This window comes from Leptodactylus fuscus, chromosome 3, assembly GCF_031893055.1.
Source record: "Leptodactylus fuscus isolate aLepFus1 chromosome 3, aLepFus1.hap2, whole genome shotgun sequence".
NCBI classification, from domain to species: domain Eukaryota; kingdom Metazoa; phylum Chordata; class Amphibia; order Anura; family Leptodactylidae; genus Leptodactylus; species Leptodactylus fuscus.
Genome location: NC_134267.1, coordinates 88,789,855 through 88,861,943, shown reverse-complemented (window position 1 = coordinate 88,861,943; position 72,089 = coordinate 88,789,855). Strand labels below are relative to the sequence as shown.

The 72,089-nt window shown below is 45.5% G+C and overlaps 1 protein-coding gene across 1 annotated transcript; it reads right to left on the bottom strand.

The window, feature by feature from the left end:
* Window positions 1-39,919: 39,919 nt before the first annotated feature.
* Window positions 39,920-64,503, bottom strand: RSPH3 (radial spoke head 3). Its single transcript, XM_075266618.1, has 10 exons — window positions 64,412-64,503; window positions 55,406-55,548; window positions 54,094-54,181; window positions 53,688-53,829; window positions 51,959-52,104; window positions 47,222-47,425; window positions 44,886-45,048; window positions 44,461-44,547; window positions 42,513-42,601; window positions 39,920-40,027 (listed from the first exon to the last, which is right to left on the bottom strand). Exons 2-9 carry the CDS (start codon window positions 55,516-55,518, stop codon window positions 42,525-42,527), a joined length of 1,020 nt encoding a protein of 339 aa, XP_075122719.1. The 5' UTR covers window positions 55,519-55,548; window positions 64,412-64,503; the 3' UTR covers window positions 39,920-40,027; window positions 42,513-42,524.
* Between the last annotated feature and the right edge of the window lie 7,586 nt (window positions 64,504-72,089).

The window sequence follows — 72,089 nt, the reverse complement described above, 5'->3', positions numbered from 1 at the left end:
GTACACGTATTGTATTGCTGTTTACTTGTACACTGCGTATACTGACTACTATCTACTGTATCTGACTACATACACTGGTCTTCTCTCTACCATTACCACATGAACTATACTACTACCTATTTGTATTGCATTTACTATTCTACTCCCTATCTGTAATACTATTAGGCTGCTTTCACACGGAGTTAACACTCCGCTCATTCTGACACGTAAACACGTTCAGAGTGAGCAGAGTAAAAAAGAATCCCATTGAGTTCAAGGGGGTTCGTTCTTACGCGCACTACCCATTGAACTCAATGGGAGGCTTTTTTACCTATTGCTTTCAATGTGATACGAGCGTATTTTTCATTTTCTACTCGAACTCGATCCCGATCCCAATACAAGTCAATGGGATTTTTTTTAATTATCGAAGATCGGATTTCAAAAACAATCCTATTCACTACACAGCATGGAGTTCAAAAATTGTTTACATTTTTGGGCTCCACGCTGTGTAATGATTAAAAAAAAAAAAAAAAAAACAGCTACTTAGCCCCCCCTGGTGTCTGCTTACCTGTACAGATCCGCTGCTGCTGCCGCTCCCCGTTCCTATCAGTCCGGTCCTCTCTCATTGACATGCCTTCAGAGCATCGTGCGCGCCCCCACCTCCCTAGGCTAGTGTTAGAGATGATGGGAGTAGGCGGGGCTTGTTGTGGATTAGGAGAGTGTGTGCGGGGAGACGTGAGTGATACACTGGTTAATCTCCCAGTACCCGCCAAAACTCTCCTAAGCCACAAGCCCCGCCTTCTCCCAGCATTTCTAACACTAGTTTAGGGAGGCGGGGGCGCAAGGCATAAGAAGGAGAAAGAAGAGGAGCGAGAAGAACGGGGAGCAGCAGCGGCAGCACTTGCATTTTAACATGGACATAAATGTCAACTTTGTTTGCCTTAGAGAGCTAGAAATGAGTCCTAGAGCCTTGACAGTGTCAAGAGCTATGTTTTAAGCCGATTTAAGAACTGTTTCATGCCAAATTATTTCAACCTGAAACAAATCTTTGGACCGAACTGACCAAACCTGAACTACTAATATTTGTCTATGGTGATTGTACGGCTTTGTGCTTGATTTTATGCACTTACCCTTGGTTCACATCTGCGTTTGGTAATCCATTTGGGGAGTCTGCATGTGGACCCCCCGAACGGAATACCGAACGCATTTGCAAGAGGTGTGCAGTGAAAGCACACGGACCCCATAAACTATAATTTGCTCCGTGTGCTTGCCGCGCACTACCCGCACATATCATGTGGACAGGAAAGTAGATTGTGAAGTACTTTTCTCTCCGCATGTTCCCTGCAGAGATCTGCCGCAAGCACACGGACCCCATTATAGTCTATGTGGTCCGTGTGCTTTCACTGCACACCGCTTGCAAATGCGTTCAGTAGTCTGTTCAAGGGGGTCCCCATGCGGACTCCCCTGAACGGATTACCTACGCAGATGTGAATGAGGCCTTAATTTCAATGCATATGGCTAAGACACCTATACTTAATAATTAGGTGGGGGTCCACATATTTTTGGCCATATACTTTTTTACCTGTCACCATTGTATTTTTCTCCATTACAAGCAATGGAAAAAACCCTCTGTGAACCCTCTCAAAACTAGCATTTGCTGCCCCTGATATAGCAAGCCCTAAAATCTACATAAATGTGCTATTACTGATATACCAGTTCATGTGCACTTAATATCTTGTTGCATTTATATGAGTGACGAAATAGGGCAACATGCCTGGGTTCAGATCCCACCAGACCTGAGTTCGGATCCCACCATGAACAACATGTGTAAGGAGTTTGTATGTTCTCCCTGTGTTTGCATGGATTTCCTCCCATTCTACAAAGACATACTGATAGGAGAAAAAAAAGTACATTGTGATCCCTATATGGGGCTCACAATATACAAAAAAAAAAAAAAAAAGAAATAGGGAAACATGCTCTTTGTGAATTAAATTTTATAGAGAAGGAACCAGGTTTATTAGGTAAATGAGAAAAGACATTAAGGCTGAGGCCCCACGTTGCAGAAACGCAGCTTTTTTTGTTGCAGATTATGTTGCGTTTTGAGCCAAAGCCAGGACTAGAATGAGCAGAAGAAAGAAGTATAAGAGCCATATTCATGGCTCTGGCTAAAAAAAAAAAAAAACCAACAAAAAGCTGCATTTTTGCAACGTGGGGCCGTAGCCTACCAGACGAGATTGAAAGACAAATCCCACAATACTGTTTTATTCCCATTAATGATCATTTTCTGATTACACATTAAACATATACTTTGATGTGTGTGAATACATATGGATAACTATCACTATGAAGTCACCGATGTGAAGCTTTAAGAAATCCAAGATTTCCATTATACACAATAGCTGTATACTGGATATAAGATCTTTAGGATGATGGATTAAATTCCACCTTGGGAGCTCTCAGTGGTTAGTGTCAATATTGCTGCCCATGGCAATCATATGGTTTGCCTACACAGACATCGCATTTCTTTGTCATGTGAAATATTGTGTGTTACCCTGTGAGCAGTGGAGCCAGTGGGTCCAGGAATCATTGTTGAGACTGACAGTTACATTGTGTCAATGAATGGTGAAACGGCAGAATCAAAAATTCAAGTGGACCCAGACAGAATGTCCTGACCTTTAGGAAAAAGGCTGATTTGTTACGGTATAGCTGCCCTTCATCTTCTACCCTAATCCATTACACCTATCCAAGCCGACTTTCTCATACATTATGCACTGCTTCCCATAGATGTGTTTTGTGCTGAGCACTATACTTTAACTAAATGTCGTTTAGGTCCCTAGCAAATCTCAATTATTTCTACATTACCCTCACATAAAAGTATTCTATTGTTTTGTTTGTTTGTTTTTATTTAAATGCAACATGTTATGCATCTTTATAATATGTCATTTACAGGCAACTTGTAATAATAATAAAACTGGTTAGAACACATATATTAATATGTAAAGAATTAGATCGATAGATAGATGATTGATAGATAGATAGATAGATAGATAGATAGATAGATAGATAGATAGATAGATAGAATGCTATATCTTTAGCACCAGTTTAGATTTTACAATTTGATGTTTTCCTTTAAAATTATATTTTATGTTCAGAATTTTCTTAGACTAATCCGTGTATACCGACATAACTCTGCAGTAAAGTCTACGGCAGATTTAAGCATCTATAACATTTTGCCCCCAGTCCACTTGTGCCCCTTATTTATGTCATTATCTGCCCATGGTTGCACAGCAGTGGATATATTTCTCTTTGTTCATTGTTGTGCATGGAAAAAAAAAATCAATGTCTAGTTATCTTTAGCGTGAAATTTTCTGCATAAGTCAATGAACTTGATCCTTGGCTTTTCGGAGAGGAGGGATTTGCCATAGACCATCTGCTCTGTTTGGGGCACAATATTTATGTCCTAAGACACTATTACAATCACCTTGTCGCACGTTTCCGTTGTCCAGGAGAACTGGAAACTTTTCCATTTGGATTTGCTCCAAATGTGTTTTGAAATACTTTGTTCTGATTTTTGTGTTGTCTGCTCTTTCCTGTTCTGCAGGCAAGAAGAATCTTTAAAGTCAATTAGCATTCTAAAGGATTGATTCAGTTCTGTGTTCTATTAAAGTCAGCTAAATTGATGCACTGCATGTCTTTATTCTAAAAATAAAGCTGGACAATTAAAGCTCATGTCTCTTTGCTCAGCTTTTGATTCGGCACAAAGCTTTCCCACTTGCTGCCTTTGGATTTAATGGTAACAGTCAGTTAGCTGAAGAGCTGCAGTAACAGGCATGGCGGCATTCCTTGTTTTTGCTCAATCGCTCTATGTTCCAACTATCAGTTTGATTTATTTGTCCGCACTGACCCTTATTCAGCACTTAATTGTCCTTGTATAATGTTTGAAGAGACTAGTGACACAAAGAAGAAGACAATTGCTGATGTTCTGGGGAACAACTGTTGACCTGATGGACAAAATAACTCTAGAAGGTCGAAGGTCACAGCCCTTTTCAACAACTTACTTCATTTTACAGACAGAGGTCGCATGTTGATGGCTCTTACTAGGTCCAGGTTAAAAACTATTTACACATTCTGCAATAAAGAAAACCAACATAGAGGAGATCTATAAGCAGGCAGTGATTTACCATATGCATTAAGGATGTCTAGTGTTCTGGGAGACGATCATTGAACACAAGTTTAATGTTAATCCGTAGACAACTACAAACTTCTTGTTGCATCAACAAGTCAGTAACATAAAATATAAAAGATAGGGTTATGTGCCAGAACTGTGCCACTTTGTTACAAACTGAGAGAACGTCAGTAAGTAGTGCTTTCTTATCCCAACTTCTTCTCCACCATAACATAATCTTTAGAAGAAAGGAGATATTTGAGCACCTTTAAGGAACTTGAATGGCATAGAAATACTCCACAATATAGAAGGCCCAAATATGAAATTGAAAATCTTGATTTGGCATTGGGTCCTCAAACAACTTCAAGAATGTTCTATTGTTTGCAAGTAGAGATGAGCGAACACTATTCGAAACTCCTGTTTCGAATAGCACGCACCCATAGGAATGAATGGACGCAGGGGGTCAAAGTCTCTGTGCCGGCCGCTTCCATTCATTCCTATGGGTGTGTGCTATTCGAAACGGCCGTTTCAAATAGTGTTCGCTCATCTCTATTTGTAAGTTTTCTACTATAAGTACTTTGTATATGGAGGTATAGAGATGGCAGGCCTGGGGGCCTTTACAAGTCATCTGGCTGCTATGACAACTCATTGGTACCCCACAATTGTAATTGAGAGTAGGGGAGCAATAAGAGGACAGAGAGATGCCCTTTACTTTGTATACCTTTACTGCAGATGCTGTGGTTGCTAGTGACTGTGGCATCTGAGGGGTTAATTGACAATATACAGCTCATACAGCTTTATATGTATTGGTAATGAAAATAAACTTTATCACAAAGACAACTGGACCACTGCTACCTCTTGTGTCACCCCTTTACCTCATAGATTCTTGCGAGCAGGGCCCTCAGTCCCATTGTGTTAAGTGACTATTTCTTTGTAATGTATCTTTTTGTCTGTACTTGAAACCTACAATTTGTAAAGTGCTCCTGAATATGTTGGTGCTGTATACTCGAGTATAAGCTGAATTTTTCAGCACAGTTTTTGTGCTGAAAAAGCCCCCCTCGGCTTATACTCGAGTCAAGCAAAGGAAAAAAAATATTTTTTTTTTTTTGGGAGGGGGGGTCTATGACCAGCTGCAATAGTAATGTATAGAATCTCCCATAAAATAGTGAAAAAAAAGAAGCTTTAAAAAAATATAATAAAAAAATAAAGTAAATAAAAGTTCTAAATCACTCCTTTCCCTACAATACATATAAAAGTAGAAAATGACTGTGAAACACATTATACACATTAGGTACTCCTGTGTCTGACAGTGCCCGGTCTACTGAATATATGGTATCTGCAGTGCTCCTGTTCCATCAGGAAGGGGTTAATAGGAGCACTGCAGATCCCCTATATTCAGCCAGGCTGAATTCCAAGTGGGGGAAAAACCCCAGTCCTCAAGCTCAGGGAAGGGGCAGACAGACAACCCAAACACCCCCTCCCCTTCCCCATCACCCAGCAACTACTGCACCCAAAAACTCTGACCATTTTAATTTTTTAAATTTTCCAGTAGCTGCTGCATTTCGCCCCCTAGGCTTATACTCGAGTCAATAAGTTTTCCCGTTTTTTTGTGGTAAAATTAGGGGCCTTATATTCGGGTCGGCTTATACTTGAGTATATACGGTAAAAGATATTATTATTATAGTCCAATACATATGTACAGACATTAGCTTCAGCAAGTATCATACACTATGTTAGTTTTCCTGTGTAATGACTTGATTATATGGCTTGACTGATGACGCCAAGCAGTATGGGTGAAATTTATCATGAGGGGAAGTCAGTTTTGCGGTAGTCTAGATGGTCTTAAAGGGGTTATGCCATAATAATTGATTCTCAATCCTTAGGATAGAGGATAGATTGCTGATCGGTGAGGGTCCGACTCCTGAGACCCCCAAAGATCCCCAGAACAAGAGTATTTTACTCCTGTTCACAATGTAGTGGTGGTTGGAGATGGCGCATTCCCACTGCACTCATTTTATTTGAGCAGTTGGAGTCAAATCCTGTACTTCAGCTATTGAGTGGAGTGGAGGTATGCATTCTGTATTCACTGCTACATTGTGAACAGGAGTAAAACAGCCTCGTTCTCAGGGTCTTTGAGGTTTCTGCAGTTGGTCCACCACCATCAACAAATTATAATCTATTCTATGGATAGAGGATAAATAATTTCACCTGACAGCACATAACAATAAGCATAAAGGGGCGGGGGAGGGGGAAGAGTTATACAGACCAAAGAGATATGACTCCCAGAGGAAACTGGGCAAAACACATGGTGGGATCATATTGCCATGGTTGGTATAACTCTTTCCCCACTTTCCTTTATGCTTATTGTAATATGCTGTTAGGCTAAGTAGGATGTATTTTGAATATAGGTATTTATTTTTACTTATTATATAAATAGCGATGGGCATGCGCAGTCGGCACTTTTTGAAGAAGACATGACAGAACAAGGAGGAAGAGGCGGAGGAGGGGAAGAAGAAGAAGGTAGCGTTTCAGCACTGGGGACCGCCCCCAGTGCTGCAAGAAAACTAATTAGCATATGGACGAAAACTGGAATATCTAAGAAATGGCTGCGCAGAGAAGACATCTAAAGGTAGGGGAGGAATTGCCTTTCTTAAGGCTATCCTGGTGTGGGTTTAGCTTAAAACAGGATTCTAATGATAGAATCCCTTTAAAGGGATCCTATCACTCAGACATGATTTTTTCTAAGTACCACGTCGCAATAGCCTTAAGAAAGGCTATTCGTTTCCTACCTTTCGTCGTCTTCTCTGCGCCGCCGTTCGCCTACAATCCCGGTTCTTGTCGGTATGCTAATAAGCTCTCTTGGAGCACTGGGGGTGGGCCCCAGCGCTCAGACAGTACTGGGAGCGTCCCCAATGCTGCGAGAGAACTCTCTCCAGTGCTGCCTCCTCTTCTTCAGCAGCGTCATCTTCAGCCTCTTCTTCCAGCGTCGTCTTCTTACTTCTAGACCTCGGGCCTTGGGCAGAGCAGACTGTGCATGCCCACAGGCCACGAGAAAATGGCCGCTTGCACAGTATTGGAAGCATACAGTACAGTGAAAAGTACCAAGAAGCAACCTTGCTTTTGAAACTGCACCCCTCAAAAATTTTTCAAGGGGTGTAGTTATCATTTTTGACAAGAGAGATCATTTCCAAATGCTCAACAGATGACGCAAATTGAAATCTGAAATATTCTCAGATATATACTACTTTAGTGCCCAATGTCGACGTTATGGCACCGTGAAAAGTCAGCACTTAAGTTATTATGCTCATTTGTTTGATTTCAGAAACACCCTACATATGGCTCTAAACTCTTGCCTGAAATACAACAGGAAGTGACAGCATTTTTTTGCACTGGTGGAAACTGCAGAGACTCAGAGGTAAAACTAAAAGTTGACTCCCAAAAAATGACCCCATTATAGAAACTATACCCCTCAAGGAATTTATCAAGGGTTATACTGAGCATTTTGAGTCCAAGTATGCTTCCCAAAAATTAATGTGCAAAGTACAAACTTCATTGCCCATATGTTGTGCCTACTTTGTGATAACAGAGACACACACTCCTAAAATTATAGGCAAGTTATCATTGGAGGGTTAAAAGTGCTTATTACACCAATGGATACATTTATTGAGGGATGTAGTTTCAAAAATATTAGGGAATTTCACTTTACTGGCACTTCAGGAGCTCTGCAAAAGTGGCATGGTGTCCAACAAGCAAATGTCTAAATTTGTCCTCAAAAAAGTAAAAAGCGCTCTTTTCCTTCTGGTCCCTGTTGTGTTTGAAACAGCAGTTCATACAAACATATGACATGAAGTATGTTGTCTTGGGTACAAAAGTGCTATAAATGTGGGTACACTTGTTTGGACATAGAGCAGGGCGCAGAAGTGAAGGAGCTTCAAGTGACTTTTAGAGCACAAATTTAATTGCTTGATTTGTGAAGCCATGTCACATTTAACATTTCCTAATATGCCAGTAAAGTGGAATTCCTATGGAAGTTACCCCATTTTGAAAACTGCACCCCTCAAAGAATTTATACTTGTGTGATGAGTATCAGATGTGAATGTACCTTGCATGGTGAAAAGTGAAAGTTGTGCCAAGTGCATTTGGCACATCAAATTCCCTAGTATTTTCTCACTAGCTCCTAGGGTTGAGGAGGCATTCTTGTGTTTTTTTGCTGTCACATTGTACAAGCCAAAATTTTTTTATTTTTCTGGTGCTATAGCCATATGATGGCTTGTTTTGTCTGCAAATAAGATGCACTTTTTAATGACACCATTTTGGTATGCCTATAACTTATTAATAAGGACAACCATGGCAAGTAACAGGTGTGGGCAATATAAAAATCACACCTGAAACCAGATAAAAAGGAGAGAAATTGACTCAGTCTTTGCATTGTGTGTCTGAGTGTGCGACACTAAGCATGGAGAGCAGTCTGACGACTTGAGACCTAAAATTGTGGCCATAATATTAACAATCTCAAGGTTACTTTTCCATCTCCATAGCTCTTGATGTTCTTTTGTCCATGGTGCGCAACATAATGAAGAAGTTTAGAACGCATGGCACTAGTTAATCTCCCTGTACGTGAACAGAAGAGAAAAAATTATGAAAGGTTGCAATGCAGGATAGTCCAGATGGTGGATAAGCAGTCCCATTCAAGTTCCAAAGAAATTCAAGCTGTCCTGCAGGCTCAGGGTGCATCAGTATCAGAACAAACTAACGCCATTTGAGTGAAGTGAAACACAATGACCCAGAAGGACTCCACTGCAGACTCATAGACATAGAAAAGGTAGACTGCAGTTTATCAAAATGTAGGTCAGAAAGCCAAAACCCTTAGGGGCCACATGGTGGCTCAGTGGTTAGCACTGCAGCCTTGCAGCGCTGGGGTCCTGATCTTCAAATCCCACCAAGGGCAAAAAAAAACATCTGCAAGGAGTTTGTATGTTCTCCCCGTGATTGCATGGATTTCCAACCCATATTCCAAAAAAAAGACGTACTGATAGGGAAAAAAAAGTACATTGTGAGCTCTATGTGGGGCTCACAATCTACATAAAAAAAGAGGAAAAAAAGCCTAAACCCTTCTGGGAAAACATCTTGTGGACAGATGAGACCAAGATATAGTTTTTAGATAAAGCACATCAGTCTACTGTTTTCCGAAAACAGAATGATGCCTACAAAGAAACAGGACAGTATCAATAGTCAAATATGGTGGAAGTTCAAAGGTGTTTTGGGGATACTCCGCTGCCTGTGGCACAGGGTGCCTTGACTGGGTGCAACGCATCATGAAATTAGCAAAGTATTTTTATTCCCACAATGTAGGGCTCAATGGCAGAAAGCTAAATTTGTGTCTTAGGCCATTGTCAGCAGGACAATGACCCCAAACATGCTTCAAAAACCACCAAGAAATTAATGGAAAAAAAGCTCTGGAAAGTTCTGAAATGGCCATTAATGAGTCCAGATCTAAATCCCATTGAAGACCTGTGGAGAGATCCTAAAATTGCTGTTGGGAGAAGGCACCCTTCAAAAAAGAGAGACCTGGAGCAGTATGCAAAAGAAGAGTGGTCTAGGGGCCCACCAGGGGATTCACCTGTTCCCTTGTGGCCCAGTCTATAAAAATGTCATTATTCTATATATGGTCACTATTATCTATCTATCTATCTATCTATCTATCTATCTATCTATCTATCTATCTATCTATCTATCATCTATCTATTTTGGTCTGTAGGAAAATGCAGAATCTCTGCCATTAAAAAGTCTAGTTTATATTCTTGTAAAAACAGTATAAATCTACTGTGTAAATGTCCTTAGAATTTTGAAGAAAATATACTAAATTATGTGTTATAAAATAGACTGGACACAATTTATCCCTGCAGATCTGTGTGTGCATATTAAATGTGACTAGTGCTAAAATATGCCCATAACTCAGTCTAAAAAAACTAACAATAGACAAAGTAAAATATGCAGTAAATGTCAGATATGGAATAGAGGACATGAGGAATGGCCAAGCTCTTGTTTGAAGCCCATAAGAAAGATGGAAAATGTATTATTGGTGAGCGTTGTCTATGTTGAGCGGGTTGACAAAGGCATACAAATAATGCAGCAAAATAATGGATAATGATAGGGCATAGGGAGATGAAAGTAAAGTAAGCTCATTTCTTCCCATAACTAAACAAAGGTTCATAGAGAATATACTTGATATCAAACTGAGTTTCCTGCTGGCTGGAGTTACCTGGGAGTTGAGAGACTACAGACTGAATAATGTGCCTCGAACAATGACAATGACAGCAGAAGTGTGGAGAGACTGATGGGGCTTCCTGTGGTCTCAGGATTTGCAAACCAAGGCCATTCTTTAAGAAGGAGCACAGAAGCAGTAAGAAACCGTTTACATTATCAATAATTAAACCCAAATTCACAGGCACTTGTTACAACTGAAGTGAAGTTATGTCAGCAATAACCTTATAGCCTTGAATTATAGAGTAGCCTGAATAACATGAAAGATGAAGATGCCGCCAACTAGGGACTCTGCTATATGGCCAATGGGAAAGGAGGATTTCAAGTAAAGGCATAAAGGCAACGCTTAAGCATAATACCCTTACTGAACAGGGAAAAGATGTTATATCTTAGCACTTGTGAATGGTTGCGACAAGACCATACTTTATTGTCTGCATACCTATGATATAAAAGCGTATGAGAAATGGAAAAAATGTTTTTGCAGAACCCCATTTTTGCTCGCAAAAACTTAGGATCTATGAGATAGAGGGGGTGACACAAGAGGTAGCAGGGGCGGCATCGGAGGTAGCATTGCTTATACAGTTGTCAGATTATTTTGTAATAGAGGTTACTGTTAGAGATGAGCGAGTACTGTTCGGATCAGCCGATCCGAACAGCACGCTCCATAGAAATTAATGGATGCACCTGGTACTTCCGCTTTCATGGCGGCCGGCCACTTAACCCCCTGAGTGCCGGCTACGTCCATTCATTTCTATGCGAGCGTGCTGTTCGGATCGGCTGATCCAAACAGTACTCGCTCATCTCTAGTTACTGTTATTACACATAATAAAGCTATAAGAGCCGTCACCAGTCAGTGTCCTTCAATGTGCAGATGATGCCTGGACATATAAAGTTACAGTCTGATATGACATCATATTCTAAGGGGTAATGCGGGAGTGAGAATAGAGGAGGGTTCGTTTTAGGGATTCTAACTGTGGAAGGGTTTACATTAGGAATTGTGATAGGCCTGACTGAGAATATATGTCGTTAGGATGAGCTCGAAGCTGAACAACAATATAGCAGTTAATTATTTTCTAGGTGTAAGTCACACAACAAAATAGATGTAGTCTGTGTGACCTTTGTGTAATGCGGGAATGTTTATAGAAGTCATGATTGATCCCCGTTATTAATGCTTGCTGTTATGCATTCATATAGTATTACATGGGAAAAGTGGAAGGTAAACGTGAAATAATCATGTAAAATGGAATTTCAGGTTTTTTTTAATCTATTTATTTGTTTATTTCTAAGACAGTTCTATGGTAAAAGGAAGTTCCTGCATGGACATTTTTACAATTTCTTGTCAACAGACTCCAAAGCTGAATGCTTAACAGCCTTCTTGCATGGCATCCAATGGAAGATGGAACAGTTTCCTTTCTGTCAAATTTTTATGGAGTCAGTGGAAAAAACTTGCATACCTCTGCATGAAATCACATGTATATAAAGATAAAATAGATTACAATATACAGCTCCATACAACTTGATGGCTATTTAGAGAGTTAAGGCTGGGTTCACACTACTGTTATTAATGTCTGGTACTCTCGTTCATCATAGGATGAGAGTAACTGATATTATCGGTAATAGAGTGAGTAAAGTAGACAGAGTGCCCTCCATCTGCAGTCACTTTAAAGCAAAAAACATGACTGAAGAAAAAGTTGTTTCTGTTACAAAACTAAACAAATATGATAGATGAAGGTGTAAGCCATGTTTTTTACATTAGCGTCAATGGGAATGGAAGCAGACAGCGGGGGATCCATCTGCATCCTTCACTCATTGTCATTATTGTCCTATGGCCGATGAGAGCACCGTAAGTTCATAACAGTAGTGTGAATGTCCCCTATTACGGTCATTTACATGATGCATAATAATGACAATTCATGCATGTTACATGTTTCCAAACCAACCTTAGGCCAGGTTCACACGGGAACACACAGGAGTTTTTTGAATGGGTCTAGTCAGGAGGGAGTGTCGCAAGGCGGACTGATGCAGCCGCGGAATCCACCTGAAGAAAGGGCAGGTTGCTTCTTTTTTCCGCAAGCAAGAAAAAAACTCTAGCGGAAAAAGGAAATGACCAACTCCCATTGAAGTGAATGGGAGGTGTTTTTTTTTTATCAGGATTTTGACGCGGAATCCTGACCAAAAAACTCCCATGTGAACTTACCCATAGAGTGTCATACTTCTATCCACTGGACCATGTTGCCTAGGCAGTATAAGGCACTACTGTTCTTGCTTCAGTGCGCATAGGATATACCATAAATGCTTGATAGATGAAGGTTAACTTTGGGACCCACATCTATCTTGAGATTGGGAACCATCTGTTGCCCAAAGTGAATAGAGAGGGATTGTGAATGCAGAACGTTCAGCTATTTCCATACCTACCATACAAAAAAATGGAGAGACACAAGCATCAGACAGACTACTCTCCAATAACCAGCCAAAATGGCAGTATGTATGTATTGTAAGTAAGTATGTAAGGTAACTGTGACACACTCTAATGTGGAAATGCATCAGATGGTAGTTACGGTCTAGTATGTGAAGCATCATTGATAGACACAGTCTGCTGAAAACAATTGTGGCTTCTAGTACTCTAGTTGGTGCAGCAGTGGTGAAAACATGATAAAAACAGAACAGGAGATTTCATGAAATTCTACAACACAATGATTTATTGGAGATGCTGCCCTTGGCATCCAAGAAATAAACCCAGGAAGAAATGCACAGAACATTTTATGAGCTGCAACATTTAACTATCTCGAGATATTTATAGTCTCCAGTAATTCATAGCATTTAAATGTAATGCGAGGATGCAAATAACCATTTCTCCTCCAGCCGCTCGACTCATGAATAAAGCTAAAAGGGTCTCAGGTCTGAGACAGCAGAGGAGAAAAAGAAGAGACACAGGGGAATGAGCGTAGCCATTCTCCTGTTGTCTCTCTAAAGAAATGTCACCAAATGACCATGGGATCAGTTCATGGCTCAGCATGGACATTATATGCAAAGCTATATGTGACATGACTCAGAACAATCCACATCCACGACAACTACAAAGGAATGCTGCTCAGGCAGCCAAGAAACAAGAAATCTATGAAATTGTATTAACAGGAAAACAAGATTTTAGGACCTATCCCCCTTCCGTGGCAAAGTACAATACCAAAATATTACAGAACATGACTGGTTCTACCTTAAAGTTTTATATTTAAAGAGGATCTTCCCCATTTTGCTTGAGATCTCCCCCTTGTTCTAAGATGCATATATAGGTTGTTTTTTTGTTTTTTTTTAAACAACATTATTTGCTTTACGTGCAATCCTACTGACCCCATTGACTATAATGGGGCTTGCCGTGTCTCCTTGCAAGATTTTCTATCCACCAATTTTACGCAGAGTCTGCTGATCATCAACTTACACTCTGCAGATGTCCGTGAGCTGCTGCATTCGCCCATAGAGTTCTATGGGCGAGTCCGTGCAGTGCCGTGAATTGCGGCCATTGCGGACATGTTCCAAAAAGTGCGGACCTCGGTTGCGGCCCGGCACACCACGGATAAAATATCCGGTGGTGTACGAGGCCGCATTGACTATAATGTGTCCGCAAATGGTCCGCAATTGAAAACCCTCAATTGCGGACCATTTGCGGACTTAAACTACGGTCGTGTAAGACCAGCCTTACTCAGTGTGAACTTACCCTTAGTCTCAGCAAATGGATTAGATTAGCTTCCATTTTCCACAATACTATAGACTGCAGCAGGTTCGCTGTTGGTCAGTTCACAGTGGCTAATCCGCTGCCTGCCTGAACTAGGTAATGGGCAAATAAGAACACAACTTGACTTGTCTTGCATGAATTTTTTGCTGAAGGCTGATAAAATGGTAGACTTTGTCTTAAAGATTTGATCTGCACACAGCGAGATGGCTATATGTTAATGTAAAATATTTGCATAACATAAACCCACAACTAGCCACAAAGACTAATTCGGCATTCACTGTGCCTTGCCAGAATGATTACCCTTCTCATAAAACATCTCCGCTGTATATTTTCATTATCGTTTTATTGACACATAAAACATCCTGTTAACTTCTGCAGACAAACTGCATTATTTGCTCAGCTAATAAAGTTGTTTTTTTTCTTTTTGCAAAACTTGCCAAAATCTGTGATACCCCACTGTGTCAATGGTGCTAGCTTCATATATTTAATATTCACCCTTCAGTGGACACTTTGCAGTTTAAGAGTTTGATCTGGAGCATATAATACATTTTATTGTATTTGGCTCACTTGTCCCAGCTGTGAACAATATTACTATGCTACACAATTGGATTTTGCTTTCCTAAGTTTCTTGATTTTCTGTCTCTCCAATACACCGTTATATTTCATTCTGCGCTGTTTTATCACAAATATTTAGCAAAGTCAAGTGTTCAGTTCTATCATCATAAATTTTCTACAAACACAAGACCTTTCTATATATTTCATGAATATTGATTGTTCACAGAGCAAGCTGACAGCATCTGGAGGTGGGACAAATCTCCTGGTTCCTGCTGAGAGCATTGCACAAACGGCGCCATCTTACCGCCAGAGCTCCCACTCTCACTAAGTTTATTGCAGACTTTCACACAGACAGCTGGAAACACTAGAACTTTTTCCCACAGTTGCCCTGTCAGTGACAGACAGCTGGGCCAAGGGGCCATTGACTACAGGGGACAGGAGAGTCATCTCAGGTGTGTCTGTTCCTTACACCACAGCCATTATCTTAAAGCAGCTACCAAAATATCACCCTGTTGTCACTGTACCCAACCACAGTCACTGCTCAGCAAAACTGGGGGAAGAGAACACCCCGTCAGAAACAGTTAACTCATCAAGAACTCACTGTGCTGCCACTGTACCCCAACACAGGTACCGCTGAGCACTACTGGGGAAGAAGACACCCCAGAGACAGTTAACACTGCCAAGACCTCATTGTGCTGCCACTGTATCCGAACACAGGTACCATTGAACAATACTGGGGAAGAGAACACCCCAGAGACAGTTAACTCATCAAGACCTCACTGCAGGGGCGTAACTACCGTGGTAGCAGCAGTAGCAGCTGCCACAGGGCCCGGGCCATTAGGGGGCCCGGTGACAGACGCTACCGCTGCGGTTTTTTTTCAATAGGCAGTTACGGGCCCTATTCACTTGCCGATCCTGGCTGGGCCGGGATCGGCAAGTGACACCGCGGGCCCCACAGGGGCTATCATTATACTCGGGGGTCTTTGCAGACCCCCGAGTATAATGACCGGCGGATCGGGAGAGGTAATAAACATAAAAAACTGTTACTTACCTCTCCGCGATTCTGCCAGGCCTCCGTCCTACTGTTGTCTGACGTCTCTGATGTCACATGAACCCGGCATGCTTCCCGGGTCATGTGACGTCCGACGTCATTAACCAAGGACGCGAGCGCTGGTCAGCACAGGAGGACAGCACAGCACAGGAGCCGGGGAACAGGTAAGAAGCAACAGTGTTTTTTTTTTTTTTAATGTTTTTATTCCCCGGGTCTCCGATTATTATACTCTGGGGTCTGAAAAGACCCCAGAGTATAATAATTGTTTATGGGTGTCCACAGAGGGACACTATTGGGGTTAATACTGTGTGCAGGGGACACTATAGGGGATAATACTGTGTGCAGGGGACACTATAGGGGATAATACTGTGTGCAGGGGACACTATTGGGGTTAATACTGTGTGCAGGGGACACTATTGGGGTTAATACTGTGTGCAGGGGACACTATTGGGGTTAATACTGTGTGCAGGGGACACTATTGGGGTTAATAGTGTGTGCAGGGGACACTATTGGGGTTAATACTGTGTGCAGGAGACACTATTGGGGTTAATACTGTGTGCAGGGGACACTATTGGGGTTAATACTGTGTGCAGGGGACACTATTGGGGTTAATACTGTGTGCAGGGGACACTATTGGGGTTAATACTGTGTGCAGGGGCAAGTAAGGGACATAATAGAGTGCGGAGGAGGGGGTCGGTCGAGGTCTTCGGCGTCAGTTGGGGAGGGGGGGCCCCATGTCAAAAGTTCGCCATGGGGCCCCGCCATTCCTAGTTACGCCACTGCCTCACTGTGCTGCCACTGTACCCCAATACAGGTACCATTGAGCAATACTGGGGAAGAGAACACCCCAGAGACAGTTAACTCATCAAGACCTCACTGTGCTGCCACTGTACCCCAACATAGGTGCCAATGCAATGCTGTGGAAAGAGAACACCCCATCACAAACAGTTAACTCTGGCAAGATCTCACTGATCTTTCAGTGTACAAAATACCAACCTTCAATTGAAGACTTAGCAAATGAAATTCAGCAACAAAAATGTCACTAAGGGTGCATTCAGACTACGTAACGCCGGGCGTGTATGAGAGCCGTACACGCCGGCATTACGGCAGACTGCCGAACACTTCCCATTCACTTCAATGGGAGCGCTCGTAAACGCCGCTGTTACGAGCGCTCCCATTGAAGTGAATGGGAAGTGTTCGGCAGTCTGCCGTAATGCCGGCGTGTACGGCTCTCATACACGCCCGGCGTTACGTAGTCTGAATGCACCCTAAGGTGGTAAGGTAAAGAATTATTTGTTTTTTTGCTTTATTAATAAATACCATACATAAATTCTATAATATATTATATTATGGATTTTTAGAGATGTGACACATCACCCTAGTTATGCTCGGGTTTTTTAAACAAATTTTGACACACCAAGCTCAAATGGCTGACATTCACTGGTCTAGTCCATTGCTTTCATCTGTCATTGGATACATGCAAAATAGAGATGAGTGAATGGGAATGGATGCAGATAGAGGGGGCCCCAGCTACATCAGTCATTCTAGTGCAGTTGCGATGGATGAGAGCAATGAACTAGAATAATGGGAATGTGAACCTACCCTCAAAAATAGTGGTAACTCACATGACTGTAAGGCATTTGGCTGCATTATTTCTACGTCTCAGTCACCCATTCAGCAACATGACTGACATTACCCTTAGGGCATGATGATATAATACAGTCATAACTCGATCAAGACATGGCTGTGACGAGGAAATGTGCAAAACGTGGACAGTCATGTAAATGACAATTGTATTCCATCAAGTTATTATAATCTGAGTATTTTTAGTTAATGGCTGTGTGGTAAAATATGTTATGTCAGTCCAGGTAGCTGCAACGGGGCTAAGGGATAGCAGTAGGGAATCTCGCCCTGCACTACTCCCACTAGCTATCCCGGTCCCTGCCTCACGGGTGTGGGTCGGCTGTACTCAGGCTAAGCCTGACCCCGACAGCTCCTCTCTCACTGATACCGTAGGCCTAGAGGGAAGTGGGAGAAGGAATGCCCTATAAGACCTCTAGGGACTGAAGACTAAAGGGGGTCACCCCTAACGAACAAGTGAAGCTGCTACTGACAGGGACTGACAAGGGTGTGCGCTGACTAATAACACAAGCAGCACACAGGAAAAATGTGGGAAAGGATTCCCCCAAACCAATATGGGAAGGAACCATACACTAGGAAACAAACACAGGGAAACTGAGTAGAAATCAAAGGATAAGGCAATTCACTCACACAGTCAATTATACACAGAGGGAGGATTGGTGAACACAGAAGGGAAAACACACAAACCAACTCGTTCACCCAAACCTCCCAAAAATCAACCACGGAACTTCCTCTATCCAAGATAACCACCTACTCCTCCTGCTAAGGCCTAGCTCTGTAAAAGCGACACTCAGCACAGAACCATGGGAGGCATGGGTTTAAATACAGAGTAGAGACCACTCCTCCCAGGTGCAAATGGGAGGACAGACTAATCAACCAGGAGATAAAGCTGCCTACCAGCAGTGCGCGCGTGCAAGTCAGAAGGTGTGCACCAATACCCACGACAGGACAACCCCGCAGCGCCAGGATGCCACCCCAGACACTGCGCAGCCAAAAACTCCCCAGGTAAGAAAAATAGAAATTAAAGAACCTAAATACTCCTAGCAAAATAAAACCAAGCTACTGAAGACACTCAAAAAACAATCAGTTTGTAAATAACTGGAATATTTTGGTATGATTGTTCACCTTTTGCCCACGCCATGCTCAAATCACGTAATCCAAATCACGTATTCCACATAATCCGCCCCCTCCCATGTTGCCGCTAGCGGAAAAAAGAAGTGAGCTGCCCTTTCTTCAGGCGGATTCCACGGCTCGTTGAGCCCCAGCATCCACCTGGCGGCAGCAACCTCCGGAGTCACCCCATTCATTTGCGACAGTCGTGGCAGGCAGGTTTTGACCCGAGAGTGACGCGGCTCCCCGCGTCACTCTCGGTGCCAAAATCCGCCCCACTGCCCCCTGTGTGAACTAAGCCTAAAGAAAATAGCTGCTTTACCTGTTACTTCTATTCTGTCTCCAGTGGTTCTTAATGCCGTGACCATAATTCATCAAAAGAGGACCGGAGAAAACAGAGAGGATCACGGCGCTTCAGTCCAACGTAAACAACAAGTATTCTTTATTGATATCGAAAGAAATACAACGCGTTTCGGGCATGCTGCCCTTTTTCAAGTGTACAAACTGTCTTCAGGTTCTATGAGGTAAATTGCCACAGTGCCTCTATAACATGGCCCACCACAATGTGCCAACCACAGTGCCCCAAGCACAATGCTAACTATAGTTGCAGTCTATTTCCACTTTCTATTACTGTCACTCTCCAAAGTCATACTGATAGGGAATTTAGCATGTGAGCCCTGTATGGTACAGTGTAGTCAATGTCTGTAAAGCACTGCAGAATATGTTGGCGCTATACATAATATATAATGGATGCTTACATTACCCAACCATTTTGTCCTACACCATTAGTTCTCTAATACCCTTAATGTGGTTATTTCATGAAAACTATTTCTTTTCCTATACAGTTCCTATTGGTTACTCTTGAACTAGCAAGTACTTCCTAAAATTGCGACACAATTTGGCATCGCTGTTGATTGTATTGCTCCAATCCAATAGCCACTGCACTTTCATACCGTACATAGTACCCAGCTCTTGTCTAAAGTAAACTCATGGCAGACTTCAGATGGGGTCATGGGTTCTGCTTCACAGCATATACTGTATACATCTTCATCAGAAATGTATTTGAACAGAGTCCTAATCAGGCATTTATTATGCAAGGATAATACTAAATCACACTTTGAACATTTGGCATTGCATAATAAATGACAAGAAAAAGAAATAGGAGGAACAAATAATGAGTAATGATTTCATGAGTAGTTTACCAATGGCAATTATAGAATCATTTCAATGAAATGTGGCCAACTCATTTTACATCTGCTTCCTTCTGTATGGATGTACATGTTTTCTGCACTCACTGTGGACAACAACATTGGGTTTGATAGGCAGAGACCTTTTTGTAACTGTCAAAAAGGTATTAACCCCTTAAGGACCAGGCCATTTTTTGGTTTCGCATTTTCGTTTTTCCCTCCTCACATTTCAAGAGCCATAACTTTTTCATTTTTCAGTTCACAGAGTCACATGATAGCTTATTGTTTGCGGGACAAATTGTACTTTGTAATGGCACCATTCAATATGCTGTGCAATGTACTGGGAAGCTGGAAAAAAATTCAGAATGAGGCGCAATTGGAGAAAAAATGCATTTGCGCCATTTTCTTATGGGTTTAATTTTTACAGCATTCACTGTTTGGTACAAATGACATGTTACCTGTGTTCTACGTGTCAGTACAAACGCGGTGATACCAAATTTATATAGTATTTGAAATTTTTTGATACTTTTAAAAAAAATGATAAACTTTGCAAAATAGAAAAAAAAATTTGTGTCATCATGTTCTAACACCTGTAACTTTTTCATATTTCCATGTATGGAGCTGGTTGTGGTGTCTTTTTATGCGGGACAAGATGACGTTTCTATTGATACCATTTGGGGAAAGATCCGATGGTTTGATCACTTTTTATTCAATTTTTTATAGGAGGCAAAGTGTTGAATAAAACGCTTTTTGGCTGTTTTTATTTTTTTTGCCGCTACGCCGTTCGCAGTACGGGATAAATGTTTTAATATTCTAATAGTTCAGGCATTTTGGAGCGCGGGGATACCTAATATGTTTATGTTTAATGTTCTTTAATTACTTTTATAGCTGATCTAGGGAAAGGGGGGTGATTTGAACTTTTATATTTTTTTTATTTTTTTAATACTTTTAAAAACTTTTTTTTTTCTTCTGTTACATTTATGATCAGACCCCTTAGGTACCTTGAAACCTAGGGAGTCTGATCGCTCATACTATTCACTGCAATACTACAGTACTGCAGTGAATAGCAGAATCGCAGCACTTCTATTAGACGATGCCTCTGGCATCGTCTAATAGATCTCGGGCAGAGACAAGCCTGGAAGCCTTCAATAGGCTTCCGGCTGTCATAGCAACCGATCACCGCCCTCTTGTGACGTTCAGGAGGGCGGCGATCGGCGAAACATGGCGGCGCCCATGCCGCCTGCGCTGTTTACACGCTGCGGTCGCGTTTGACCGCAGTGTGTAAAGGGTTAACAGCAGCGATCGGCTCGGGCACCGACCGCTGCTGTTAGTGGCAGGTCCTGGCTGTATTATACAGCCGGCATCTGCCGTGTATGGAGCGAGCTCAGCGTGTGAGCTCGCTCCATACATCCCCATGCGACCCATGACGTACAGTTACGTCAAGGGTCGCTAAGGGGTTAAGTAAGTATTAGGCTTCATTCACATCACGTTTCTTTGCTCTCTGGGGGTGGTAGATGTTACAGGCGTCAAGGCTGAGGCCTCACGTTGCGGAAACCCAGCTTTTTTTGTTGCAGATTTTGCTGTGGTTTATTGAGCTAAAGCCAAGAGTAGATTGAGCAGAAGGTAGAAGTATAAGAGCTTCCTATAAACTTCCCATTCCTTTTGTAGCCATTCTTGACTTTGGCTCAAAAAAACGCAATAAAATCTGCAACAAAAAAAGCTGCTTTTCCGCAACGTGGGGCCTCAGTCTTATAAGAGCTTCCTATACATATCCCATTCCTTTTGTAGACATTCTTGGCTTTGGCTCAAAAAAAAAAAACGCAGCAAAATCTGCAACAAAAAAAGCTGAGTTTCTGCAATGTGGGGCCTCAGCCTCAAATCTATACCAAGACTGATTCATTCACTTTGAAGGGGCAGACAGAGTCAAAAGATCTATGAACTAATTTTTACCAGAAGACAAAAATTTTTTTAAGGCTAATGCCCCAAAGGCCGGAATGTCGCTCTGAAGTGCTGCAGGAACAACTGCAGCGTGAACGCATTGCGGTTCTTCCCGCAGCACTTTGAACAGAAAGTTCACTGAGTTTTCCTCCGTGGACTTTCTGTTACAATTACATCTATGGGAAAGCCGCGTTTCCGTAGATATAATTGACATGCTGAGATTTTCAAAACTGCAACGGTTTTGGAAATCGCAGCGTGTTTGCCCTGCGATTTTTTCCGCAAAGTGGTCATGGTATTTGAATGAATCCCATCCATTTTGGAAGTACTGTACAACGCTGCAATTTTTTCCACGGCGTTTCCGCCGCTGCCAAATCATGGCGTTTCCAGCCTGTGGGGCCCCGGCCTAAGAATGCAGATAATGTTGCATGAAGGTATGCAGTCATCCTCCCAGTCAGAATGTTGCAAACCCTTGGCAGGCTTCTATGGCACTCCTGGGTGCTATGGTACCCCTGTTAGGAATCACTGTGGTAAACGTTTGAATGCCTGAGCGCTGAGGTTCAGGTTTAGGTTCGTCTCATCCCTAAAGTTGGGTGATGGATTACTCAGCAGACAATCAACCATCTTTAAGCCCACTAACATCACAGATATGCCCAGTATTGGAATTGCTTTGATTGGCCAGGCGGGACTTGTGACCTCTCTGTTATAAGAGGCAGGGTCACAGGTCCCGTCGCCATTACAGCTAGTTAGGCTAGGTAGGGAGAAGCTGCAGCTGGAGATGGGGCAGTCAGGGCAGTGCAGCTAGCTAGGTGTGAGGGACAGTTAGCCTATAAATATTTGTCCTTTTCAGGGCCACCACAAAGTGGCAATTTCAATTGTTTCAGCATCTGCAAGACAGTTGAAATTCATGCTAAATTTTGGATTCTTTCTTATTTTGGATCCTTTAGGCTGCCTTCACACGGAGTAACGCCGGACTTATAAAAATCCTCATTCACAGCCGTACACGCGAGCGCTGCTGAAGGCTCCCGAACACTTCCCATTCACTTCAATGGGAGCACTTGTAAAGCTGGCGTTACGAGCGCTCCCATTGAAGTGAATGGGAAGTGTTCGGGAGCCTTCCGCAGCGCTCTTGTGTACGGCTGTGAATGAGGATTTTTACAAGCCCGGCGTTACTCCGTGTGAAGGCAGCCTTACCTTGTTTCTGTATTGAGAGCTGTTTGTGCCTCTCACAGAATGTTACTGTGTATGGAGTACGGGCTGTGTGAGGGTCCATTCACATGGAGTAAACGTGCGCTCATTTTGGCAAAATACATGTATAAAATGTAATTGAAGTCAATGCGAGTCTTATTTTTACACGTGTATTCTTTACACGTGTATTTTGCCAAAATGAGCTCACGTTTAGGGCCCGTGCACGCAGAGTTAACATGAGCACATTTTAGCATAATACACGTGTATAGAATACACGTGTGAAAATAACACTCCCATTGACTTCAATGAAATTTTTTACATGTGTAAAAAACGCGTCAAAATACACGTCGTGTTTTTGGCGTGTATTTTGACGCATTTTTTACATGTGTAAAACATTTCATTGAAGTCAATGGGAGTGTTATTTTTACATGTGTATTCTATACACATGTATTATGCTAAAATGCTCTTGCTTAAAATGAAGGTGGTGGAGGGTCGCTTCAAATAATTATTTCTCGGACAACATAAAATGTGCAAACTTGCCTTTGATGTCATATGAAAGAGGCTGCGGTGCTATCTCAATTATTTCCAGAGATATTACTGGTTGTATATACTGTATGATATAAAAATCACAATCCCAACTGTGTTTTAACCAGTGATATCTCTGGAAATAATTTAGATACAGGAGAATCTTCTCTTTCACATGACATCAATAGCAGGTTTGTACATTTTATAATGTCTGAGATATAACTGTCTCTACATGGTCCCCTCCCTACAGCATACTCGTGGTAGCAATGGCTATGGGTGCTGCCGCAGTATCTCAGATACCTGAAAGGGATACAACTCTAATACCCACAACTACCCCCTTGAGCCGCCTCATGTGAACCTCATGAAATTCCACGAATATTCGTGAGGTTCTGCACTCTGATTAGTTTTGGTGCTATTATTACACACTAGGATTGCCTCAGACACCAGAGTATAATAATTGGAGGACCAGGGAAGGTGATGAAAAATAGCGAACACCTTCCTCAGCTGGGACTGTGGCGGGTTCTCCAACTTACCCACTTTCTCTCCTCCTTACCAGACCCGGCGGGTTTTGATAGACCCCTCACGAAATTCGAGCTGGCCTGCTTGGGTTCGGGTCCGTTCAGGCACTCCCTTTTTGACTTCTACTCGCTCTTGGTCTCCCCCGGACTACAGACCTCCCTTCCTTGCTAAGTGGGAAGCGGACCTGAACCTTTCTCTCTTGGATGCGCACTGCACTAGGGTCATTGAGTTCGCTCAGAAGTGCTCGGTGGCCAGCAAATATCAAGAGGCGGGCTACAAACTCTTGACCCGGTGGTACCTTGTCCCCTCTAGGCTACACAAAATTTTTCCTTCCTCTTCTCCTGCTTGTTGGCGCTGTGGTTCTGGGGAGGGGACCCTCCTCCATGTGTTTTGGGATGTGCCGCTCTCAGCGACTTCTGGACTGGAGTTCACAGGGTTCTCTGCCAGGTTTTCCACTCATCTTTTCCCTTCACCCCAGCCTTCTTTTTGCTCCATTTGTCGGATCTTCCCCTCCTTTCCTACCGAAAATTCTCTATGCGCCATATACTCAATGCGGCCAGGGCTTGTATCCCGGACCTATGGAAATCCACTAAACCCCCCTCCCTCCGCCATTGGGTTCGTAAAGTGGAGGATATCAGGCCCATGGAGGACCTTACTGCCTCTCTTCCAGATGCCCATGTGGCCTATATGGACGCCTGGATACCCTGGCTTCTTTTCCAGGACACCCAGTCCTACAGAGATCTAATTGGTTGAGGCCCCCGGTGGACAGGCTGAGAGACTCTGGACCTGGAGCCCTGGGCCCCCCCCCCCCCTCCTTTCTTCTCTACCGACTCCCCCGCCCTTTTTTTTTTACTTTCTCCTCTTCTCTCTTCCCTTCCTCACCGGTTCTACTTATTGTGATTGTAATGTACATGCTATGGTTTATTTTGTTGTGTTTTCGCCCCACTGTTCTTTTACTGTGCCCATTCATACTGGACGTGTTCTCCATTGTTGCGAAGCTGGCTGGGAATGGCCTCCGCCCCTGCTCTGCCTGCTTGTTGTATTTGCCCTTGTTTTTATTTAAATAAAGAATTTATAAAAAAAAAAGAAAGAAAAATATTGAACACTTTTACTCACCTTACCTCACTTCTACTGGGCATCCTCCTTGGTCCTCTTCTGCCTGCAACTGTGGACACGCACCCCAGAGGTCATGCTGAGGCATGTGATTGGGCCTCAGTGGTCACGTGGCTTCTGGTGTCCAATCACAGGTCCCAGAAGGGACACCTGGGGCATATGACCTCAGGCCAGAAGAGCCCCAAAGAGGATGCTGAGAACCTACAGAAGCCCAGGATGAGGTGAGTATAAGTATTTGTTAATCACCTTCCTGGGCAGGATTCTATTGGAAAGCTGTGCCCCTTTCCATTAACTATATATAGTGGTTCCCCTGGTTCCCCACCAGGCTATCCCCAATCGCTATCATGCCACTGAGGGGTCCCGGTCGTCTCCAGCTGGCCATGGGCTCCGTAACACTCTGGGCCCAGTCGAACCACCTATAAAAGCGATTGTTACACCCTAGCTCACAAGAGTGATCACATCAGTGCTGGTGTCAGCACCCGGCAAATCCAGGCAAGTGCCAAGGCCCCAACCTCCTAAGGGGGCCTACTGGGCCGCCGGTTGCTGACTGTGTGTGTTGCTGAGAGACAGAAGAACTCCGTGCTGCAGGTAGATGATAGTGAACTTAAGGACCTGTGAGGATGTCATGTGTGGGCGGAGCTACTTGGGATCTTACAGAACAGTGTGAAAAACACAGGATGATAAATCTGCTGGGAACAGTCTGATGGAAGGTAAGGATCCCCTTACCTTCCATTTGTGAACAAAAGCGGGGATATGGGGGTGCAGGCTGTGTGAGCAAGAGGAGGGAATGGTGTTGCAGGCTATGTGAGCAAGAGGGGGAATTGGGGTTCGGGCTCTGGGGGAATGGACACTGTGAGCATATAATACTGTGTGGGGAGTCACTGCTGAGCACATAATAATACTTGGAGGCCACTGTGGAGCACATAAAACTCTTTGCAGGTCACTATGGAGCACATAATACTGTTTGGGGTCCACTGTGGAGCACATAATACTGTTTGGGACGTCTCTATGGAGCAGGTAATACTGTTTTGGGGCTACTGTGGAGCACGTTATTGTCAGGATACGGAGTCGCCGCGGTCTCCTTGCTGCGCGGCGTCTCCCTGGGAGACGTGTTAGGAGTTCTATTGGGTGTGCTTAGGTCATTAAGGGTTAATCTTTTCCTTGCTCTCAGTCTCCATGCCATTAGCCATCAGGTGTGTTCTCTGCTGCTATTTAAACCCCACCCAGGCATGGATCCTTGCCAGCCATTCACTTGGGTTTCCTGGTCCCCCTGCTCAGTCCGATTCCCTGTCTGTTTGTTTTCCATATGTCTCTTGGTTTGTATACTCGGCTTGTATTTTTGACTCTCCCTTGTCTTTTGATTCGGTACCTTTATTATATCTCCTGGCTCGACCTCTTGCTCGTCTGACCTCGCCTTCTCTTCTGTGTCTTGCTGGGACTTGTGGTCCTCCCTAGTTCCATGCTGTTTTAGTCTTTTGTTTTGCATTGCAGTACACTGTGCTTTCTGTTCAGGTGTGACCCCCGTGACTCCAGTCCCTAGGACTTTCAGGGCCTCCTCTCCCCTCATCCTAGCCGCCGGATAGAAGTGTCAGGAGCCTTGGTAGGCGCACTTCAATTAGGAAGTGCATGGGTCTGCCTCATCTCAGATATTACAGCATAGTTATAGCTGCAGAGCCTGCGACCCCTTTTGTCCTTAGCTGCACAGTGTTGCTTTCCCAGCTGTGTCACTTTGCACTGCCTGACCCTGACTCCAATCCTTACAGTTATACTGTTTGGGGGCCACTATGGAGCTTGTAATACTGTTTGGGGGCCACTGTGGAGCACATAACACTCTTTGGGGCCACTGTGGAGCACATAACACTCTTTGGGGTCACTGTGGAGCACATAATACTGTTTGGGGGCCACTATGGAGCAGGTAATACTGTTTGGGGGCCACTGTGGAGCACATAATACTGTTTGGGGGCCACTGTGGAGCACATAATACTGTTTGGGGGCCACTTTGGAGCTTGTAATACTATTTGGGTGCTACTATGGAGCACATAATACTGTTTGGGGGTCTCTATGGAGCATGTAATACTGTTTGAGGGCCATTGTGGAGCATGTTATACTGTCCCAGTATTGCTTACATGCCGGGTGCTGCGCTGCTCGCTCACCGTATTCTTGATTCTTGATGTGGTTGTGGGTACTAAAGCTTTATCCCTTTAAAGTATCTAAGATATCACTTCAGCGCCCATAACCGCCATTATCAAGAATTCGCTGGGGGCCCTGGACAAACGTTTGCACCTGGGCCCACAAGACTTTAGTTACGCCAATGGCGGGTGCCCTGGGCTCACCCAAGCACCGCCATTAATATATTTTACTTTTAACTAGATCGCCTGTGCTGATACACAGACGTCCTGCGCTTGTATGTAAAGGAGGTGGCGGCTCCGTTCATCAGAATCGAGGTAGGTGAGTATAACTTATTTTTTGGTTGTTTTTTTTTTTTTTTGCTTTGTTGTGGGTATTTTAATAGTACAAGGGGTTGTTTGGAGGGGGAAATTATAACTATAAAGGGGGGTCATTTATATAAGGGTAATTAGGGGGCATTATGAATATAAGAGGGGGGTTATTTATATTAGAAGGCATTATGAATATAAGGGGGTGGCCAGTGATATAAGGGGTCATTATGGTTGCAGTATTTGTCAGGGGAAATCAGGAGCATACTATGAGGGGGCAATTAATTTAATGAATGTGGCACTTGGATTTTATTAAGACTAAGGCCTCACATAGCAAACTGCAACAAAATAGCGCTGCAGGAAAAACCATAGCAGTAACGCATCGTGTTTTTTTCCCACAGCGCTTTTCACTTTCTGCTTCCATTACACCTATAGGGAAACCGCCGGTGTTTCTGTACTGTAGATATAATTTATATACTGCGATTTCCAAAATCCAACAGTTTTGGAAATCGCAGCGCATGCACTGCAAATATTTTTCACAATGTGTGGATGGGATTTGCTAGAATCCCATTCACTTTGCAAGAACTGTAAAATGTCAGTTTTTCCCATGGTGTTTTTGCCACGTGAGGCTCCATCCCCACTTTGTGGTAAAATAACATACACGCTGTAATTTCCAAAACAGTCTTGGAAATGGCAGCATACCTACGGAAATGCTGGCGACTTAGATATACCGGTAATTGAAGCAGAAAGTACACAGAGGAAAGCTCTACAAACTTTCTGTGCAAAGGGCTGCAGGAAGAAAATGTGATGCAGTCGCGGTTTTGTCTTCCTAAAATTCGTCTTCACTTTCTGATGTCTGAACAGGTTCTATCTACTTGAATGGAATGGACTGTATTACAGGCCACTCAAGTAGGTCCGCCTCAGCAAAAAAACCCACCCAATTTCAGTTGATTTTTTAGTGCAGTGCGCATGGGTTGCTCCAAAAGGGGCCCAATGAGGCTCTGTTGCCCAAGGGCTCACACAAACCTGGAGCCGGGCCTGGATCATATGACCATGAACGAGTAAGACCACTGCCCAGCAACATCACTAATGGAGAGGTGTTCTGGGTCATGCGCCTTGACAACAGAAGGTTGCCCATGGGAGGAGTATAAAAATAACAAACATTTACATCTCTTGGGCAGCCAGTGTCATCTTCTGGTCTGTGGCTGACATCACATGTTCCAGACATCACTGCTGAGGCCTGTGATTGTGTCTCGGTGGTTAGGTGGGGCGCACTGATGTCTAGGATGCGTGCCGTCAACCACAGACCTGAAAAGGAAGCTGGGGGAGACAGCGGAGCAACATGAGGATGCCCAGGAGAGGTGAGTATATTATTTTTCATAACCTCCCATGGACCTCTACTCATTATACTACAGAGTCTGAATAGACTTCATGATCATATTATATTGGTGGGTGCCCTCTGGAGACGATATTTATCTTGTGTGGGGCCACTGTGGAGCAATATACTGGGGGGGGGCACTGGGGGAGCTATTATATGGTGTGGGGCTGCTGAGAAGTATATTATACTGTGTGGGGACACTGTGGAGCATTATACTGTGGTTGAGGTGTGCTGGGGGGGGGGGTGTATGGAGCCACTTTGGGATATTATACTGTGGAGAGCACTGTGGAGCATTGTATACCATGTGGAGCATTATATTATTGAGGACGGCTCAAAATTCCTGCTGGCAGCCCTGTATGCTATACTTGCATCACAGCTCCCTCACCAGAATCTTGCACATATGTGAGTGTTCTACCTCTTTCCCTGATCTTCCTCTGGGCCTGCCTATATCTCAACAGCCCCATTGTTTTCCTAGGCCTGCTTCTCTACTCCTCACCACTAGTGTGCACCTCACAGGAGAGCAGATGCCGCCATCTTGCCCATTTTGAGTGGCCACATTAGCAACTAAACCGTGGTGTCTGCAGTGTCCTGGAGGGCTCTGTGTCCTGAGCGCTCCATTCTCTGTGCTGCTTGAGATCCCTCATACTGGCCACATACTATATATTCTACGGCACACACTATGCTGTTCATAGCATTCCAATACTTTTGGCTCCATCTAGTGGCCCTTTGTCGTCTTACAAACACTGTATACCAAGATATATAAAAATGGGGGAAATAGACTGCAGAAGGACATTCCTAGAGCTCATTCTCCTAATGAATCTGTAACTATGGAACCTGCCTTTAACTCCTTGGAAAATTGATCTGACCATGCTTCCTCCACATCTAAATCCCTGACGCAATGACTGGCTTGCATAGCAAAGAAATTGGAACAATTTTCAAGATTCCCAATGGGTAACATCATCCCCCCCCCCCCATCACAACTCTTCCAAACTCTCTCTATCACTATCTCAGGGGTCACAGAGCCCACCATGACCTTTCTCCCCACTGATGCACTGTGCTCACTTCTATTGAGAGGGTGGGAGGCCTCTGGTGGACCCCCACATCCCTTATTGGCAAGGTCGCTACACTTTTAATATAGAGACACTATCCTTAGGGCGGTGAGGGTCAAGGGAAACATTCACTCTAAAAACGGTTGCGTCTCCTTCTACCCTAACCTCTCTAGCTCATTCCACAATGAGTGCACTCAATTCTTGGATGTCCGCAGGAAGCTATGTGACAATGGCTATCACTGTGCAATGCTGTACCCTACCAGGTTAAGAGTGGTAGATGGAGCAACAACAAGGTTTCTCGCGACCTTTGCTGAGGCTCTGGAAGGCATGGAGACGTTCCTTTGGGAGTCTGGAGGTGTATTTTTTTATTTGATTAGGCTGTCTCTCTTCTGATGGGATAACATTTACTTCAATAGGGGGTAACACAGTGCTGGAGTTCTGGAGCTCTGGGTTCGAATCCTGCCAGGAACAACATCTGCAAGGAGTTTGTATGTTCTCCCTGTGTTTGTGTGGATTTTCTCCCAGTCTACAAAAGACATACTGATAGGAAAAAATAAATAAATGTACATTGTGATCCCTATATGGGGCTCACAATCTACATTTTAAAAAACCCCAAAGCATTTACTTCAACTGTTGGATTTGTACTCTGTTTGGTTTTACATACACTTTTTGGGTCTGGGTCCCAGGAATATATAGATTTTTTTTTTTTTTTTTTGTCTGTGCCAATCAAAAACACCAAGTGCACGAAAAAAGTGTGGGTGTCACACTAAAAAAAACGTGCCCAGGATGCTTGCCAAAAAACGCACCCTTCCCCTAAAGGGGAGGGAGGTTCCTGACCAAACTCTTCCCCACAAGGACCAAAAGGTGACCGAGTGGGGTCGAGTAACCGATGGACCATCTGCCGGAGCAGGAGGTCCTACCAACATCCGTTTTCCCCTCGGGCTGCCACCACCAAGGGTACTCAGGATTACCAGTCGTCAAGTTTCTCTCCGGGCTGCCACCACCAGAGATACTCCTTGACTCAGGCAAATAGGTCTGCGCCTGCCCCGGTTCCCCAGGACAGGTCAACTGACAGAGGGGAGAGACCCATTACAGGCCTCATCCCCAGACAACCGTCAGGAAGCGTCCCAAAAGGGTACAGCATCCCTTTGTTGACACACAAAAAAGGTGACGAGTGAAACAAAAGAGGTGAGAAAAACACTTATATAAGTGGTAAAGTGCCCATACGAGCCTGGTTTACCGCCAGATCTATAAAAATTCTCCTATGCTGGAAAACCAGGCATAAAGGAGTGGGTGCTCAGCAAGGTGTGATTCCAGTGCCACGCAATGTGCCCAAATCAGTGAGGTTCCCAAGCTCAGTGATTTAAGGCACCCCGGGGGCCACTCAACCCCCAGGGCACGACACCAGAGACCTTCGAGCGCTTCCCCGGCCCATGGTAAGATCCCCAGGGAGCGTCCTGTCCCCCTGGTGGTCGTGTTGACAGCGTCAGTGGCGTTCTGCCAGCCCCCTGCAGTGGGTCCATCACCTCCACTGGCGGAGCCGGCGTACTAACCATGTCCCCCATCAACAACGCCTCAAGTGGTTCTCCGTTCCTACCTCTATAGATTTCGGCCTACTCCTGCTGTGGCCGGTCCTGGACCGCGCTCTCCAGCAGTTTCGCCTACTCTCTACTTCTGATAAGAACAGATACTAATATAGATGTTTTAGTTCGGAGACAGTCAGTTTGTTAGTTCTTGGGTCTAGGACTGCACATTACTGTGTATGACAGATTATGGGGCTAATGTCACTCCTTAAGGAGAGACCACCTTTTCAGGTGTGTGGAGACTTATACAGCCATAGTTGCTCCACTGCAAGGGAACATGAGAAGAATATGCAAATCTGTCTCCCAAGATGTAAACAGGGAGACAGTGCTTCTGTTATGCTGCCCTCTATGGGAAGCACCCTGAACAACATGCCCGACTTTCCCAGAAGTCTTTACTGCATAATGCGGGGTTATAACCAAATCAGTTTCTCAGCTACGGACGGCACCGTTTCTGTCTGGTTGGACTTCATCAGCGCAGCCTAGAGAGAACTGATTTGGTAGAAGTGAGAGGCTGAGAGACCAGATTATGGGGATAATGTCACTCCTTAGGGAGAGACCACCTTCTCAGGTGTGTAGAGACTTATACAGCTATAGTTGCTCCACTGCAAGGGAACATGGGAAGAATATGCAAATCTGTCTCCCAAGATGTATACAGGGAGACAGTGCCTCTGTTATGCTGCCCTCTATGTGACAAGGATTGTGAAAGTTCTATTGTATTGTTATGTTTTATATCCATTCTTCTTTGTGGGAGATTTTAACGCAATGTCTGAGGCATCTCTGGACCGCACTGGTGGTCCTGACTCTGCCTCAACGCACTGTAATGCAGTCAAGGCCACAATACAGGAAGCATTTATAACTAGTGCAGAGGCATATGTATAAAGGGAAGCCCAGTTGACATCCACCACTTAGAGGGCTGAGCAGAATTATCTTGCAGACTCATAATCTGGCTCTAAGAAAAAGTGGGAGCATCCTCATAGGGAACTCCTTACTATAGCTAAGAACCACACCAGAAAAAGAATGCCCTCCACATAAGCATGTTTGGAGATAAAAATGGAAAACTTTTAGTGTATTTGACTCATTATGAGCACCCATGAGCTTTTATCTGCTCTATTGCTTCTCAGGATGGTACTCTACTGTATATACGGACCCTGAAGAGATATATTAGAGCACTGTGGTGTGTAGTAGTTTGGAGCAACTTGGCAGACTGCTCATATGCATATTCTGAGATAAATGAATATTTCTGCACTAGAGGCACAAATTTTCATGGGGAGAAAAAAACCATTTACATTCAGGTGACCCTGGCCTATCTGTGTTACTTGTTTAATATGCTTCAACCAGGCCCTTGTGGATCTGTTGAACTCCATGGAGAGACAGTTGAAATTTTGACAACCCCTCCCTTTGTCACTACAGGGTAGGAATAATATCTTAAAAATGATTTACCTGCCCAAATTTCTTTCTACTTTATTCATGTCTGCCTGCCCAAGCATGACTCCCCCCCCCCCCCCCCCCCAATAGCACACCCCTTCTTGGCCCCCAAACAGTATAACGCTCCATTTACACACACTATAATGCCCCATACGGTATAATATCTCATAGCAGCCCCTCCAAATGTCCAATCGTGGCTCCTGAACACACACTATTATGCCCCACCATGGCCCCTTCACAAACACTATTATTATGCGCATAGTGGCCCCTCCTGCACACAGTATTATGCCCCACAGTGACCCCTGCACACAGTATTATCCCCCATAGTGGCCCCTGCACACAGTATTATGCCCCACAGTGACCCCTGCACACAGTATTATGCCCCACAGTGACCCCTGCACACAGTATTATGCCCCATAGTGGCCCCTGCATACACAGTATTATGTCCCATAGTGGCCCCTGCACACAGTATTATGCCCTACAGTGGCCCCTGTTCACAGTATTATATCCTACAGTGGCCCCTGCACACAGTGTTATATCCCATAGTGAACCAACCATGAACAATTATTATACTCTGGGATCATTCAGACGCCAGAGTATAATAATTGAAGGTTCATAGGAGGTGACAAACATAAAAATACATATACGTATTTTCAAGAGAATGTTTGCTATAGGTCAATTTTCTTTTCCATCTTGCTATTCCGGCTGTCAAAGGAGAGTCCTCTTGTAGATCATTGGCCATTCTTAGTCACGTGATTCCTTTATGAATGAATGGGTATCCCATGTTATTGTGGAGTAGGAGTTGTTTATGGGAGTATATATATGGGAGTGTCCATTCGATGATTGGTTACTAAGGATCACGTGACTCAGGCCATGGATTCGAGTATGCTAGGTCCTTTCATTACCCCGTTTAAAAGAGCCCGACTATGATTACACCGTCGTGGAGAGGAAAATTGGGTATGTTTTTTGTATAACTAATATCTAGTAGGTTTTTATATGAAATATCTTTCTTTCCCCTTTATAAAACGCATGTGGTGTGAATAGATCTAGAACTATTGTTATGTCAAGTAATATACTGTGAAATAACGGAGGTAGTGAATGTGAACAGGCACATATCCCAGAGATACAGGTACATATATATATATATATATTTTAGGTCACAAATATGATGTAGATTTTTTAGATAATAGAGTGAAAAGGATCTTTTTGTAAATTGTGGTAAAGAGAGACCTGTATTTTATTTGTATGTATATTTATATCATGACATGTCTCTTTCCTGCTTGTGACTATCCAGGTGTATATGATCCCTTTAATCAACCTAGGTGAAATGAAGTTGAATTAATGACCGGAAGTGTTGTAATGTTTGCTAGCTATATATACTCAGGTCAGATTGTTAAAAACACGCTCTGAGGAAGGAACATCTCGTTCCGAAACGCGTCTGCGTTTTTAGGGGGTTTTCATTTTTCTTTTTTTCTGTGCTATGTCAATTTTTTGTTATTTTATGACATTTTTTCATTAAAAGTTATATTTTATCGGAGAGCTGCCGGACATCTTTTTCTTCATGTTTGAACAATTATTATACTCTGGGATCATTCAGACGCCAGAGTATAATAATTGAAGGTGCATAGGAGGTGACAAACATAAAAATCACTGTTACTTTCCTCTCCTAGGCTCCGGCGCACTCCTTGCTGCTTTCAGATCTCTTCAATGTTGGTACAGATGTTATGTGAGCCAGGCCAGCGTCGCAACCAGAGAAAAAACTGAAAAAACCTGAAACTAAAACTGCCTGAAAAAACCCCAGAGTATACTAATAGCAGTAAGTCCCAAACAAAAAATAAATGCAACAGCCCAAATCCGTAGTAAAAAGGTAACAAAAGGTTAAGCACAAATCCACTCACTTGATCCCGTTGCTGGTATAACGTGGGTTATTGGATGCAATGCGATCGGTGCTCGGAGATCTCTCCCGGCAGAGACAGGAACAAATTAATGAAAAGTAGCAAGGTCCAGCACGATCAGCCATCCATGTATCATAAAACGTAGCTTTTATTTTACATAAAAAAACTTCATGTGCCACAGTAGGGGTTACAAGAGCCTAGATGTTTCCGGGTTGCCTCCTTACTCATGGCATGCTGCACATGAAGTTTTTATATGTAAAATAAAAGCTACGTTTTATGATACATGGATGGCTGATCGTTCGTGCTGGACCTTGCTACTTTTCATTCATTTATACTAATAGCAGTGTTCGTTGGGGTTTGCGGGCCCGCGGCCTCGCTTACTGAATCCCGGTCCTGCTCACAGCCACCTCCGCTTCCCGTGAGTAGAAGTGGGGATTGGTAAGTAAATAGGGCCCGTTACCTGCTGGGGTTACTCCAGCAGGTACAGCCTATTAAAAAAAAAAAAGCATTGGAGGTCCGCCAGGCCCTGTGGCCACCGCTACTGCTGCCACCTCAGTATTTATGCCACTGTGTCTGCCCTGTATGTTGCTTAGACAATTGTTTTTTGACAACTGGATGGTTTGCTTTGAAACTATTGGCAAGATAGAGCACCTAAGTTTAAATATTGGGCAGAATGGGGGCACCAATGTTATATTTGTACATAATGAATTCAGCACACTGTCGGCCTTCTAGCGGTGCATAAAACCACATGTGCAGGAGGACATGAAAGGTCGTCTTTAAGGAAAAAAAAAACCTCTACTAACAAACAGTTGAGAACCTACAACACATATTGTGTGTATATTAACAATTTTGCAAACAAAAGTATGTTAGTTTTACAGGCAGTTTTCAACAGACCTTCTGGGCAATGACTGTGGCTTTTGCAAAACATATCTGTTTGCAATTACAAAATAGTTTACTGATCAATACTGTAGTACCATCTAGTGGATTGCGAAAACATTACACATTTTTAAGGGTTCCTAAAAGACTAGGGCTATAGAAAAACTTTGGAGGTGACTGCCATTGTGACCTAAGAACTTTATGGCATTGATTACTGCTGGATTATTTGCAACGAGTTGTGGTCACAACATCCATTAGGTCCAAAGGTGACTCACTTCACTTACATTAGTGAAAGAGTCGCATAGCGACATACAATCTTTGGTTACACATCATGAGTCACTGCTAAAGCTGCTCTGTAGCCCTAGCCTCCAAGGGAATTTTGGTAGGATAAAAATATTTAGAAAAGGAGCAGAAAGGTGTTTAAAAATACAGTATTACTAATTTTTTCAATCCCCCAGTGTTGCTGCTCTGACATAATAGGCATTCCCAGTTTATGAAGACAGTAGCATAGAAAGATGAATAGATGCACGGTATCTTGGCTGTCAACTTAGTGTCAACTTGACTCCATAACCCCACTGGATGCACAATAGTTCATTTCTTCTAAGGCAACTATACCCTACCATATCTCCCAACCATCCCGGATTCAGGGGGACAGTCCCAGATTCCGGTTGCTGTTCCACTGTCCTGATCGGAGGGAGGTATGTCCCGGTTTCAACTGTTCTGCATTGTCCACTCCCTGCTTCCCAACTATGCCCTTGTGTGCTTCAGCCACGGGAGCTGTATGCGCGGTGTGATGACGTCATGCACATCACGCATGCAACTCCCTGAAGCCTTCAGGAGCACAGACTTAAAGAGCAGCAGAGGAGCAATGAGGGGTGAGTATTAGTGTTTTTAATGTGAAACCTTTGGGACAGAAGGAGTGGGGACCTTAAACTGGGGGGGGGGGACAGATGAAGGGGACATTAAACTGGGAGCAGATGAAGAGGGACATCAAACTCTGGGGGCAGATGAAGAGGGGAATCAAACTGGAAGAAGAAGAGGGATATTAAACTGGTGGGGCAGATGAAGAGAAACGTTAAACTTTGGGAGCAGATTGAGGGGGGACATTAAACGGGGGGAAGATACAGAGGGACATTAAATAGGTGGTAGATGGAGGGGGCACTGAACGGGGGGGGGGGGGGGGCAGATGAAGAGGGATAGTAAACTGGGGGCAGCTGGAGAAGGACATTACTGTCCCTCTCTAGTTGTCCTTAGTTTAATGTCCCCTTTTAGTTGCCCCTAGTTTAAACTGGGTCACCAGGAGAGGGACTTTATACTGCGGGGACAATTGGAGGGGACATTATAACTGACTGTAGGAGCATTATACTGTGTGGGGTCACAAAGAGAAATGGATGGGAATGTGCAGAGTCAACAAAGAAGTGAGTAGAGCTAAATTTGCCAGTGTGCATAGCGCACCTCACATTCAATCCCTCTTTCTCTCTTTTGAAAGTTGAGAAGTATAAATTATGCTTTAAAGAAGACCATTCACCACCTCCAGTTCTTTACATCAACTAATAGGTGCTGCTTCACTGATTCTGGGACAGTTGGAATTTTTTTTCTAGCTTCCACCGTTCATAAGTAATCAATGCTGTTAATTTTGGTGCCTGATTACTATTTAGTTTCTGTACTGTCCGGAGGGCGGTGTCAGGCAGGTGCAGGCAAAGGGACTGATCAGTGTCAGACTGGGATGTCTAGAGCCCACCAATGAAATTGTTTCACGGGGGCCCACCGCCAGGACCCCTGCAGATCAGCTGTACTGAGAGATTGTGGCTACAGGTAATAGCAATGCCATGCTGTTCACCCACCACACAATGTGCACCTCTCTACTACCTAAAACCACCGCTACACCCTGTATGTCAAGTGAAAAGTGTGGCTCCTGGAATTGTTACCATTACCTGTAGCAGCACTGTTCTAGAAAAGCTGATCTGCAGAGGTCTTGGCTGTTTTATCCCCGCAGATGTAATAATGGCCGCAAAATAACGCGGCGTATATGATCCTAACTCCCATTGAAATCAATGGGAGCGTTTACGGTGCGCAAACTCTCACACACCGTATACGTGCTACATCACGCGGCACGTTACTCCGTGTGAACGCACCCGAAGGATTGCAAATGAGATGTCATAATATCTCCTATAGATGTAATGTATACTTTTGTTCATATAGTGTATAGTAATAAAACTCTACCTTTGTTTTGGACTAAAGAAACTGGACTTGTGTGTCTATGCCACCCCACCTAGCAACCCCAGACCCTGACATAAGGTATACTTCTGTCCATATAGTGTATAGTAAGGTATACTCCTGTCCATATACCGTGTTTCCTCGAAAATAAGACAGGTCTTCTATTTAGGAAGATAATTTAATATAAGACACTGTCGTCTTAATATGGAGCGGCTCCCGACTGACAACCAGAAGTCATGCCGGCACTTCCTTAGCAGAGGGAGAGGAGAGGGAGACAGGAAGGTATCCTACCTACCTTTCCCATCTTCGTAGCAGTGCTGGTGCCGCTGTTCATCCCGGCAGCAGTGGGTGGGGCTAAGCGAGGCTTCCGGCGGTTGCGCCGGAGAGCCTCACTTCATGGGCATTGCAGCCGGCTGGATGCTGCTCACTGTGCTCCGTGTGCACAGAAAAGCCGGCTGCTGCCTCTGCTATATGCCGGCTGCTGCCTCTGCCTCTGGGATGAGCTGGGAACTCCCCACAGCATATGCACAGCGGGCATCTCCCAGCTCATCCTACAGCAGCCAGAACAGTGGATACAACAGCAGAGGCAATGATTTTTGGTGATGCCTTATTTTCAGGGAGTGCCTTATATTAGGCCAGTCAACAAAAAAAAAGGCCCATGCCTTACTTTCGGGGAGGGGGGACCAGGACCTATTTTCGGGGAAACACGGTAGTGTATAGTAAGGTATACTTCTGCCCATATAGTGTAGAGAAATAGTACATTGTAATAAATAGTAAAATCTAATAAATGCTTAACCCCTTCCCGCCGATGGCATTTTTTGATTTTCGTTTTTGACTCCCCTCCTTCTAAACCCCATAACTTTTTTATTTCTCCGCTCCCAGAGTCATATGAGGTCTTAATTTTTGCGGGACAATTTTTTCTTCATGATGCCACCATTAATTATTCTATATAATGTACTGGGAAGCAGGAAAAAAATTCAGAATGGGGTGGATTTGAAGAAAAAATGCATTTCTGCGACTTTCTTACGGGCTTTGGTTTTACGGCGTTCACTGTGCAGCCGAAATGACATGTCCCCTGTATTCTGTGTATTCATTTTGACCCCTAAAAAAAATTCCAAAACGGTGTTAAAAAAAATTTTTTTTTCTAAAAGTCGCCATATTCCGACGGCCGTAACTTTTTTATACATAGGTGTACGGGGATGCATAGGGCGTCTTTTTTTGCGGGGCCGGGTGTACTTTTTAGTTCTACCATTTTCGGGAAATGTTATTGCTTTGATCACTTTTTATTCAAATTTTTATCAGCATTAAAACAGTGAAAAAACGGCGGTTTGGCACTTTTGACTATTTTTCCTGCTACGGCGTTTACCGAACAGGAAAAATATTTTTATAGATTTGTAGAGCGGGCGATTTCAGACGCGGGGATACCTAACATGTATATGTTTCACAGTTTTTAACTACTTTTATATGTGTTCTAGGGAAAGGGGGGTGATTTGAACTTTTAATACTTTTTATATTTTTTTTATATTTTTTTTTACTTTTTTTTTTTGCATTTATTAGACCCCCTAGGGGTGTTGAACCCCAGGGGGTCTGATCACTAATGCAATGCATTACAATGCTAATGCATTGCAAAAAATCATCATCTCTTTTGCAGGCTGCATACACCAGCCTGCAAAAGAGAGAATTTGCAGACCGGCTGGGAGCCTTTAACAAGGCTCCCGGCTGTCATGGCAACGGGGGGTCGGCCCTGGAGCATGCTCCAGGAGCCGGCGATCCTTGCCAAAATGGCGGCGCCCATGCGCCGCCGGGAAGATGGCGCCTCCGGCGCCTTTGACAGCAGCGCCGGAGGGGTTAATGCCTCCGATCGGTCCGGGGACCGATCGGAGGCATTAGAGCCGGTTGTCTACTGCTTAAAGCAGTAGACACCCGGCGGCTATGACAGCCGCCCGGCTCCCGGGCGGTCGCCATAGTTACAGACCCGACACGCGCCGTACTATTACGGCGCATGTCGGGAAGGGGTTAATAAGAGGAATTGTTTCCACTTAATATTACATTTAATGCTAATGCAGTTATAGGTATTTATTTTAGAAATCACCATTCAATAACTGTAAAATAATATTTTATTTGATATCCCACTGCTAAAATTCATTACGCTTGTTTGCACACATTGTTGCTTGGCTGGTGTTGCATGTCTGCAGCCGAAGTGTCCCCTGCAAATAAACAATATGCCGATTATTTAGCATGCATTCATTAAATAAATAAAACTACAGTTCTACAAAAGTTATTCAATAACATACATTCTGTGTGGGGAAGGTGGCTACTTAGGAGCATATAATACTGTGTGAGGAGCGTGTGGCTACTGTGGATCATATAATACAGTGTGGAGGGACTACTGTAGAGCATATAATACTGGGGGGGCTACTGTGGAGCATATAATACTGTGTGAGGATCTACTGTGGAGCATATAATACTGTGTAGGGGAAACTGTGGAGAATATAATACTGTGTGGGGGATACTGAGCAGCATATAATACTGAGTGGGGGCTCAAAGTGGACCATATAATACTGTGTGGGGGCCACTGCGGGGCAGATTGTACTGTGTGGGATCCCTTCACTATTTATATCACACAATATCTGTTTTATAGTAGATGTGATATTACTAAAGACCGTATTAATATTGCACGGTCACTATAAAATAGATCCTGTGTGATGTAAATAGTGAACATTAATTCTTCAAAAGTACCAAATGCAGAGACCTTTAACTTTCAGTACAAGCTTTGTAAAGCCCCATTCACACAACTGTAATTTGTGAGTCCATAACTGTCTGCAATGGTGGATCCTCAGAGCTGAAGGCTGCTATCAAAGCAATCTGAGCTTCCATAACACTTCTGCAGTGCCACAAGCTATAGCCTCCATGCCACATTGATGCAGTCATTCATGCAAAAGGAGCCCCCACCAAGTATTAAAGGGGTATTCCCATCTACATAATTATTTTTTAATTTGTAGATGATTAAAAGTTAAACATTTTTGCAAATATAAGTAATTAATAATTCTGCAGAGTTTTAAAGATTTTCTCTAACTTTCTTAGTGGTCACAGTCTGTTATCTTGATCGGTTGCCATGGATACGACCACCAATGAGAAACTTTCTAAGGTCAGAAAATCAGCCATGATGTCCTTATTGTGGCCGGGATATCTTCTGATACATGTAGTGTCCCTGCCTGATAACACAGCTACAATAAGAAACTCATGGCTGGGTTCCTGACAAGTCCCCGACCATAGGAAGTTTCTGCATTAGTAGTCGTATCCATTGGCAACCGATCAAGATAACAGACTGTCACCACTAAGAAAGTTAGAGGAAATCTTTAAACCTCCGCAGAATTTTTAATTACTTATACTTGAAAAAATGTTTAACTTTTAATTATCTACAAATATAGATATGATTATGTACATGGGAATACCCCTTTAAGTGCATTTCTGTATATAAACTTCACAGAGTGGCTGATTGACTGTAGATATTAGACCGATAAACTAAAACTTAACCTTTATTAACATGTCATTGAGGCTAAAAACGACCCCACCCATGACAGGGTTATATGTAGTGCAAAAACACAGACAGGGTATGATAGCTCCCCAATCTGTAGTTACTCCGTAAATTATACGACGCACAGGACCTATATCTGCACGACTCTATTTTATTTGCAGACCCTGCCTAGGTCAAAACTACAGCATCTGTAGCAAAACTGACCTGAATAGTGCACTTGTTAAACTGCCCTATCCAAGATAGATAATACGAGTAATATAGAGACACTATCGTCCCCTGCCTGTCCTATAATAAAAGCTAGTGCTGTGTGTGGCACAAACGAATAGGCAATATTGATAACCAGGCATACAAAGAGGCTAAATATAAATCGCCCCTCCCCTCGACATACCTGATTCAGTAAAGACTCAGTGGGCCCTAGGCAATGGATTGTATATGGAAGGCAACCTAATGTATAGCTACCTATCCAGCCCCTCGATGTGGTTTAGGATTGAAACCCACACCCTATAATTGAAAGATAATTCTGTCCCACTGAGGGTATCAAATATAGCAATAAGAGCTAAGCCCCGCACACGGGCCGGTCCATGATAACTATAGTCTAGTGATAGGAAAGCGCTCCAACCAATTTCTAGTAGGCTAACAAATAAAACACGACTCTTAATGACACATGGCTCTACGCATTTTATCTGCTTCCAACAGACTCATCAGGAGCTAACTGTGCTATAGTAAGATAATTACTGCCTGATCTAACGCTGCCCATGATGTGCGGTTAAAACCACATTTTCCAAGGCACTGATGGTGTGCCCTAGTAATAGCAGAGTAGTAGTAGTAGTATAGAGTCATTCAAATGGCTCCACCCCTTCGTCAGATCTGGATATGCAGTGGCAAATCCTCACTTTATTGAGCTTCACCGTATACCTAACTCGCCTCCTTCGGCTGCACTATTGAGAAGCCAAACACGTTTTTCCTCACCCGGAACCCTTCTCGAACGCGTTATCTTATTGCAAATAAAGTACTTATCGTTTGAATCAAATTCACCTTACCTTTTGTCCTGAGTGAGCGCGGAACCGATTTAATTGTTTGGATATATCCCTAACTTACCTGCAAACTTATATGATATATGTAATATTCTGTTACCAGTCTCAACATGTATGTACCTTAAATTCGTCTTATGCTCCAGTTGACTCTGTTAGCTCCAATTTTCTGTAATCATCAATCCTCTTTTCCACTACTTCACGAATTAATACTAGTATAATAAAATAAAATAAAAAAAATATACTCATCACAAACATGAAAAGTGGACAGACCAGAAGATTTTCCATCCAAAATTTACTACCATAGTCATAGCAGTTACAGCTAGCAATCATTGATAGAGCATTAAAGAAGCACTCCGTTTTATGTTCAGCCCCCCACCCCCACCCCTTTCTACATAAGATAAGGTAAGATAAGATAATCCTTTAATAGTCTCACAGTGAGGAAATTTCAGCATGTTACAGCAGCATAGTAATACAGATACAGGATAATACATAGTAATATATTACAGAAGTAGACACACATATGCTGAAAAGAGAAGATCTACTAGGAGTCCGTAGCAGCTTAGGAAGAGAAGAAAGAAAGAAGGAAGACTTCATAATCATATTAATTTAGTTTTCTGTGCGGGGTGATCTTCGCTTGGTCTCATGTAGATTATACAACCTGACCGCCGTTGGAAGGAAGGACCTTCTCACACTTGGGGTGAAGCAGACAGTCACTTACAGTGCTGCCAAGTGCCATCAAGGTCCCATACATTGGGTGGGATTTGTTCTCCCGCATGGAGCTGACCACTGACAGTATCCTTCTGTCACCCACCACCTGTACTGGGTCCAGGGGGTTCCCCAGGACAGAGCTGGCCCTTCTAATCAGACTGTCAAGTTTATTTCTGTCCCTGGTTGATATACTGCTCCCCCAGCAGGCCACACCGAAAAAGATGGCTGAAGCAACCACAGAGTTGAAATAGGCCCTAAGAAGTGGCCCCTGGACTCCGAAGGCCCTCAGCCTCCTGAGCAGGTAGAGCCTGCTGTGGCCCTTTCTGTGCAGCGCCTCCAGGTGATCAACCCAGTCTAGTTTATTGTTGAGGAGCACACCCAGATACTTATAGGTCCTGACTATCTCAATGCATGTCCATGGTTACGTGTTGCCTTTTCTAGCAAATATAGTGCTACTGCTGCCTCATGTGAACAGCTTGTGAATTTCCAGAGGTCACTGTATTTTTCAGTGAACCGGAATGACTTCTAGTTCATTGAAAAACATAATGACCTCTGGCAACTCACAGGCTGGTCAGTGGGACAGTGTTGGGTATTATCTGTCAAAGAAGGCAAAAAGCAAGTTTAACCCTCATGGCACCTTAAAGGTGGAGTGCTTTAAATAGTATTATTACATATGCATCAGCAGAAATATACTACATACTACACGGTGGCCCTCACTATAAACTATTTAAATGCAGTATAAACCTGTTTCAGTTTAGCTCTAATTTGATTACTATATCATATAAAAGCAGTAGGTACAGGGGTTGTAGGTACTGAGCCCTAAACCCTGAGGAGACCCCCAAAAGTCCTTCTGCCACATTAAAGATTTGGCATTGTGGCCCAAGGGCTTTAAGGTACGCCTCTGTCTTTGACCATTTAGGTAATGTCTTCAAACCTAAATAGGGAATTTCACTTTTAGTAAGGGACTAGAAGACTGAGCGTTCTGCAGCACTTAGCCGTCCACTGTATGTAACACATATATATATATATATATATATATATATATATATATATATATATATATATATATATTCAAAATACACTTCTCTTTCCTCATCTGAGGCCACTGTGATCAGGTCTCACTTGTATGTTTTGTTTTTTTTTTCATTATGATGTTTGAGCACTTTGGCAGTTTAGTTTGTTTAATGTACAATTTATAAATGTTGTAAAACTGGTCATAAAGGCTTTGAAATCTGTGTGATGTACAATGCTCTGGACAGGGGTGCCAAGCAAGGTACCCCACACTATTACATCAGAAGATCCCAAGTATCTAAAATACATTTGTATTAACTTACAATATTCACTGCAAGCAATCACTTACTGTCAAGCACTGTCCTGCCCAGTTCATTACTTTCTAATGCTTGCTTCACCTCAGCCATTAACCATGGCATGAATCCCGTCTCAACATCTGTAAAAGGAAATTGTGAGTAAAACAAATGAGTCAGGCACATAAAGAAATGTCCTGGGGTTAGCTCTGCTCCTGTTCATCTTAACTCGGCACATAGTCATAGCTGAGCAACAAGAAACCAGATAGCCACCCGGTGGACACAATTCTCCAAAACTAACACATTTATAAAACTATGTTTTCTTTAGAACACCACGGAATTTCAGAAAAACACATAATTTACTGTAATCCATATAATGAAACTGCTGACAGGCTCCCTTTATTGCAACATTATTCATTTTGGAAATCAGTGTTAGTTTTAGTTTAGCAAGCTACGTAATATATAAATAACATTTACAAACCCCTTTCCACAGGATTATAGAAGTATCCATTGTCTCTCAAGCTGCTAAACACAGAAGGAATGAGATCAGCCAGATACTGCTGGGCAAAGGCCCTGGCTGCCACTTTCTCCGCTGTCTCCTTTTCTTTCAGAAGCATTATCCTTTGTTGCTGTTTTCGACGCTCCTGCAATGAAAATAAATAATAAATCTGTAGATTGCAAAGATATGAAGAGAATTTTTTTTACATGCAGGCATAAACTTCTGCCATGTTCAGCTCTTCTTGTCATTTAATAGCAGCTGCTCTACTGATTCTGGAGCCCACCTGACAGTACAGAATCTAAATAGTATAACAGGCTCCAAAACTAATTGCACTGATTACTCAGGAATGGTGGGAGCTAGAGAAAAAATTCCAACTGCACTAAAATCAGAAGAGGGTAACTTATTAAAAGATGATAATTACTGGAGTTGGTGGAGGCAGTGAAAGACACTCTTTAAGACCCCATGAACAAGACTGAGTGTGCATCCAATGTGGGGTCGAAATTGCAGAGGAATACAGTTGGATGACACTTGGAGCAACATCCCAGTGCATTCTGTGATGCATTCACAACTATGGGGGCTTCCAATCGGAACAGAATGGTTTAGAAGCCCCCATAGACGTGAATGTATCACAGGATGAACTCTGATGACACTTGGATGTTACTCTGAGTGTCGTCCAACTGCATTCAACTGCAAACTTGGTCCCACATCAAAAGCACTCTCGTGTACATAACACACTAGCTTTGGCAATGCCAAATATCTATTCGGACGTGCCAATAAAGCCTGTTTGATTTGATTTGGGTCTAAACAGAATCAGACTGTCCCACTGGGGTATTGGTGAATACCCCGGTGGGCCTGTGACTTTAGGCAGGGCCGACTTTAGGGAGAAGGGGGGGGGGGCAAAACTGGGCAATTGCCCAGGACCCCAGCTCACAAAGGGTCAGGCCCAGCCACATTGGTAACGGAAAGGGGCCTGGCATCATATGCTGCAAGGACCTTTTCCAAAAGAAGCCTGCCCAGGGGATGTCTGTAAAAATAACAAACATATTTAGTCACTTCTCCTGGGCATCCAGCTATCCGCTGTCATCTTTTGGCCACTTCTGGCCTGTAGCTGATGTCACGTGTTCCGGAAGTCATTGCTGAGGCCTGTGATTGGGCCTCAGTGGATATGTGGGGCGTGCTGGTAACATAACGTCAACATTTCCCAGGTGATATCCAGAACGTGTGGCGTCAGCCGCAGAACCGGAGAAGAAAGTCAGCAGAGCAACGCGAGGATGCCCAGGAGAGTTAATCAAAGTTGAGTACAGCTGTTATTTTTTTACACCTCCGATTATTATACTCTGGGGACTGAAGAGATCTCAGAGTATAATAATAGGAATGAAATAACAAAACGAATTTCAAGGGGTTTGTATGAAGTGGCTTGAGGCTCTGGGGTGTATGGAGCCATTGTTCAGCATATTATACTGTTTAGGACCACTGTGGAGCATTATACTGGGAGGTCCTCTAGAGAGCATATTATATTGTGTGGGGGCACTGTGGAGCAATATACTGGGGGAGGGCTCTGGGTAATATATTATATAGTGTGCGGCCACTGTGGCGAATTATACTGGGGGGGGGGCCTCTGGGTAGCATATTATATTGTGTGGAGCATTATACTGGGGTGGACGTTCTGGGGAACATATTATACTGTATGGGGCTACTGTGGGGAGCATATTATACTGGAGGAGCTTTGAGTAGCCCATTATATTGTATGGGGTCACTGTGGAGCATTGTACTGGGGGCCCTCTGGGGAGCATATTATACTATGTGGGCCATTGTGGAGCATTATAATGTGTTGGAGCTCTGGGCATCATATTATACTGTGTGGGGCATTATATACCATGTGGGGCAACTATGGGGGGGATCAGGGGAGCATTTTATACTGTGGGGGGTCTACTGTACAGTATTATATTCCATGTGGAGCATTATACTGTGGGGAGGGGCTCAAAATTACTGCTGGCAGCCCTGTGTGCTAAGTCTGCATCACAGCTCCCTCAATCTTGCAGATGCGTGTAGTGCTCCATGGCTGACAATTCCCCACACAGTAGTGTTGATGAATTGGACATGGAGTTATTGGGGAGTGCACAGTATGAGAGGGGATAGTGATACTGAGAAAATACTCAGGATAGTCAGCACATATGTAAGAGTTCAGTTAAGGAGTTGTGGTGTAAGCTATTAGCAGGAAGCTGTTGAGTGGACACCCATAACAAGTTCATCTGGTGTGCCCTAGGAAATTCAGTATGACACTGGGTCTGTCTTTAGTGATCCTGTTGGCAGTGTACCTTTTCCTCTCTATGCCGCCTCTCCTGTTCTTCGAGTCGTTGTGCCTCAGCAAGCTCAGCATTACGCAGTTCCTCAAAAGCACGCTGCTGTGCACGTAAATTTGCCAGTTCTTCTTCTTCCATTACTTCCAGTAGAGCCTGCTCAATTGTCTTTCCAATCAACACTTCCAGTATTGGCTTTACCTCCAGATCAAAGTCAAATAGCTGAAATAAGGAAGAAAATATATTTATCCCGAATAATTTACAACGTGAGAAGCAATATTACCATTTTATCATTTTAGATGTTCAAAAAAAAGCATTGCAATGTACCATATACTTGTATTCATTTTAGGAAAAATACAGTGATCCCAGAAACAAAACCAGATTTCACCTATTATTTGGTATTGTGTAGTCTGGGATTGTTTTCACTGTTTTATAACATGGGTAATTTTCTTAGAGCAATTTCTCAATAAGAAATTGTTCAGACGTAATATAGTTGGCGTGTAGATTCTGCAGAAATAAAATAAATGGGGTAAAAATGTCAGTGTGGAAAAATAAGCATGCTGTGAGCATTCACCACATGCTCAATATGTTGTAGAAATGACATGGAGCTTTGAACGGATCTCACCAATACTTCAATACTTATCCACAGTAATATCCATTTAACACATACAGATTTTGCTGCACACAAGATGCACTGCAGAAAAACACTGCAACATGTAGCCATACACTAATAGTTACAGTCATGGCCATAAGTGTTGGCAGCCCTGAAATTATGGCAGAAAATGAAGTATATCTCCCAGAAAATTATTGCAATTACACATATTTTGTTATACACATGTTCATTTCCTTTGTGTGTATTGGAACAACACAAAAAAAAAAAAAAACACAACAGAAAAAAGGCAAATTGGACATACAAAACTCCAAACCTGGGCTGAACAAAATTGTTGCCACCTTTTCAAAATTGTGGGTAGTTTCAAGCATGTGATGCTCATTCAAACTCACTGGTGGCAAATAACAGGTGTGGGCAATGTAAAAATCACACCTAAACTAGACAAAAAGGAGAGAAGTTGACTCAAATTTACATTGTGTTTCTGTATTTGCCACACTAAACATGGAGAACTAAAAGTTCAGAAGAAAACGGTCTGAGGACTTGAGAAACAAAATTGTGGGAAAATATAAAGAATCTACAAGTCCATCTCAAGAGATCTTCATGTTCCTTTGTCCACAGTGCACAGCATAATCAAGAAGTTTACAACCCACGGTACTGTTGTTAATCTCCCTGGATGTGGACAGAAGAGAAAAATTTATGAAAAGTTGCAACACAGGATAGTCCAGATAGTGGATAACAAGCTACAAAGAAATTCAAGCTGTGTTGCAGGCTCAGGGTGCATCAGTGTCAGCACCAACTATCCACTGACATTTGAATGAAATGAAATGCTATGGCAATGCTATGGCAAGGAGACCCAAGAGGACACAGAGAAAAAAAAAAAAGCTAGACTGCAGTTTTCCAAAATGCATTTTTGCAAGCCAAAAACCTTCTGGGAAAATGTCTTGTGGACTGGTGAGACCAAGATAGAGCATTTTGGTAAAGCATGTCATTCTACTGTTTGCTGATAACGCAATGAGGCTTACAAAGAAAAGAAAACAGTACTAACAGTCAGATATGGTAGAGGTTCAAAGATGTTTTAGGGTGGTTTTGCTGCCTCTGGCACTGGGTGCCTTGACTGTGTGCAAGGCATTACGAAATCTGATGATTAGCAAAGGATTTTGGTTTGTAATGTAATGTCAGAAAGCGCACGTCAACACACTTCAAAAAGCAGTTAGGGGGAGTTCACACGGAGTAACGTGCCGCGTGATGTGGCACATGTACGCCGTGTGAGACTTTGCAGGCCGTATACGCTCCCATTGATTTCAATGGGAGCGTGGATTGTAAACGCCGCGTTATTTTGCGGCCGCAAAATCACGTTGGCAAAATAATGCGGCGTTTATGATCCCGGCTCCCATTGAAATCAATGGGAGCGCATACGGCCCGCAAAGTCTCACACGGCGTACATGTACCACATCAAACGGCACGTTACTCCGTGTGAACTTACCCTAAGATGGAAACAAAGTGCTGGAGACTTCAGCAGTGGCCAGCAATGAGTCCAGATCTAAATCCCACTGAACACCTGTGGAAAGGTAAAATTGCTGTTGGGAGAAGGCTGCCTCAGGTTCCGGACCAAAAACTGAGTAGCTGCGACTGAAAGCCTGTGCACTGCATCCAGCTGCGCACTCCGCTCTGGAATAGGCCCAATGAATGGGCCTAGTCCAAAGGAGGGAGTGTCTTCAGGCCGAATTGCGAGGCCAATTCGCCTGTAGAATGAGCATTTTGCTTCTTTTTTCTGGGAGCCAGAAGAAACGGCTCCGGGAAAAAAGACCTGAGCGGCTCCCATTGATTTCAATGGGAGCTGTCTTTTTGGTCAGGGTTTTGAGTCGGATACGGCCTCAAAATCCCGACCAAAAATCTTCATGTGAACTTACCCTAATGGTCCAAAAGTTCTGTTGAGAGCTGTAAGAAGTTAGTTAATGGTCATAATAAGTTATTGCTTTCATGGGTTTTTACCAAAGGGTGTGCAACCAAATATTAAGTTGAGAGTGCCAGTAATTTTGTCCAGTCCATTTTTGGAGTTTTGTATGAAATTATATTATTTTTGGCTTTTTTTTCACTTTTTTTGTGTTGTTCCAATACACACAAACAAATTAACATGTATAGCAAAACATTTGTAATTGCTACCATTTTCTTGCAGAAATACTTAATTTTTTGGAAAGATTTCAATGGTGCCAACACATAAGGCCATGACAGTATGCATTAATAGTGCATAATTAAAGGATTTATTCAGTTTCTAACATTGATGGCTTATCCTTAGATCCTTATTAGATCCATGGGAGTCCCACACCCAGGACCCCCGCATATCACAGGTATCAAGTCAACACGGCTTGCGGTATGGTTTACATACTCACTTGCCATACAAACTGTAGTGAAAAGTGCAGGTACTGCAGCACTGACCCACTGAAATCTATGCAGCAGTGATGCACTCACTGCTAGAGTTTGCAAGGTGAGTGAGCGGCGTTGACTTGCTGTATACAAACAATACTGCATAATGTCTTGGTACTGGTGACCTGCAGAGTTGTAGATGTTAGACCCCTGCAAATCTAATATTGATGGCCTATCCTAAGCATAAGCCATCAATGTTACAAACTGGATAACCCCTTTAACATCAAGGTTTTCTCTGAGAACCAAATATATAGCGCATATCTTCTGATATTTTATGGCATTTCCACAGGATACTCCACAAATATCTTTATGGGGGTCAGGAAGATAAGGAGGCTTGGCTGTTTCCATGCATCTCCATTTTGCATTTTCTTGGATGAGACTGCTGCCAGTTGCTTTGGCTTCAAAAAGACAAGGGCCCTCTTATCCATGTGCAGGGCCGGCGTCAGCGCACGGCATAGTCGGGCAAGTGCCGGGGCCCACAGAGCCTCTGGGGGCCCCCCGGCACTTGCCTGTCACAATTTCAGCTCATCGGCGTCCGTCCGCCGATGAGCTGAAATACATACGCGATGCAGGAGCTGTGAGATCAGCTCCTGCTTTAAAGCTCCGGCCCCGGCTTGCGTGTGTAGGCGCGATGACGTCATCGCATCACGCCTACACACGCAAGCCGGTCCGGAGCTAAGCAGGAGCTGATCTCACAGCTCCTGCATCGCGTATGTGATTGGAGGGAGAGAGAGAGGAGCGTCGGGGGAACGAGGGAAGGTGAGTGATAGAAGGTGAGTGATGTAAGTGTTTGTTTTGTATTACATTACATATTAAGGTGAAACATAATGAAGGGGGCCCATGAAACTGGGGGGCAAATGAAGGGGAGGGGGGGGAACAGCATGACACTGAGGCAGATGGAGGGAGGAGAACAGCATGACACTGGGGCAGATGGAGGGGGGGGGGGAGAACAGCATGACACTGGGGCAGATGGAGGGGGTGGGGAGAGAACGGCATGGAACTGGGGACAGAGATGGAGGGGGCCCAATGAAACTGAAGGGGCAAATGAAGGGGAGGGGGGGAACGGCATGACACTGGGGCAGAGACGGGGGACATTAAACTGTGGGCAGATGAAGGGGGAGAACGTGATGAAACTGGGGACAGAGATGGAGGGGGGACATGAAACTGGGGGCAGAGGAAGGGTGTATATGAAACTGGAGGAGAGATGGAGGGGGGCATATAATTTACGGGTGACTGTAGGAGGATTATACTGTGTGGGAGCACATAATAAATGAATGAGAATGGGTGGAATCAACATAAAAGTGGGTGGAAATAAATTTGCCCCTCTTTCTACTCTTTAAAAGATTGGGAGGTATGGCGTTGGTGACGCCACACTCCTGCATGACGTCACTCGCTTCATCTGCAACGCACAGTGTCTCGACTCCCCCACCTCCTTTACAAGAGGGCCCACTGAGGCTCTGTCGCCCAAGGGCCCATAAAAACCTGGAGCCGGCCCTGTCCATGTGGTTAGGAATTGCACATATGAGATCCTCATCTATCAGACATCCTCTGGATATGCTAATAAAGTCAACTATTAATGACTAAAATGACAGCCCCTTTGCCTGCAGCAACACTGGGTAGCCTTCCAGCCTATCACTTGGCATCTACTTTCTAAATACATTGCAGAAAACACACTGGGCCTTCCTGAGTACTATAGACCACAAATTGGTTTAGATATTTACTTCTCCTTCCAAGATCTGAGTAGCAACATCAGCTCCAGTCTTGGCTGGAATAAAGAGGGGTGTGGGAGGTCTGTCCAAGAAAGCATCTGTTTGGCATGCCATGTCCTTCTCCTCAACACGGTCACTGAGCTCTTCCAAGTAAAGTTCTGAAACAAAGATCCCATAGCATAGAGATTACAATTCTTCCACCAACTATGGCTCTTCATTCAGGTGATATTGTTGTTGACCAACACCTGTTCCTCCCAATCCTCCATATATATTTGATTTGACCAAGTGTGCATGTACTTTGTAATGGGAAGAGGGGAGTAAAGAGCTGCCAGACTCTTCTGAACACGACTTATCTCCCTTGAAAACAAAAGGATCCGGCATGCTGAGATCTAACAGCACATTCCTTCTCTCCTACCGGCATCTGCTGAAATATGCTAACATGCATGATGACATATGGCTAGATTATGTTCATAATATGGATCATCAGATTTGTCTTAGCTGACAAATGGGAGTGTATCAACCTATATTTGGTGGGGGCTTGATGCTGTGGTTTCTGTTAAGGTTGTGTATCCACCTGACCGGATTTCTAAGGAAGTGACTATGGCTGCAGTAATTTTAGAACCTGGTGGATGAGCACAACCTCTCTTATCACCCGATCTACCATCTTTTGTTCAGGCTGATACACAACTGGAACAGAAACCAGTCAATGTAAAGCCCGTCCCCAACTCTCTCCCCCTTCAACAGCAAGGAATTCATCCAGACAGGTTTTACACATAGAAGAGCAGTGCCAACCATTTTCACAATCATATTTGTAGAGACAAAACAAGCCCATGTATCTTACTAAGAGGATGCAGTAGGTATCAGGGCAGGTATCGTAGTGCTAATTCAGTGCTGCTTCCTCTTCACTATATTTGCCTGTACAAATGAATGAGGATTGCTGCACTTCTCGGAATCAGCGATTCTCATGACTAGTGCCAGAGATCAAAAATGACCATAAAGTAATGGCATATCTTAGCGATTTGTCTACACTTAATGAGACAGTAATACTCATTAAACTCAATTAGAACCATAAACCTCTATACCAAGAAAAGAAAGATTTAATGAACTATCTTTTATAATATATCACTGAGACATCTCAGAAGGTGCCTTTAGTGGGGGTCTATGAGTCAACTCTCCTACTTAGCATGTACTCAAGGAAGGTAATGGAGCATAGCATTTCATTATCGTGACTAGTGGGCATTGCTGTTCACAGAACTTCATTGTTGACATCTGACAGGACACAATGAGACCCATACAATTCAGTATTAGTGACGCTGGGTTCACACTAGCGCCCGGAGTCTGTTCTGAGCTTTCCGTCTTCTGCATGCAAAAGACGGAAAGCTATCAGACCGGGTCCGGCCGTGTGCGCCGGTGAGCGATTTATGCCACGAAACCGTTTTTTTTTTTTTTTTTAACCGGACACAGAGTACTGCATGTCCGACTCTGTGTCCGATTTTAAAAAAAACGGTTTCACAGTGGAGAGCATAAAACGCTCACTGGCGCTCACGGCCGGATATCTTTCAAACCCATTCAAATGAATGGGTTTGAAAGACTCCTGCAGGTTTCCGTCTCCTGCTCAGTTTTGTGCAGGAAACAGAAACCTGCATGAACGGAGACCCGGGCGCAGATGTGAACGAGCCCTGACAAGCACAATGACTTGCACAAAAGTGTGTAATATTGCAAAGAATAATATTCGGCCCACCTGTCTGCACATCAATGTGTTTCCTCCCTTCTACAGGCTCTGGTGACCTAGATCTCAGTAATTCTTTTGCACGTTTCTTTGCGAGTGATCTCCTGCGGGCCTCCTGATTCCTCTGAATCTCTACTGGATCTGGCAGGGCAGACTAAATGAGAAGAGCAGTAGTGAGTTCTGTAGTCATAACATTTCTATGCGAAATGAAATTCCAAAACTAAAAAATAAATCTCCTGTCAAAAGGCACAACATAATTTCTTTATAATGACTTTCAAGCAAAGTAGAATGATTAATAATTTACAAAGGATATACAAATGTAAGAAGTACTGTGGACATAAAATGAATTTTAGAGCTATTACTTGTGAAAGCAGAGCACCTTACAATAACATATTGAGGTCCAGTGTATCCCACTTACCAATGGTAACATGTGTTGGGCATAGGTGTTGCCTCGTACCACCCTTCGGTCATACATAATATTTCCATAACTGTAAGTCTCTTCAGTCCTATAACAGAAAAAAAATACAAACATCTAAAAAAGTGGATGAGCATTGGGGCAAGAGTGTATGTTATTTTACTTTAATGATCCATCTCATTTCCGGGGTCCCAGCTTAACATCTAATGATTATGAAACCATCTGCATCTGTTTGACATGTGTCAGGTGAGGAGGGGGTTTGAGGGTCTGGCATGCTGAATTTTAAATTGACCAAGCCTTTGTTCTCAAATAAGATAAGCCTCTAACATAGTATCTAAAGGTGCAAAAATATTCACTAGGCAATGCCACTATAGGTCAAAAGCAGTTTCATTACCTTATCCATCTTTGTATAAGAACACTTATTTTGATGCTGCCTGACCTTGTTGTGAGAGGAATGCCAATGGACAGTATTACAGTAACCATGTTTCTTATCTCTCCCTTCTTGCATCAAAACTTCCTTTTATTCCACACAGCATACATATTCAGGAAAATTCTCAGCATTTGGAATGGTTCCCATCAGGTAGGTTGAAGGTACTTAAAGAGGAGCTTTTAATACCGCTAACATGTCAAGCTGCTGCTCCACTGATTCCAGAACAGGTGGAATTTTTTCTCTAGCCCCCACCATTCTAAATAAGTGCTGATAGTTTAGGTGCCTGATATAAATTTCAGGTGTGTGGTGTCAGCTAGGAGCAGGATTCTGAACTCTGACATTGCCTCTAATAGGCGCTCTGAACCCCATCCTCTTGCGTGCTCCTGCATGACATACTTAGGTTTTCTATTGTCAGATGGGCAATATCAGGCACTAAAAATAACTGCACTGATTGTTTGGGAATGGTTGGAGCTAAATAAAACATTCCAACTGCTCTGGAATCAGTGGAGAGGCATAAATTGTTAAAGGTCCTTTTTAAAGCTCATCATCTTACATGTAAGGCACTGAAATGGTGCTGGCTGAGGAGCTGAGGGATATTTAATCCCCTAGATGCAACAGTCAATAGTGACTGAGGCATCTAAGGGGTTGTTTACAATTTTGCCTCCCTCGTCGGCTCTTTTGTGCCGTGATCAGGGGAGCCAATATGTTGCTATGGTCACCTGGCAAACAGGAATGTTGACGTAAAAATGAAAAAAGTATGGTTTTCTCTATTTCTCCAAGAAAAAATTGAAAAAAAGTCACAGATTCTTAAGACCAGACTGGCTGAGTCCTTAAGGCGTTAACAAGTTTCCATATTATCTGTAGACACATCGACATTTTACTCACATAGGAGGCTGTGGTCCTCTGTACTTTCTGCGGTTCTGAACAACTCTGGGTTGACTAGAGAACGTATATGTCCCACTTCCCATTTCTTTCTGGCTGGGTAATACGGACGTCATGGCTGCAGTTTACGTCTTCCTTTTATTGATCTGTGGAAAATATAATAGTGGTGCTGCTTAAAAGAAGAAAACTTAAACAACGAACAATTTGTCAATACACTAAGGTATCGATGTTATGAGAAGAAGCAAGCCATCTTGAAATATCTACTACAAGAATGACAAAAATCTCTCTACTTTGATGTAAACTGATTGAACACAAAGGTGAACCAAATGTCTAGCTACAGCCTATGGGAAGAATATGCAAATCTGTCTCCCAAAATGTAAACAGGGAGACAGTGCCTCTGTTATGCTGCCCTCTATAGTCTAGCTACAGCCTATGCAGGGAAGCATTACATGTCAACAACTCAAATGAATGGCCTTCCATGTAATACACCAGAGTCGCTCTACAGGTCTGCAAGGACAGCCATTTACTATAATTAGGCATATGGATGGGGTCCGTGTGCTTTCCGCACGCTGCCCGCCCGAATCATGCGGACAGGAAAGTAGATTGTGAACTACTTTCCTTTCTGCATATTCGCTGTGGAGATCTGGCGACAAGCACATGGACCCCATTATAGTGTATGGGGATCCATGTGCTTTTACCGCATGCACAGCGCCTGCAATTGCGTTTGGTATTCCGTTCGGGAGGGACCCCTTGTGGACTCCCCATGACAGAATACAAACACACATTTGAACAAGGCCTTATCTAATGACAACTGCACTAGGTGCCATGAACATTTCTCACTAAGCGCTACTTACATCTTATATAAGTATACATAAGTATAACATTTTTATTATTTCAATATTTTTATCTCAGATACATACACGCCTTATAGAGCAATACTTGGGACAGTAAACCAATGGTAGATAAATACCTGCTGGAGGTTTAGAGTCCCAAATTTATATTTTAAGCATATGTTCACATGGTGTAATTTGCTGCTGATTTTGGGCGAATTCCAGGTAGACTCCTCGGTATATCTACCATGGCTTTCAACCTTCAAACACTTTATTCCACTGTAACCAAACAAATCATTGAAATTGGTTTTAAACCCACAGCAGGAGTCACTTTGTGCTGTGGGTTTTTCATACAGCATCTGAACTAGATTTGCTTCAATCCCATCCACTATGCTGAAAACATAAATCTGGGATTACGCTACTTGTGTCCCAACTGGTTAGGTATTGAATCATGCATTTCAATTTACACGAATACGTTTTATGCTTTTATCAATGACCTAAGACTTGGGGGATCCTAATAGCAAAGTTCACTTCTAGGTTAAAACCACGTGGCAGACTAATGTTACACAAAGACTCCTGCAGATTCACTTTAGATAAGGTCAGATAAAGTAGATAAGGTTAGATACGGTACATCAAGTCCAACCTGCAAACTTATCAAGTTGATCCAGGAGAAGGCAGATAGTCCCCATAATAAGGACATCAAGTGCCCTATCAGAGGAAAAAAAATCCTTCCCAGCTCCAAACATAGCATCAGATTAAGTCCTTTGATCAACATCCTATCTCAAAAATGTCTAGCTCCCATAAGCTTTGATATTCTTAGGCTATGTTCACACTACCTTTATTACAGTCCGTTGCAGTCATCTGTCATGGTCTACTGTTTGTTCGCATGAAGGTGAAATATACAGTAACATGTGCTACTTATCACTTCAATTATAAACTACAAGCAATTCTTCAAAGAGGAGCCATGTGCATGCACTTTTCATAAAAAAGTAGCTTTACAGACGAAATGCATGAAGTAATGAGTACCACATATTACTATGTACTATGCTCCTGGGTCCAAATGTAAAATCTGCAATGGGCCCCCTATCTAGTGAATAGCGCTATATTTTATGGGGCAGAGTGACCTCTGGGGCCCCCTCAGTGTTCAGGGCCTGGTAGCGACCTATCCCTTTGAGTCCCCTATAGCTACATCCATGGGTAAAATGCATAATAACATGCACTACTGCAATTAAAAACTGCATGCAGTTTTTTTTAAAAAAAATGCACTGTATAAACTCAGCCTTACTGAGAAGTGAAAGAATTGGTGGCCCAGTAATGGATGCAGAGTGAAAGAGACACAAAGAGACAACATGACAAAAGTGGTGGCCAAAGTCGTCGCATAGCTCTAGTCTACAGAAGCTTTCACCACCTCCCCCAAGTCCAGTCTTTCACAACATTTAATAGTCACTACTCCACTGATTCCAATGCAGTTGGAATATTTTCTCTAGCTTCCAGCGTTCCCATTCCTCTATACTGTCAGGTGGGCGATGACAGGCATGAACAGGTAATGAGTAAGAGACAGTACAGAGTCTAAGGGCTAGTTCACATGTGGGGCGCCGGCGCGGGTTTTGACGCGGCGAGCCGCGGCTTCCGCCTGAAGAAAGGACATGTCGCTTCTTTTCTCTGCTAGCAGCAGCCCGCCGCTAGTGGAAAAAAGAAGCCCGGCAGTCTACATAGACCACCATTGTAAAGGGGCGGATTTTGAAGCGAAATCCGCTGTCAAAATCCGCCCCTTTGTTCACGTGTGAACGAGCCCTAAGTAGCATATGAGGCACCAAAACAGTACCTACAAACAAATACTAAAAACTGGAGCTGGTGGAGGTGAAAGGTCCAATATAAAGAGGTTGTCCAGCATATTTATTGTAAGCCCTCGTGGGCAGGGCCCTCTACCTCACTGTGCCAGTCGGTCACTGTTAGTATTATATCTACCTGTATATTTTGTGTATTGTATGTAAACCCCCAAATGTAAAGTTCCATGGAATTAATGGTGCTATATAAATAAACAATAATAATAATTTGTTTTATTTTTTTTTAATTGGAAAAAAAACTATCACACCTCTGTCCCCAGTGCTCTCGAGCATCCAAGTGAGGTCCAATCTTGCTGCTCGGGTGTTTTCCTCACCAGCTGTGATGTCCTGGCTCCCTTCCCTGATTGGCCTCAGTGGTCACATGCGGGGAGGATTTCCACACGCAATAACGGAGCTGCAGGACCGGAACGTGCTGGGAGTCACCGCTGCACTGGGGACAGGGGAGTATTTTTTTTAACAAAAATTTTCACCTCCCCGGCCTAATTTTTTTAAAAAAAATATGTTATCCGGGACAACCCCTTTAGGTCGTACTTTCCTGAGTTTGAACTGAAAGATCATCGGACCAGAGGTTTGGTCACAGTCAGACAAATGCCGAACACAATATGAGGTCCAGCAGATGAAACAGATCCCAGGAAGTGCTGGTTCTGTTATTAGCACTGATACTGTTATATATCACACACATATATAAATAGATATATAACACAAATGGGGCAGATTTATTAAAACGGCGTAAAAGCAGAACGGCGCCAGGCGCTGTGATTGGCTGCTATGGAAACTAAAATAGTTTTACTTTTAAGACCATTTGAAATCATTCTTCCCCATTCTATCACCGCACTGCCATCTGTACAGTCTCCCCCTCTCCTTCTGTCTCTACCCCCTTCCCTCATAGACTGTAAGCCCTTGCGGGCAGGGCCCTCTAACCCACTGTGCCAGTCAGTCACTGTTAGTATTATATCTACCTGTATATTTTGTGTATTGTATGTAACCCCCAAATGTAAAGCACCATGGAATTAATGGTGCTATATAAATAAACAATGATAATAATAATAATAATAATAATAATTCTATGTAAATGACCTCCTTAAGGTTCCCTGGTCCATCACGTGACGCCTGTACTTCATATAGTGGCATCACTAGGCAGGCAGTCCGGAAGACCACCTCTTATAGCACAGCGCCCTGCCAGTGTCCTCTACCACCTCAGCACCGACCTGCTCATTAGAATGGGGAAGGGGTTATGAGAGGGGCGCCCACCCTCACCTGTCCTCGGCTCTGAGATCCAGCCTCTACCACCTCAGCACCGACCTGCTTATTAGAATGGGGAAGGGGTTATAAGAGGGGCGCCCACCCTCACCTGTCCTCGGCTCTGAGATCCAGCCTCTACCACCTCAGCACCGACCTGCTTATTAGAATGGGGAAGGGGCTATGAGAGGGGCGCCCACCCTCACCTGTCCTCGGCTCTGGGATTCCGCCTCTACCACCTCAGCACCGACCTGCTTATTAGAATGGGGAAGGGGTTATGAGAGGGGCGCCCACCCTCACCTGTCCTCGGCTCTGGGATTCCGCCTCTACCACCTCAGCACCGACCTGCTTATTAGAATGGGGAAGGGGCTATGAGAGGGGCGCCCACCCTCACCTGTCCTCGGCTCTGAGATCCATCCTCTACCACCTCAGCACCGACCTGCTTATTAGAATGGGGAAGGGGTTATGAGAGGGGCGCCCACCCTCACCTGTCCTCGGCTCTGAGATCCAGCCTCTACCACCTCAGCACCGACCTGCTTATTAGAATGGGGAAGGGGCTATGAGAGGGGCGCCCACCCTCACCTGTCCTCGGCTCTGAGATCCATCCTCTACCACCTCAGCACCGACCTGCTTATTAGAATGGGGAAGGGGTTATGAGAGGGGCGCCCACCCTCACCTGTCCTCGGCTCTGGGATTCCGCCTCTACCACCTCAGCACCGACCTGCTTATTAGAATGGGGAAGGGGCTATGAGAGGGGCGCCCACCCTCACCTGTCCTCGGCTCTGAGATCCATCCTCTACCACCTCAGCACCGACCTGCTTATTAGAATGGGGAAGGGGTTATGAGAGGGGCGCCCACCCTCACCTGTCCTCGGCTCTGAGATCCAGCCTCTACCACCTCAGCACCGACCTGCTTATTAGAATGGGGAAAGGGCTATGAGAGGGGCGCCCACCCTCACCTGTCCTCGGCTCTGGGATTCCGCCTCTACCACCTCAGCACCGACCTGCTTATTAGAATGGGGAAGGGGCTATGACAGGGGCGCCCACCCTCACCTGTCCTCGGCTCTGAGATTCCGCCTCTACCACCTCAGCACCGACCTGCTTATTAGAATGGGGAAGGGGCTATGAGAGGGGCACCCACCCTCACCTGTCCTCGGCTCTGAGATCCAGCCTCTACCACCTCAGCACCGACCTGCTTATTAGAATGGGGAAGGGGCTATGAGAGGGGCGCCCACCCTCACCTGTCCTCGGCTCTGAAATCCATCCTCTACCACCTCAGCACCGACCTGCTTATTAGAATGGGGAAGGGGTTATGAGAGGGGCGCCCACCCTCACCTGTCTTCGGCTCTGAGATCCAGCCTCTACCACCTCAGCACCGACCTGCTTATTAGAATGGGGAAGGGGTTATGAGAGGGGCGCCCACCCTCACCTGTCCTCGGCTCTGGGATTCCGCCTCTACCACCTCAGCACCGACCTGCTTATTAGAATGGGGAAGGGGCTATGAGAGGGGCGCCCACCCTCACCTGTCCTCGGCTCTGGGATTCCGACTCTACAACCTCAGCACCGACCTGCTTATTAGAATGGGGAAGGGGTTATGAGAGGGGCGCCCACCCTCACCTGTCCTCGGCTCTGGGATTCCGCCTCTACCACCTCAGCACCGACCTGCTCATTAGAATGGGGAAGGGGTTATGAGAGGGGCGCCCACCCTCACCTGTCCTCGGCTCTGAGATCCAGCCTCTACCACCTCAGCACCGACCTGCTCATTAGAATGGGGAAGGGGTTATGAGAGGGGCGCCCACCCTCACCTGTCCTCGGCTCTGAGATCCAGCCTCTACCACCTCAGCACCGACCTGCTTATTAGAATGGGGAAGGGGCTATGAGAGGGGCGCCCACCCTCACCTGTCCTCGGCTCTGAGATCCAGCCTCTACCACCTCAGCACCGACCTGCTCATTAGAATGGGGAAGGGGTTATGAGAGGGGCGCCCACCCTCACCTGTCCTCGGCTCTGGGATTCCGCCTCTACCACCTCAGCACCGACCTGCTTATTAGAATGGGGAAGGGGTTATGAGAGGGGCGCCCACCCTCACCTGTCCTCGGCTCTGGGATTCCGCCTCTACCACCTCAGCACCGACCTGCTTATTAGAATGGGGAAGGGGCTATGAGAGGGGCGCCCACCCTCACCTGTCCTCGGCTCTGAGATCCATCCTCTACCACCTCAGCACCGACCTGCTTATTAGAATGGGGAAGGGGTTATGAGAGGGGCGCCCACCCTTACCTGTCCTCGGCTCTGAGATCCAGCCTCTACCACCTCAGCACCGACCTGCTCATTAGAATGGGGAAGGGGTTATGAGAGGGGCGCCCACCCTTACCTGTCCTCGGCTCTGGGATTCCGCCTCTACCACCTCAGCACCGACCTGCTCATTAGAATGGGGAAGGGGCTATGAGAGGGGCGCCCACCCTCACCTGTCCTCGGCTCTGAGATCCAGCCTCTACCACCTCAGCACCGACCTGCTTATTAGAATGCGGAAAGGGCTATGAGAGGGGCGCCCACCCTCACCTGTCCTCGGCTCTGAGATCCAGCCTCTACCACCTCAGCACCGACCTGCTTATTAGAATGGGGAAGGGGCTATGAGAGGGGCGCCCACCCTCACCTGTCCTCGGCTCTGAGATCCAGCCTCTACCACCTCAGCACCGACCTGCTTATTAGAATGGGGAAGGGGCTATGACAGGGGCGCCCACCCTCACCTGTCCTCGGCTCTGAGATTCCGCCTCTACCACCTCAGCACCGACCTGCTCATTAGAATGGGGAAGGGGTTATGAGAGGGGCGCCCACCCTCACCTGTCCTCGGCTCTGAGATTCCGCCTCTACCACCTCAGCACCGACCTGCTTATTAGAATGGGGAAGGGGTTATGAGAGGGGCGCCCACCCTCACCTGTCCTCGGCTCTGAGATCCAGCCTCTACCACCTCAGCACCGACCTGCTCATTAGAATGGGGAAGGGGCTATGAGAGGGGCGCCCACCCTCACCTGTCCTCGGCTCTGAGATCCAGCCTCTACCACCTCAGCACCGACCTGCTTATTAGAATGGGGAAGGGGTTATGAGAGGGGCGCCCACCCTCACCTGTCCTCGGCTCTGAGATCCATCCTCTACCACCTCAGCACCGACCTGCTTATTAGAATGGGGAAGGGGCTATGAGAGGGGCGCCCACCCTCACCTGTCCTCGGCTCTGAGATCCATCCTCTACCACCTCAGCACCGACCTGCTTATTAGAATGGGGAAGGGGCTATGAGAGGGGCGCCCACCCTCACCCCCACCCTCACCTGTCCTCGGCTCTGGGATCCATCCTCTACCACCTCAGCACCGACCTGCTTATTAGAATGGGGAAGGGGTTATGAGAGGGGCGCCCACCCTTACCTGTCCTCGGCTCTGAGATCCAGCCTCTACCACCTCAGCACCGACCTGCTCATTAGAATGGGGAAGGGGTTATGAGAGGGGCGCCCACCCTTACCTGTCCTCGGCTCTGGGATTCCGCCTCTACCACCTCAGCACCGACCTGCTCATTAGAATGGGGAAGGGGCTATGAGAGGGGCGCCCACCCTCACCTGTCCTCGGCTCTGAGATCCATCCTCTACCACCTCAGCACCGACCTGCTTATTAGAATGGGGAAGGGGTTATGAGAGGGGCGCCCACCCTTACCTGTCCTCGGCTCTGAGATCCAGCCTCTACCACCTCAGCACCGACCTGCTCATTAGAATGGGGAAGGGGTTATGAGAGGGGCGCCCACCCTTACCTGTCCTCGGCTCTGGGATTCCGCCTCTACCACCTCAGCACCGACCTGCTCATTAGAATGGGGAAGGGGTTATGAGAGGGGCGCCCACCCTCACCTGTCCTCGGCTCTGAGATCCATCCTCTACCACCTCAGCACCGACCTGCTTATTAGAATGGGGAAGGGGCTATGAGAGGGGCGCCCACCCTCACCTGTCCTCGGCTCTGAGATCCATCCTCTACCACCTCAGCACCGACCTGCTCATTAGAATGGGGAAAGGGTTATGAGAGGGGCGCCCACCCTCACCTGTCCTCGGCTCTGAGATTCCGCCTCTACCACCTCAGCACCGACCTGCTTATTAGAATGGGGAAGGGGCTATGAGAGGGGCGCCCACCCTTACCTGTCCTCGGCTCTGAGATCCAGCCTCTACCACCTCAGCACCGACCTGCTTATTAGAATGGGGAAGGGGCTATGAGAGGGGCGCCCACCCTCACCTGTCCTCGGCTCTGAGATCCATCCTCTACCACCTCAGCACCGACCTGCTCATTAGAATGGGGAAAGGGTTATGAGAGGGGCGCCCACCCTCACCTGTCCTCGGCTCTGAGATTCCGCCTCTACCACCTCAGCACCGACCTGCTTATTAGAATGGGGAAGGGGCTATGAGAGGGGCGCCCACCCTCACCTGTCCTCGGCTCTGAGATCCAGCCTCTACCACCTCAGCACCGACCTGCTTATTAGAATGGGGAAGGGGCTATGAGAGGGGCGCCCACCCTTACCTGTCCTCGGCTCTGAGATCCAGCCTCTACCACCTCAGCACCGACCTGCTTATTAGAATGGGGAAGGGGCTATGAGAGGGGCGCCCACCCTCACCTGTCCTCGGCTCTGAGATCCAGCCTCTACCACCTCAGCACCGACCTGCTCATTAGAATGGGGAAGGGGCTATGAGAGGGGCGCCCACCCTCACCTGTCCTCGGCTCTGAGATTCCGCCTCTACCACTCCGCTGTACTGTAATGAGACGTCTCCCAGGGACACCGCGTCTCCATAGCAGCCGCAGCACCATACACTACAATAGGTCATGTGATCGGCCAGTAAGGGAGGTGCTTATGTGGTGTGCAAAGCGGTGGACGGAAGAGGAATCCTCTCGTTACCTTACTGTATTAACCCTATGGTTGGGGAGGAGCTGCTCCTTATAGTAAATAGCCGCCTCAGTCTCCCTTACTTGTGAAGACCTTTTGCCCCCTAGTGCTCAGGTCCTGAACTGAAGTAGTTCACCAGCTCACAGTGGATTGGCTAAGTCCCCCAATTCCATAAGGGCCAGGTCCTTACCAGTGGTAATATATGCATAGCTCCCAAGTGTCCCGATTTCCGCAATAAACTTTATTAGATCACCATCGGCTGTTATCTCCGGGGAAAAGTTTATACTATGTTCCTGCAAGGACCTGGATGATTACGTCAGACGTCACATGACAGGGGGAGGGGGCGTGTCTGTGCTTGAAACACGATCCTTCACATGAAGAAGAATCATATCAGTGGAGGAAAATAGAGAAACGGCAGGTGCCTGGTGTACTGTGAGAGGGCAGAGATGTGGAGACATGAATCTGGGGGCAGAGATGGAGGGACATGAATCTGTGGGCAGAGATGGAGGGGACATGAATCTGGGGCAGAGATGGAGAGGACATGAATCTGGGGGCAGAGATGGAGGGACATGAATCTGGGGACAGAGATGGAGGGACATGAAACTGGGGGCAGAGATGGAGGGACATGAATCTGGGGCAGAGATGGAGGGACATGAATCTGGGGACAGAGATGGAGGGACATGAAACTGGGGGCAGAGAAGGAGGGACATGAATCTGGGGACAGAGATGGAGGGACATGAATCTGGGGGCAGAGATGTGGAGACATGAATCTAGGGGCAGAGATGTGGAGATATGAATCTGGGTGCAGAGATGGAGGGGACATGCATCTGGGGGCAGAAATGGAGGGACATGAATCTGGGGGCAGAGATGTGGGGACATGAATCTGGCGGCAGAGACGGAGAGGACATGAATCTGGGTGCAGAGATGGAGGGACATGAATCTGGGGGCAGAAATGGAGGGACATGAATCTGGGGGCAGAGATGTGGAGACATGATTCTGGCGGAAGAGATGGAGAGGACATGAATCTGGGTGCAGAGATGGAGGGACATGAATCTGGGGACAGAGATGGAGGGACATGAATCTGGGGACAGAGATGGAGAGGACATGAATCTGGGTGCAGAGATGGGAGACATGAATCTGGGGGCAGAGATGGGGGACATGACACTGGGGGCAGAGATGGAGGGACATGAATCTGGGGACAGAGATGAGGGACATGACACTGGGGGCAGAGATGTGAGACATGAATCTGGGGGCAGAGATGGGGGACATGAATCTGGAGGCAGAGATGTGGGGACATGAATCTGGGGGCAGAGATGTGGGGACATGAATCTGGAGGCAGAGATGGGGGGACATGAATCTGGGGGCAGAGATGTGGGGACATGAATCTGGAGGCAGAGATGGGGGATATGAATTTGGGGCAGAGATGGGGGGACATGAAACTGGGGGCAGAGATGTGGGGACATGAATCTGGAGGCAGAGATGGGGGGACATGAATCTGGGGGCAGAGATGGGGGGACATGAATCTGGGGGCAGAGATGTGGGGACATGAATCTGGAGGCAGAGATGGGGGGACATGAATTTGGGGCAGAGATGGAGAGGACATGAATCTGGGGGCAGAGATGTGGAGACATGAATCTGGGGGCAGAGATGTGGAGACATGAATCTGGGGGCAGAGATGGAGGGACATGAATCTGGGGGCAGAAATGGAGGGCCATGAATCTGGGTGCAGAGATGGAGGGACATGAATCTGGGGACAGAGATGGGGGACATGACACTGGGGGCAGAGATGGAGGGGACATGTATCTGGGTGCAGAGATGGGAGACATGAATCTGGGGCAGAGATGGGGGACATGACTCTGGGGGCAGAGATGGGGGGGACATGAATCTGGGGGCAGAGATGGAGGGGACATGAATCTGGGGCAGAGATGGAGAGGACATGAATCTGGGGGCAGAGATGGGACATGAATCTGGGGACAGAGATGGAGGGACATGAAACTGGGGGCAGAGATGGAGGGACATGAATCTGGGGCAGAGATGGAGAGGACATGAATCTGGGGGCAGAGATGGAGGGACATGAATCTGGGGACAGAGATGGAGGGACATGAAACTGGGGGCAGAGATGGAGGGACATGAATCTGGGGCAGAGATGGAGGGACATGAATCTGGGGACAGAGATGGAGGGACATGAAACTGGGGGCAGAGATGGAGGGACATGAATCTGGGGACAGAGATGGAGGGACATGAATCTGGGGGCAGAGATGTGGAGACATGAATCTAGGGGCAGAGATGTGGAGACATGAATCTGGGTGCAGAGATGGAGGGGACATGCATCTGGGGGCAGAAATGGAGGGACATGAATCTGGGGGCAGAGATGTGGGGACATGAATCTGGCGGCAGAGACGGAGAGGACATGAATCTGGGTGCAGAGATGGAGGGACATGAATCTGGGGGCAGAAATGGAGGGACATGAATCTGGGGGCAGAGATGTGGAGACATGATTCTGGCGGAAGAGATGGAGAGGACATGAATCTGGGTGCAGAGATGGAGGGACATGAATCTGGGGACAGAGATGGAGGGACATGAATCTGGGGACAGAGATGGAGGGGACATGAATCTGGGTGCAGAGATGGGAGACATGAATCTGGGGGCAGAGATGGGGGACATGACACTGGGGGCAGAGATGGAGGGACATGAATCTGGGGACAGAGATGAGGGACATGACACTGGGGGCAGAGATGTGAGACATGAATCTGGGGGCAGAGATGGGGGACATGAATCTGGAGGCAGAGATGTGGGGACATGAATCTGGGGGCAGAGATGTGGGGACATGAATCTGGAGGCAGAGATGGGGGGACATGAATCTGGGGGCAGAGATGGGGGGACATGAATCTGGGGGCAGAGATGTGGGGACATGAATCTGGAGGCAGAGATGGGGGATATGAATTTGGGGCAGAGATGGAGAGGACATGAAACTGGGGGCAGAGATGTGGGGACATGAATCTGGAGGCAGAGATGGGGGGACATGAATCTGGGGGCAGAGATGGGGGGACATGAATCTGGGGGCAGAGATGTGGGGACATGAATCTGGAGGCAGAGATGGGGGGACATGAATTTGGGGCAGAGATGGAGAGGACATGAATCTGGGGGCAGAGATGTGGAGACATGAATCTGGGGGCAGAGATGTGGAGACATGAATCTGGGGGCAGAGATGGAGGGACATGAATCTGGGGGCAGAAATGGAGGGCCATGAATCTGGGTGCAGAGATGGAGGGACATGAATCTGGGGACAGAGATGGGGGACATGACACTGGGGGCAGAGATGGAGGGGACATGTATCTGGGTGCAGAGATGGGAGACATGAATCTGGGGCAGAGATGGGGGACATGACTCTGGGGGCAGAGATGGGGGGGACATGAATCTGGGGGCAGAGATGGAGGGGACATGAATCTGGGGGCAGAGATGGAGGGACATGAATCTGGGGGCAGAGATGTGGGGACATGAATCTGGGGGCAGAGATGGGACATGAATCTGGGGGCAGAGATGTGGGGCATGAATCTGGGGGCAGAGATGGAGAGGACATGAATCTGGGGGCAGAGATGGAGGGGACATGAATCTGGGGGCAGAGATGGAGGGGACATGAATCTGGGGGCAGAGATGTGGGGACATGAATCTGGGGGCAGAGATGGGGGGACATGAATCTGGGGGCAGAGATGTGGGGACATGAATTTGGGGGCAGAGATGGAGGGGACATGAATCTGGGGGCAGAGATGTGGGGACATGAATCTGGGGGCAGAGATGGAGGAGACATGAATCTGGGGGCAGAGATGGAGGGGACATGAATCTGGGGGCAGAGATGGAGGGGACATGAATCTGGGGGCAGAGATGTGGGGACATGAATCTGGGGGCAGAGATGGAGAGAACATGAATCTGGGGACAGAGATGGAGGGGGGACATGAATCTGTGGGCAGAGATCGGAGACATGAATTTGGGGGCAGAGATGGAGAGGACATGAATCTGGGGGCAGAGATGGAGGGGGGACATGAATCTGTGGGCAGAGATGGGGGACATGAATCTGGGGGCAGAGATGGGAGGACATGAATCTGAGGACAGAGATGGAGGGACATGAATCTGGGGACAGAGATGGAGGGACATGAATCTGGGGACAGAGATGGAGGGACATGAATCTGGGGACAGAGATGGAGGGGACATGAATCTGGGGGCAGAGATGTGGAGACATGAATCTGGGGGCAGAGATGGAGAGGACATGAATCTGGGGGCAGAGATGTGGAGACATGAATCTAGGGGCAGAGATGTGGAGACATGAATCTGGGTGCAGAGATGGAGGGGACATGAATCTGGGGGCAGAAATGGAGGGACATGAATCTGGGGGCAGAGATGGAGGGACATGAATCTGGGGACAGAGATGGGGGACATGACACTGGGGGCAGAGATGGAGGGGACATGTATCTGGGTGCAGAGATGGGAGACATGAATCTGGGGCAGAGATGGGGGACATGACTCTGGGGGCAGAGATGGGGGGGACATGAATCGGGGCAGAGATGGAGGGGACATGAATCTGGGGGCAGAGATGGAGGGACATGAATCTGGGGGCAGAGATGTGGGGACATGAATCTGGGGGCAGAGATGGGGGGACATGAATCTGGGGGCAGAGATGTGGGGCATGAATCTGGAGGCAGAGATGGGGACATGAATTTGGGGCAGAGATGGAGAGGACATGAAACGGGGCAGAGATGTGGGGACATGAATCTGGAGGCAGAGATGGGGGGACATGAATCTGGGGGCAGAGATGTGGGGACATGAATCTGGGGGCATAGATGTGGGGACATGAATCTGGAGGCAGAGATGGGGGGACATGAATTTGGGGCAGAGATGGAGAGGACATGAATCTGGGGGCAGAGATGTGGAGACATGAATCTGGGGGCAGAGATGTGGAGACATGAATCTGGGGGCAGAGATGGAGGGACATGAATCTGGGGGCAGAAATGGAGGGACATGAATCTGGGTGCAGAGATGGAGGGGACATGAATCTGGGGGCAGAGATGTGGGGACATGAATCTGGGGGCAGAGATGGGGGGGACATGAATCTGGGGGCAGAGATGTGGGGACATGAATCTGGGGGCAGAGATGGAGGGGACATGAATCTGGGGGCAGAGATGGAGGGGACATGAATCTGGGGGCAGAGATGTGGGGACATGAATCTGGGGGCAGAGATGGAGAGGACATGAATCTGGGGACAGAGATGGAGGGGGGACATGAATCTGTGGGCAGAGATGGGGGACATGAATCTGGGGACAGAGATGGAGGGACATGAATCTGGGGACAGAGATGGGGGACATGAATCTGGGGGCAGAGATGGAGGGACATGAATCTGGGGGAAGAGATGGAGGGGGGACATGAATCTGTGGGCAGAGATCGGAGACATGAATTTGGGGGCAGAGATGGAGAGGACATGAATCTGGGGGCAGAGATGGAGGGGGGACATGAATCTGTGGGCAGAGATGGGGGACATGAATCTGGGGGAAGAGATGGGAGGACATGAATCTGGGGACAGAGATGGAGGGACATGAATCTGGGGACAGAGATGGAGGGACATGAATCTGGGGACAGAGATGGAGGGACATGAATCTGGGGACAGAGATGGAGGGACATGAAACTGGGCAGAGATGGGGGGACATGAATCTGGGGGCAGAGATGGAGGGGACATGAAACTGGGGGCAGAGATGGAGGGGGGACATGAAACGGGGCAGATGAAGGGTGTATATGAAACTGGGGGAGAGATAGAGGGGGGACATATAATTTACGGGTGACTGTAGGAGGATTATACTGTTTGCGGGCACATGAAAAATTAATGAGAATGGGCGGAGTCAACACAGAAGTGGGTGGGGCTAAATTTGCTGCGTCGCACATTTTGTCCCTCTTTTGGTTCTTCAAAAGTTGAGAGGTATGTATATGGCCAACACCATATGAGCTGTATATTTCCCATCATTTATTGGGACCTTTTCTGCCTTCTTATTGGTAACATCCTGAACTCTTATAGTATTTAGCTCCTTCACAGTGACTTGGCTGAGCCGCGCTCTCTATAAGGACCTTATCAATAACTTGTCTCCAGCTTCAGATATGTTTGAAAATCTCACAATAAAGAGACAACATTAGATAACAAAATGCTTTTTATGGTTATTATTTCCAAAAGCTTTAAAATGTATAATAAAAAATATTTCTAGGCATACCACATGACTTTTCCTTTTCTGTGTCATATACTTAGAAGGTTTCATCCTAGTGAGGTCCTTTCTAGTGGTAGTATATGGCCGACTCACACAGAACTGGCTATTTCCTATACCCCAGAAGGATCTTATCCATGTATCATATACTCAGAAGGTTTCATACATCTGAGGTTCTTTTCAGTAATAGTATACAGCCAACTCACACAGAATTGATTATCTCCCATACTCTAGAACAGGGGTAGGCAACCTTTTTTTTCAGCGTTTAGATTTTAATTAAAAAAGCAAAGATGAGGTCCTCGGTGTGCAGGTCATTAGTTGTAAGTCTGACAACCCCTACACTAAAGTCATATATCAAAAACCATAACACAGAAGTGCTGCCACCAGATGTATCTGTGCTTTCGGATTAGAAGCAATGAAAGTCCATGTGCAGCCCCCAATGAGTGGTAAATGTACACTATGTGTCCAGGAGTGCCGTATGGCAGCAGCTTTATGGTGGAAACACATTATGTATCTGGACGCAGCTTTGTTCTTAGGCCATTGGAACTTTTACTTTGATGTAAAGCTGCATTCACATGGTGCATTTTGCACAAAAAAAGCCTTTGTTTTCTGTGCAAAAACATGTACAGAATAATGTCCCAAAATTATGTCCCATAGCGGCCCCTGCACACAGTATTATGTCTCATAGCAGCCCCTGCACACGGTATTATGTCTCATAGTGGCCTCTGCGCACGGTATTATCCCCCATAGTGGCCACTGCACATGGTATTATGTCTCATAGCGGCCCCTGTACACGGTATTATGTCTCATAGTGGCCTCTGCGCACGGTATTATCCCCCATAGTGGCCACTGCACACGGTATTATGTCTCATAGCCGCCCCTGCACACGGTATTATGTCTCATAGCGGCCCCTGCGCACAGTATTATGTCTCATAGCGGCCCCTGCACACGGTATTATGTCTCATAGCGGCCCCTGCACACGGTATTATGTCTCATAGCGGCCCCTGCGCACGGTATTTTGTCTCATAGCGGCCCCTGCGCACGGTATTTTGTCTCATAGCGGCCCCTGCGCACGGTATTATGTCTCATAGCAGCCCCTGCGCACGGTATTATGTCTCATAGCAGCCCCTGCACACGGTATTTTGTCTCATAGCAGCCCCTGCACACTGTATTATGTCTCATAGCAGCCCCTGCACACGGTATTATGTCTCATAGTGGCCCCTGCACACGGTATTATGTCTCATAGCGGCCCCTGCACACGGTATTATGTCTCATAGCGGCCCCTGCGCACGGTATTATGTCTCATAGCAGCCCCTGCGCACGGTATATGTCTCATAGCAGCCCCTGCACACGGTATTATGTCTCATAGCGGCCCCTGCGCACGGTATTTTGTCTCATAGCGGCCCCTGCGCACGGTATTTTGTCTCATAGCGGCCCCTGCGCACGGTATTATGTCTCATAGCAGCCCCTGCGCACGGTATTATGTCTCATAGCAGCCCCTGCACACGGTATTTTGTCTCATAGCAGCCCCTGCACACTGTATTATGTCTCATAGCAGCCCCTGCACACGGTATTATGTCTCATAGTGGCCCCTGCACACGGTATTATGTCTCATAGCGGCCCCTGCAC

Bases quoted from the DNA above. Each gene is read 5' to 3' on its own strand.
- RSPH3 (XM_075266618.1), bottom strand. From the start codon at position 55,518: ATGACGTCCGTATTACCCAGCCAGAAAGAAATGGGAAGTGGGACATAT. The intron at 53,830-54,093 runs GTAAGTGGGATA...CTTCTCATTTAG, and splicing joins CCCAACACATGTTACCATTG to TCTGCCCTGCCAGATCCAGT. The intron at 47,426-51,958 runs GTAAATATCTAA...TCCTTATTTCAG, and splicing joins CTCAGATCTTGGAAGGAGAA to CTATTTGACTTTGATCTGGA.